General features: G+C 37.6%; 1 protein-coding gene across 3 annotated transcripts; it reads left to right on the plus strand.

Moving 5' to 3' along the window:
* Nucleotides 1–8374: 8374 nt before the first annotated feature.
* On the plus strand, nucleotides 8375–44880 carry IGFBP4 (insulin like growth factor binding protein 4). Of its 3 annotated transcripts, XR_015740201.1 has the most exons (5): nucleotides 8456–8833; nucleotides 34647–34813; nucleotides 35398–35532; nucleotides 37954–40028; nucleotides 41686–44880. XR_015740201.1 is itself a non-coding variant. In XM_087916893.1 (4 exons), exons 1-4 carry the CDS (start codon nucleotides 8485–8487, stop codon nucleotides 38086–38088), a joined length of 789 nt encoding a protein of 262 aa, XP_087773019.1. In that variant the 5' UTR covers nucleotides 8375–8484; the 3' UTR covers nucleotides 38089–44880. The 3 variants fall into 3 exon arrangements, 2 of the variants coding, with proteins under 2 accessions (XP_087773019.1, XP_026577812.1); XM_087916893.1 differs by having other exon boundaries at nucleotides 8375–8833; nucleotides 35395–35532; nucleotides 37954–44880; XM_026722027.2 differs by having other exon boundaries at nucleotides 37954–44880.
* Nucleotides 44881–72089: the final 27209 nt, after the last annotated feature.

Genomic DNA, 72089 nt, shown 5'->3' on the forward strand with positions numbered 1-72089 from the left:
TGTATATATGCTAGTATCAAGGTTGAGTGTAAAATCTAGGAAGGGATTAGTTTTTGAAGGCTGTGGAGAAAACGCTTGTCAGAATTGTAATGAAAAGGGATAATGAGCAAAGTTTTCAGAACTGCAGTGCAGCTTTAGCTTTGATTAGGGAATTTGCAGGCTGAAGGTTTGCTCTTCACCAGGTGGTGGAGAAATTACAAATATGAAAAAGCTCAACAGTGAGCAGGGAGAAAAAAAAAGTGTCCCCTTGATTGTTTAATAATTTATGAATAAAAATATAGGGAATGCTTTGGGAGAATATTAGAAATGTTGGTCAGGGACATAAATATTTATATATTATTTGCAGATAATGCAGTGTTTTTGGCTGAGAAGCCAAATATCTAAATATCCATCCAAAATAACAAGGAACTAAAGGAATATATGGTTATCAACAGATGTAAAAATGAAAATTGTGCATAAGAGAATGCCTCTACAAATTGTATTATGTTGAATGCAGATGGGATGGAAATGAGTACATAAAAATGTATGTAGTAAAACTAGAAGAGATGTAGTCATGAATCAATGGATGAATGGATGAATGAATGAATGGATGAATGGATGAATGGATGAATGGATGAATATGGACGAGCAATAGTGTAAAAATGAATGATAGTGTGAAAAAGACATTAAGGTAGTTTAGTTATATAGAGATAATAAATGAGCCAATCACAAAACAAATACAGGTAGTCCTGAACTAACAACTCTTCATTTAGTGACCATTTGAAGTTGCAACGGCACTGAAAAAGTTACAATTGACTCACACTTATGACCATTGTGGTGTCCTGGGGTCATGTCACAACCTTCTGATGAGCAAAGTCATTAGGGGAGCCAGATTCACTTAATAACTGTTTTACTAACTTGACAACTGCAGTGATTCACTTAACAAATGTGGCAAGGAAAGTCATAAAATGGGCAAAACTCATTTACAAATGTCCCACTTAGCAAGAGAAATTTGGGGCTCAACTGTGGTCATAAGTTGAGGACTACCTGTATGTGAATGAAGAATAAGCAAGCTGAGAAGAAGAGGAAAACAAGAAAGCCTTGGGTGGAGTTGATGAGAATCTCAAAAGAGAGAGGTAAGTAATACAAAGACCAAAGGCAATTTATGAATGTGATGGAAGCAAATTAATTTGCAGGTATGAAAGGGTACAATGAATAGCATTGATGTAAAGTACAGGTACACATATTTTACTTCTTTGACTTTTTTCTTTTGGTTTCCTGTTACTTTTTCCCCTGCATTTTCAATGAAATTGCTTATCCAAAAGAGTCATGGGTATACATGAAGCTCTGTAATTCCTGATCCAATAACATTAAATATGCTGGTTATTATTTACTTTCCAATGTTTCTTCATATCGGTGACTTGTTCCAGAGGTTGGGCACTTGGTTTATCCAAGATAGTCTGCTTTATAACTGATGCCCGGAAAGGCTCCATTAAATTATTTCTGCTTTGTTTGTGGAAGACTGGCAGTCACCTTTGCAGGATTTCTGAAAGAAATGCGCCACCTGCTGGCTTTCTAGTGTAGTTTTCAACTTCAAATTCCGTATACTTGCGGAAGCTAGCAAATTTCCTTTCCTCAGAGTTTCCAATTCATAATGAAATATCTGAAAAAAGGAAGATAAAAGATAGAAAGCAGGAGAGTTTAACAATGAGAAGAACTTTACTCATTTGGTGGGACTAATTTAGTGAACACTCCTGGACTAATGGGATGTGCGACTGTCCCCAAGTAAGGAAATAAAACATTTTCTATCACACGAGGGCGCTATTTCCAAAGACTTTAAGTCATATCACATGTGCATAAAACTGGAAGGTATTTGAAAAGGACATTATTAAATTGATTTCCAGCAGGATTATTTATTTTCTTCATAATACTTGGCATTGGGCATATTGAAGGCAAGATATAATCTCTGGCTTAGCCTGATCAAGAAAAGAAAGATGGGAGAAATTTAGAAAATTTTGCATAAAGCGAAAGTCATAATATGTATTTTATTTTTAAGGTGTCTAGTGAACTTTTATTTCTCTTCAGTTGCAATTCAGTATCTTTACCCACTACTTCTTATTAACAAAGATATTGGTTTCCTTTTATGTAGGATCTATCATTCAGAGAAAAAATTGTGCACCAAATATAGTTCTATTTTTCAAATATGTTCTTTATTGGCCATGGCTGACAAGCAGCTACAGGCTGAAAAGTTCCTGAAACCCCTGAGAATGAGGTTTTTCAGTATTGATGCAAATTTGTTGCAGCTGGAAACATATTTGTGTGTGTATTTGTCTCTAACGTCACCATCTCAGTGCTTGAAGAGCAGAAAAAGGGGGCAGTGATAATGGAACAACTTTCAGAGGGTTGGTCAACCAACACAGATGAACATATATCAGTGAAAAATAATATTGCCAGCATTTGGAAGTTGGACTGTCATGGATATCACAGTGGAAAGACGTGATAGCATTAGATTTGATTAGTGATAACTTAATACAATGGATAAAGGAGATAAAGGTATAATCTTAAGGACAGGGCAGATAAAATTCAGAGACAAGGCAAAGATTTCTTCAACATTTAGAAAAACACTTATGTTTCATCCTGTTTCCTATAAAACCCTAAATTGGTAGAACAGTTGCCAACTTCTGAAATGAAAACAATAACAACAGTGGTGTATGTGGGAAAGATATAAGGATATATTCATATCAGATCCAGGGTAGAAAAAACATTGGGCTGGGGGTTAATTCCAGTGCACAGCTGTCCATTTCGTTGAAAGAACTTTGTCTGCTTACTAAAAATGTTGGGAATTGTACTTCAGCATATCTGGAAAATGTAGGTTAGGAATGCTCTTCTAAAATGTCCAACCAGCTAGAAAAGAAAACAATCTAGTTTGCAACTTTTCCCCATATAGCTTAATAATAACAAATAACTTAATAGCAAATTGCATTACTTACATTAATAACAATAACTAATAACTTAATAGTCCAAATGCATTAATTACTTTAATGCTCTGTCATTCATTCATTCATTCATTCATTCATTCATTCATTCATTCATTCATTCATTCATTCATTCAATTCACTCTCATATTCAAGCATGCAGACTAGTACAGCAATAGCTTTAAACAGCATATCTGTAAGATTTGTAAGGTGTTTTTTCCCCATTTCAGACCCATTCTTTCATAATATGATTTCAAGTATGTTATTGGCGAGAGGTACTCTCTTACGTTTTTCAAGCTTTTTTTCTGTTTGTAAATTGTAAAACATTTGCGATTCCTTCCTCCCCTGAAATATTTTCAGTATGTGGAGATCATGGTTCTGTGAAAAATATATGTTCTAATTTAGAAGTTCTGCACTGATAGATATATACTGTGTAAACACACTGTTTGGCTAGTTTATGTAAACTAGGCCATTTTCATCTTCACTCCACTCTTTTTAATCCCAAGAAATAGAGTTACATACTGGCTTATCATACTGTGTCCAAAGCAGGCAAACTACATTTTGATCTTTCTTACTCTGGAATAAAGAGAACCTCACTCTGCTAGCCTCTCTGAAACAGGATAAGATTCAACCCTATTCTACAGACAATTCCATCAAATTCTTTTATAGTGGGTGTTCAGCCTTCTCAGAGGCTGAGTTTGAGACATTTGTGGATTTGAGTGACTCAGGCGCATCACATATGGGTTTCTGTAATATAATAGAGTTGGGTAATGTCTATTTTAGTTGTGTGGGATTTAGTTATTCTGTACCAACTATTTTGCACCAATCTTTGAGAAGTCTTGTAAGAGTATAAACATAAGCAAAGATCCCATATCATTTCCCCAACTCCATTTATGCTTTTTTTTCCCTATATTCCATTCCATTCACTTCGGAATCATACTATATACTCAATTCATATGTGCAATTGCACAGTGTTGACAGAGTGGTCATGTAGTCCAGAACTACTAAACTGATTTTGGTGAAATAGTTCTCATAATAAGTGACTGTGATAGGTGACTGTGATTATTCAGGTAATCCTATTTCTCTCCCCTAACCCTAGGTCTGAAGCAACAGCAAAGCACTCCAAGATTTCGCCACATGTGAGAACTGGCTTTAAACTTTATGGTTCATACATAAGTTTGAAGTAAATAAGAAATAGTTATGGTGCAACTAAAATTCCGATCAATGTGAGACTCATGAAAAATTCACAAACAACTAAAACTATAGCTAGGTTTTTGTGGCAACTTGGCCAGGTTCACACAAAATAAGCCATAAAGAAAGAAACAGCAAAGCAAAAATATGGACCAATGTTAATCCTCCTACAGTGCTATTATTGAGTGTCCCTCCAATTCTGAAGTATTTGAAATCCAGATTACCATTAATCATGTGGCCATAAGTGGAGTTTCTTATATTTTGGTTTAGAACAGTTTTCATTTATAGAGGGAAGTATATATATTTGGTGGGACTCAATCCCTTTTATATGATAATCAATCATTGATTCATGATAATTAATTGATTAATTAATTGATCAAATTTATATAGCCACCCATCTCACTGAAAGTGATTCTGTGTGGTACACAGCAGTTCATTTCAAATAAACTTGTATTTTTATTTGAAGATTTGACAATAATCTTATTGCATATCTTTGACAAAGTGACAAAATTAGTGGACCAGCAAAATGCTGTGGTATAATTTACTTGGACTATAGTAATGCATTTGATAAAGTAGCCACAACCTATTAGTTAATAAGATAGAAAAAAGTGGGTTAGGCATCATAATCATCAGGTGGCCTCTTGGTTGATCAACCACACTCAACATTTAGTCCTTAATAGTACTGCACGTACATGGAGGGAGGTATGCAGTGGGATACCCAAAAGTCTGTCTTAGGCCAAGTGTTCTTCAATATTGTCATCATTTATGAGTGGATAGAAGGGGAACTCATCAAATTTGCAGATGACACCATCTGGCAGGAATAGTCAACATTCCAGAAGATAGGCCCAAGGGACAGAAGGATCTTGACAGACTTAAACACTGGGCCCTATCTAAAAAATAAAATTCAGTGGTGAGAAAAGTAAAGTTCTACATTTAGGTAAGAAAAAATAAATGCACAGATATAAAATAGGTGGTCTCTGTTATAGCAGTAATAGTAGTAACTGCAAGAGTCCTAGTGGCTTCAACAAGAGCTGCAGTGTGCCAAAAAACCCAATGCATTCCTAGGCTGCATTAACAGAGGGATAGAATCATGATCACACGAAGTGTTAATGCCACCTAATAATGTCTTGGTAAGGCCACACTTGAAATATTGTATCCAGTTTTGATTGCCACAATATTAAAAAAGATGTTGAGACTCTAGAAGGAATACAACAAAGATGGCTAGAGGACTAAAGGCTAAAACATACAAAGAATGATTGCAGGAATAGTGCATGTCTAGTTTAATGAAGAGAAGAACTAGGGGTGACAGGATAGTTGTGTTACAAAGCACTTGAAGGCAGAACAAGGAGCAATGGATGGAGACTAATCAAAGAGATAACTAACCTACAACTGAGAAGAAATTTCTTGATAGTTAGAAATCAGTGGAATGACTTGCCTCTAGAAACTGTGGGTGCTCCAACACTGAAGGTAGAGGCTAATATTTGCTCCTTCATGCACAGGGGATTGGACTAGATGACCTCCAAGGTCCCTTCCAACTCTGTTATTCTATGTACTCTATGAAGTTTCTAAATAAAAGATTAGACAAATAGTTGTCTGAAATGGTATAGGGTTCCTAAAGCCTTGAGCATTGACCAGGGGGTAAGACTAGATCATCATATTTAAATGTCTGTTGGCTGAATTAGACTAGAACTACTACATGCAGGCTGAAAAAATCCAGCAAACATTAGATGGTGGCAAATAATGCAAATGTTTGTATTTCTCACTGCCTTTTAGTGGCCGTCTGGATTTTTGTCTCCAAAATTTGATAGGTGTAAACTAGGGAAGATGCCAGTTGAGATGAAATGTAAAGGTGCAAACATCTGATTTTCAAAGATATCTATTTCAGTCTGGAGTCTCTGGCAAAAGGCAAAAACTCTAAAGCTAAAAAAGAAAAGAAAGAGGAAGAGCGAAAGGATAGGGATTAGTCCTGTCCCTTTAGCATCGGCAGGAAACAAAATTTCAAGAGGATTGTTTAGCAAGCTATAATTAATGACATTTCCTCTCCCCCTCTTCACACAATATTTTATAATGAAGAATGAAGTTGTGTCCTCCTTTTGATCTTGCTGTCCTGAACAAAAATATTATGAAGTTTCACAGAGCTTTATTCTGGAATTTATTTTTAGTGCCAAAACCAACTCCTGGAGCTGGCCAAGAACTAATTATAAGGATGCTCTTGAAGATATTCAGGGTGGCTTTATGGTACCAGGTAACCAAAATCAACCCAGAAAGATCTAAAATTAATATTCAGCACATAGAGAATGTTCAATTGTGTATTTTATTAATAGGAAATATTTTTCTATTCTCTAAAAGCCTAATTGTACCTTTAAAATTTTGCAGGATAACAATAGTCTTGAAAGGTGTTCTCAGGTTTCAAGCTTCTCTTCCCATAATTTCAAGCAGAAAAGGACTGGGTTCATGAATCATACTAAGTTACCATATGGTTGCTTGTTTGTGACTTAACATGATGTATAAACCAGACTTTGTGGTTTGTAAGCTATGATCTATGGCTTAATGAAAAGATATCCAATTCTGGCTGATGAACATATCTGGAATTTTAAGAGCATGCTGCAGGCAATCTTTTCCTCTGGTGGGTGTGTTGAATGATCTCCATGGGGAGTTTTAATCTGCTACAAAACAGGCCAGATCAGTACACAGTTGTGCTACGGTGGGGACACATGAAGAAAATACTGCCTCCCAACAATTTCAGTATTGCTTTTCCCTATCCCCCAGTTGCAGGATGCTCTAGTTTTTATCAGGAGGTTGGCTTAACTTTCTAATGAAGAACTGAAACCACCTCTAAACTAGATTATGGGGGTTATTTAGAACCAGAGACATTCATGGAAATAAACAATACTGGTACCTAACATTTTGTTTTTGCAGCACCCCTGTGTCCCATTTTTAAAAAATGCAAGAATTGAGCTGGGACAAATCACTAGGCAGAGCTAAACTAGATGTCTGCAGGTAATTGGTATTGCTAAATGAGTTATATAAATGTGATTTGGTCACTGAATGCCAGTTAAACAGATATCACATTGCTTAACGTGATATTTGAACTCAGCCCAAAAGTGATCAGGTGACAATCCTACTTTTCCTAATCTGATGTCATTCAGAGGTGATGCAATAACCGTTTCCAAAATGTTCAGCCAATACAGTCAATGGAAGGGACATACTTGATAAAGACCGACTATAATTGTAGGCAATGATGTTCTTGGGCTTACAATAAAAGGAAGGAAGGAAGGAAGGAAGGAAGGAAGGAAGGAAGGAAGGAAGGACTGACTGAAGGACTGACTACTGAGACTGCTATTTATCTAATTTATTTTCTCCACTAGTTCTCAACCTGTGAGGTGAGAGACAAACCAAAGTAAATATTTTTTTAGTGTCCCTCTTAGGTATCTTTAGATATTGTGGCAATGTGGCATACACATGCTAGGACTGTCTATCCTCCCCTCCTTCTCTTGGAATGCCTATATAGTAGAGGGAACCTGTGCATCTTTCTGCAAGGAATGTGGAGAAGTTCCAGACACATTTTTGAGCATATTCCAAAACCTCACATTTTGGGGTGTGACTTTCTGCTCAAGCAAGGAAATGCAAAAGGGTGAGAGAAATGTGTATCTACTTTTCCTTGTTTCTAGTGAATCACAAAAGAAATGCATTTGGTATAAAAGCAGGTAACGGACATCCCCCTAAGTTTCTGAAAAGGAAACAATTAGACAATTCATGAAACATGCAGTGCAGTCTTTCAGCTGGAACTTCCAAAGTCAAAGGCAGAATATCTCAGCTTTCTATTGCTGAAGGGAACAGAGGATAACCTCACCTAGGAGGGATGGCTGAAAAGCAGAGCCCTGGATGAGTTGTGCTTTTTGTACCACATGCTGTAGTACATGTAACAAAAGAGTTTGTGAGAAATCTACTGGGGAAGTGCCCTCACTCATAATTTACTAAAGTAACAAGGGAAGCATGGTGGAAGGGCTGTTGCTGTTTTCCATTCCTAGCACAGGTTTCAGTCTTTGCAGCTGCGGCAGGCTCTTTGTGCTTCCTTCCTCAGGGCAAATAAGGTCTTTTCTCGGCTCTAGGGCAAGCTGCCTCAGTTATGTGGCTGCTGTGCTGTTCCTTCTCTGCTTCTCCCTAGAGCAGGGAGGTGTGGCCAGAGAGTGGTATAAAGTCCAAAGAATGAGCTTCTCCCCCCTTCAGTACAGAGTCCCCCTCGCTGGAGATCAGGCAGTCTGCTCTGGCAGCAAGACTATTCTTTGCAGCCTTTGCTTCTTGGCCCTTTACTCTCCAGGACTGTAGACTGCCTACCATGCCCTCCCATGGGGTGTCTGTTGCCCTGCTGCTTCTAGCCCAGGTGGGCTTTTCTGTGAGCCTTGAGGCTATCCAGTGCCCTCCATGCTCTGAGGAGAAGCTGGCACGCTGCAGGACACCCTCTGGATGCGAGGAGCTGGTGCAGGAACCAGGCTGTGGATGTTGTGCCACGTGCGCCTTAACAAAAGGGATGCTCTGCGGGGTGTACACATCTCGCTGTGGTTCAGGGCTGCGGTGTTACCCACCGCGGGGAATGGAAAAGCCCTTGCACACACTCATGCATGGCCAAGGTGTTTGCATGGACCTGTCTGAAGTCGAGGCAATCCAAGAGAGCATGCAGTCAACAGGTAAGGTGCCATCAGGTTATTGGACCCTTAAGGCTAGAAGACATCATTTGTGGGATGCATTTTTTGTTGGGAAGGGTTTATAGGTCTATTCCATGGGAGAGGGACAAAAGATTGATTTTGGGCTATGTTAGATGATTTGAGCACACAGGATTTAAGTTGCTGATGCTGCCCACATCTACATCTCTTGACCAATGCCTGGAAGGAAATTGGCATCAAATCTGCATTCAGTATGTGTGGCTTAGATGGGATTAAGTGCTCTGTAATCTCTCAGGGAAATCCAGCAGAACTGTGTGTTGTATTTATGGCTAGTTATATGTTAATTTAGCTCATGGTACAATGGCATGTTCTTAGTGGTAATCCTAAAATGACTAGTTTCAAAGAGCAAAAGGCTGGCAAAGAACATCACTGAAGGGAGGGAGGATTTTGGTGTAATTATTTACTGATAGTAGTAAGGCAACACTGTTAGCAAGGCAATTATTACTATTAATGATGTGACATATATCAGGGTTGTAACAAGAAAGAAATCTGCAGAGAAATGATCCTGTGTGAATCCGGTCTCACCTTGTCCAACTCCTGGTCAGGAAGGAAGCCAAACACTTGGTGATACCCTAAGGAGACTGGAGAAATATCTTTCCTACCTGGTTGTTCTGGCTTCTATTGCTGAATAGGATTGAAAGATGACCCATTTTTAAATAATTACTTCAAGCTAAAAAATCAATAAGAACCCTCCCCCCTCTCACATTTTACTCATATCACCAGAAGGTTTCTATTGGATAAGCAGAATAGCAAAAAGAGAATTGGAAATTGGGGGAGCATAGCAGCATTCATATGCTGAATTTAAAAAAAGGCTGTTAAGAGTTCCTCTGGATAATATGCCCACCTTGTGATTTCAAATTTTTGTATTACCTGTCTTGAAGTGGGAAATGATACAAGCAGTGGGAGGAAGAGCGGGTGGGAGAAAAATGTGCTCCCTGCTTGTTGCACTGGAGAAATTTTTGAAAGCCACGTGTATCTATTTCGCCTTTTTATATATCATGCTGTCAGGCGGGCTATTCTTTGCAGCCTTGGCTTCTCGGCCCTTCATTCTCCAGGACCTCCAGAACACAAACAGTGTTTTCCCCCATGTACAAATATTCAAGAGAGATTAAGGATGAAGATTTTTAAAAATTATCTTCAAAACTTTCTTGGTAGAATTTGGCTCTTAGGAAAAAAAAAAACCCTGTTAACAGAAGGAGCAAGGCTGATCAAACCACCACTTCTCTTTGTAGAAGATATGAAGATTTTTCACTATGGAGCTAAACATGGTTTCTTCTTTATATGAACCTGATACTTTCGTATCAATGATAAGAAAGTGGACAATAATACAGTCCAAATGGTAAAATCACTAATCAATACATTATCTATATGACTATCGGGGAAATAAATTCAAATAAATTGAATGAGCTTAATCTTAAAATAGAGGGAGTAAGACTCTATTCTGAATGATATATTAAAAGAGTAAAAGATATATTAAAAGTCTTTTCTTCTATATGCATTCTCAAGTGTGGAAATACATATGAAATGGTATATTTATCTTACACAACACACACACACACACAATCAGTACTGTTATTTTGTATTCCATAGTAATGTGCAATAATTATTGCTCATTAGGTCTTCTTGCCCTAGAGGAAGTTCATACCCTCAGATCACTCAAAAAGCGTATAATGGATGGCTAAGTGTTATTTCCGGTTTAAAGTTCTTAATGGTAAAAAGCAGCAGAGTTTTTCAAGCTTACAAAGGCATAATTAATACCCATTAAATGATAATACATGTACATTAGATTTATATTCATACTTCCCTTTGAATTAAATAAATCCATAATAATAACTATTTCTTCTCTAGACTTGTCCCAAACCACTAAACCATATCATTGCTTCTGCTGTAGTTACAAACATTCATTTAAAATAGCAAAGTACACATCTTTTAATTCTTTGTTAATGGTTTGTCAAGGATTTCCTCGCCTTCTTTTTGTATCATTCAGCTACATGGAATAGATGAACATCGACTCCTGTGATGATATTTCACCCATCATTACATTTCCTGGCTAGTAGAGGTTTGATATCTTCTGGAATTTCTCCATGTAGAGTTACAATGGAAGACATTGAAGTGATGTCTGAAAAAATAAATTGGATTTTTTTCATCAACCTTCATGTTAAGGATGAAGGGTTTTTTTCACATTAATTATACATTTTTTCACATTGATTAATTACATTAAGTATAGGCTTGTAGTAGGAGACACTTTTTGTGGACAAGGACAATGCAGAATTCATGATCACAAAGAGCTGACCAGGTGTGTAAGTTTCTCTCATGCATTTGTTCATCTGATCAGCTCAGATTTAATAATCTCTTATTTAATCATGCTTAATCATACAAGTGCATACATCTACAAAATAGAATAAATAGAATAAAGCTATGCAGAAGTGCCTCCATGCTACTGGAATGGCATGCAAAGAGTTATAAGAAGCTTATTTCATCTATTTTATATGACTTTTAAAAATATGTCATTTGTTATTATGAGGAACTCATGAGATGTTGTTCTAACTGAATTATTCTGAAACAAGGGAGAATGAATTGTACATATGCAATAGATCTCTGAAAGCAAAGACAGAACTAATATTAAAATCAGGACCAGAATGTGTGTGCTGTTATGTACAAGGGAGAAAATAGAGTAAAAGTTACAGTATATGATCAGAAAAAAATAGCCTTCAATTGACAATCTTGATATGAATAGATTCACATGCTAGGGCAAGCAATAAACACATGGTGAAATAATAATAAAAATTGATATTTACTTAGTATTTACTAAGTTAATCAGAGAAAGGCATGGCTATTCTGTTTTTATAATCAAGGGATTTAGAAGATGCAAATTGCTTATACAGCTTGGAAAACCTTTCCTTTTTAAATAACTACCAAATATACAGGTAGCCAAAACGTTACAAAAAAGGGGGAAGCTGAAATCTTCATTGGCAGCATCTTAATCTAAAGTTTGTGGGAAAGCGTAATAATTCAGATTAAATTTTCTATTTCTGTGGTGGTCTAAGATTGCATTCTGTTGCCCTAAGGTTACTGGGCTATAGAAACTTGCAAGCAATGGTAAGACTTTCATTTCTGAAAATATAAGAACTAAGTATCTTCAAACCCATCTTCATCTTTGGAAAAACCCATGGATTTTTTTGAGGTAGAAAATAGATGTAGATCTAGGATCAACTTCCTTGTAAACTAAACATTAAACATAAAATTGGCAACACACATTTAAAAAAATGCCTGCAGTAAAATTAATACAGCTTAAAAATACAGTCTTGTAACATACCAAATGTAATCACCAATTGTGATTCTCAATGACAATAGCTAAATTAAGTATGTTCAGGCCCTCAGTTAAGATTAAAATCAATCTAGTTTCCCCAAATATGGGCAAAAGTAGTTGCCATTAATAAAGGTTTTGTGGCAATTATCCCAGTTTATGATCTTCTAGATACAGTATATTGGGAATGCAGTCCACCCAAATTTCCCATCAGCAAAATGGTGGAAAATATGCGGAGGGTTTTTTTTTTTTCCTAATTCCCTGACATCTGGGAATTACTAAGATAGAGAAGACTTTTTGACAGTCAGAGAATGCACACAACTATAATAAACAATATCTGAAGCCAATCATTGCATGAAGATCTGCTGGTGTTCTGAGATTTTTTTTATTAAAAAAATCAGAACTACGATAAACTTAATATAGAATGTCCATGTAAATGTCTCATCTATGAGGAAGATGGGCAGTTTTTAAAAATGATATAATAAATAAATATATAAATAAATAAATGTCACAGGCTTCCTATAGTTCAAATAACTGGTCAAAGCACTCTGAACTAGAATGGTACCTAGTTTTTTTTTAAATTAAGTATGTTTAAATTAATATCTTTCTGTTCATCCTTCTAATAGAGTTCTTTTAGATTCTTCTCTTCTCGCTCCTGGTGAATTGCACACAATTATTTAGCTATTTGTTTTAAAGAGAGCAGAATCTCCTTTTTGGAATTTTTGTTTTGAATCATGACATCCTGAAGCATTCTATCCTGGAAGTTGCTACAGGAAACTGACTTTCCTGCTCAAATAGGTTGGGGAGATTAGACATCTGGGAAACAGCTGGATCATCAGAGGAATATCCTTTTTTGAAACTTGAGCAAAGGCTTCCTCCGTAACTTGATAGAAACAGTTTCCCAAACACTAGGTATGTCTAAGATATTTATACTGTATTGCACTTGTAAAAATAATATGCAGCACTTTGTTGTTGTTGCTATGATCGTTTGGAAAATCTATGAATATTCTGCTGTTTAAGGAACAAACATAATGGTATCTATTCAGTTTCACTAAGGTAAGATTAAATGTACAGTTTGGCTGCTGGAATTAATATATGTCATATAATATATGTCTATAATAGGCACGAACTGGAACTGTGACTAAATTCTGAAAAATGTAGTACAGGACTGGGCAAATTGTTGGTATGTGGGTGTTCTACACATCAGATATTAGAAGACTATAATGGAAATTTGATATTACAAAGTAGAATGAGTGTACATTATATAAAATACATCGGCAGGTCTAGAAGAGTAATTTCTTCCTGCTTTCTGAATATAGTTGAAGTTTATTTTGGTTTTAAAAATAGTGCTAAGTCTGACTGGTTATGATTACCAAATATCCAGCAAAAGGAGGACATGTCTTCCTTTTTAATCTGATGTCCTTCACCCAGAAGGCATAGCCTTAAAATTAAATATTGCCTGCTCTTTGGAGTATCTGTAAGTATCTTTTCCCGAGTAGCTTTTGCTATGCTAATAAGTGCTAATTGCAAGATAACAAGCTCTAGTTGATTAGTGCTTCTCACTTATGCAGTGATCACAATACAATAGAATTCTTTATTGGCTAAGTGTGATTGGACCAGAGGTGGTATTCAGCAGGTTCTGACCAGTTCTGGAGTACTGGTAGCAGAAATTTTGAGTAGTTCTGGAGAACCAGTAGCAGAAATGTTGAGTAGTTTGGAAAACCACCTCTGACTGGCACTGCCACCATCTATTCTCTGCCTCCCGAGTCCCAGCTGATTGGCTGGGTCTTCTTTTGTTGCCCTGAATAGGAGAATGGAGCTGGAAAGAAGGTCAGTGGGGTGGGGAGGGAACCTTCCCCTGCCATGCTCACCAAGCCACACCATGCCCACCAAGCCAGCCACACCCACAGAACCGGTAGTAAAAAAATTTGAATTCCACCACTGGATTGGACACACAAGGAATTTGTCTTGGTGCAAATGCTCTCAGTGTATATAAAAGAAAAGATACATTCATCAGAGTCAAGAATCATAAGGTACCTTAATAAATCATAAGGTACCTTAATACCTTAATAAGGTATTATTAAGGTACTTAATAATAATCATAGGGTACAATAAGCAATCAAACCATACTAGGAAACAGTCAGTATATATTGTAAGGATACAAGCGAGAAAGTTATAGTCATATAGTTACAAGTGGGAGGCGATGGGTGATAAGGAGTGATGAGAAGATTAATAGTATCAGTAACACACTGAAGATTTTTTCTTCTTCTGTAGTCTCTAGTACACTCCTGCCACTAAAAACAAAATAGTCTTTCTAATACAGGAAAGAGTACTTTTGTATACACGACATAGGCCTATTTTTATTTTTTGCAGTTTTTCACTGTAATTTTTGTTGTGAATTTCAAGACAATTAAACTGGATGTCCTCCCCTTCTCTCCTTCAAAAACACTTGTTCTTTGTTATTGTTTGTCTCCTCCTTCAGTTATACCATATGTTTGGGGACTGTTGAAATTCATAAAATATTGGGATGCACCAATGTGATACAGGAGATTGGAGACAAGATTTAGAATGCAATGAGGCAGGGAAATATTAAGAAAACAGCAGCGGAGAAACAAAAGTGTACATGGGAAAAGCTTATGTCCTACAAAAATCAAGAGCAGAAGAAAATCAACACTAGCCTTTGAAAGGCTAAGTACAACATGAAATAAAGTAACCCCCACCACCCGATCTAGTAATCCTAAGAATCTAATGAATTTAACAGGAGGAATAAGATATACAAGTAATCTGAATTTAAACACTTCCTAGTGACTGTTTGCAATTATGACACCGATGAAAATATAAGTTTGAAACCAACTCTTGTATTTATAACTATATAAAGCAAAGGAAATCTGAAGTAAAACCATAACTGCAGTTTAACTTAGCAACTGCTTTGCTTAATGACTCAATGTTGGTCATAATTGTGGTCTATAGGCTTATGCTTCTATTTATTTGGGTTATCCATTGTTTAACGCTCCTTAACAGGCAAGGAGTATATTAAAAAGAGTATTGTTTAGACCTCCTAGAAGAGAAATATCCTAGAATTTCAATGGCCAATTATCTAATCAAACCATCTCTTTTATTAATAGCCTCTTTAGTTTGAAATGGTACCATTCTTGAAAAAGGTTTACATTTATTTGTCCTGTAGCATCAGAGTTTTTGTAGTGGAGGGCGTTGAATATGATGATCTGAAGACTATTCCACTGTCTACGGACTTTTCATTAAGGATTATAATTGAGTACTCCAAAACATTTTTACATGATTCTTATAACCATCGTTTGATAATTAACACAGTAGATTATGCTGTTCCAATTCTTACAGTATAATTTGTTGCTCCACTACAAAAAAGTACTGCCTTGCTTTATTTATTTATGTGTTTACTTATTTCCAATTTTATAAAAAGTTGCTAGCCCTACCACAATGTTTTCTATTTTTCTAACTTTACATTTATCCCTAGATCCCCATAAGCTGCGGTGGCACAGTGGTTAGAGTGCAGTATTGCAGCTACTTCTGCTGACTGCTGTCTGCCTGCAATTTGGCAGTTCAAATCCCACCAGGCTCAGGGTTGACTCAGCCTTCCACTCTTCCAAGTTTGGTAAAATGAGAACCCAGATTGTTGGGGGCAATATACTGACTCTGTAAATTGCTTAGGGAGGGCTCTAAAGCACTGTAAATCGGTATATAAGTCTTAGTGCTAGTGCTAGATGCTAAGAATGAGAATTTATTCTTATTCTAAACAATCTTGAGAAGTAAGAAGACTTGGGGAATAATGACTGGATTCACACATTACACTAACCCATAATTTTGTAAAGATGGTTTCTTGAAGCCATGGTTTAGTGAATTTGATTATTATGCTAAATTACATTGCATGATTTATAAAGGACATGGCTGGGATCCTACATTATAATAAAGTACAAAAAATAAGCAATCATTTGGTTTAATGTATTATATGAAATTAGTTGCCTGTTGGCCCATAGCCATCAGTAAGCTCTGGAGTTGAATAAAGGTTACCAGTTCCAGTGCAGCATTAAATCACTAGTTTTATCTACACAGATTCTAACAGACATAATATAAAATATATTTCAAAAATTATTTTCTGAATAGTTTATTTATTTTATTTTATTCATTTATTTGATTTATATTGCCGCCTATTTGCCCATGGTGACTCAAGGTGGCTTACACAAAGTTTCATGATTATGGATATCAGGTATAGAGTCTGAGTGTCTGGTTATTTGGGTTATTGGAGGAAAGATCAAGAATTATCTCAATTGATAAAGATTTAATCCTATGTGCATGAAAGGGATGCTCCTAGTACATTGATTTTTAGTCAGCTGTTATATTTTAAAGTGCTCAAGTAGCATTTTTTCCATAGCTTACACCTATATAAAGTTAAATGTACAAGATGCTGGGTATAAAATGGGACTTACAGTCTAATCTCAAACTATTTTCAAGTAGAATCATGGGAGATGACTAACATATTCATAATACGTTACACAATACAGCACATTTGCAGGTGAAACAAGTGGTTTTTAATGTTATTAGCTAGGGAAATTTGGTGGGGTACTGATACAAAGTAGGCTGAGCATGAACACAAGAAAGAATAATCACAGAATACTTACTATTCTGTGTGCATCTTGTTCGTTACTAATTTGCTGGACTGGATAAGGAATAGTCTGTAGGCTGAAATCCCAACTACTCATTTTACAGAATAGATTGCAAAAACAGCAACAATAACAACAACAACAATCCTATCTTTTGCTATCTTTTTTCAATTTTTTGAAGTAGGAAAAACTGAACATGTAATATATTTTATATAAGAAAACTAACAGATGACAATATCATAAGATAATAGCAAAGATAAAATAAAAACAATGCTCAACCATTACTTTCTCCACTGTTATTAACAAGACAGGCAGATCATTATAGTGGACTGTCACTGTTCTATAAAGTTGGGAAAAATGTGAGTTTCTTGGAATTGTAGTTCTAAGATGGTTGGGATGCAAGTCTTTAAAATAAATAAACAATCAATCAAACAAACAAATAAAAAAGATCCATTAAAAATTCATTGTCCACATTGATGATTTTGGTAATTGTAATTAACTACGCTGCCCTTTGTTCCAGCAGTACTGGCAACTAACATCACTTTATTTTCTTTTTTTGTGATTGACTCAACCTTCCCCAACTTGGAGCTTTCCACATGTGTTTGGATTGCAACTCCCAAAATAACAGCCATCTTGGCCAAAAGCCATGGAAGACTGATTAGATAAACATGCAGAGGGGTAGGTTTATTACTAGGTCCTATGAAAGTCATGTAACCATTCAGAGATTACCCAATGTTAGAGTTCAGTGACCACAAAGATGGAATCAAACTTCCCCTTGTAAAACCATCTGAATTATCTGGCTGCCAAGCTAGACAAAACCAGAGGAAAGGGTCAAAAATGTTAACAGGTGGCCACAACCATGCTGTCAAAGCATTTGTCCTTTTTCTACAATTGCATGATTGTGGCCATCATTTTTAACCAAGTCCTGGCAGGCTGCCCTGGATAAGCCCTGATTTAAATGCCAACTTTCAGACTTTCAAACCTAAAAGTTCAATGTGGCTGAGGAGAAGACCGACACACATCACTTTCTTCTCTATGGCAGGTTCCCTCAGCAGGCAGGTTAATGTGTAGTTGAGAGTAAACATTTTTGTTTACCTTCAATACCAGGAACAGGTTTTCTGAAATTGTTATTTTTGGTGATGTCACTTACTGAGTGAGAAGGACAAGTCAGTGCCCTTGGCAGAGAGGAAAAAGGTCATAACAGGAAAGAGGAGCAAGCACGGGTGCGCGGAGGTGTGATTTAAATCAACAATTGGGATTCCCCGCTCTTCCGTGAGCCCAAATCGAAATATAATCGAGAGTAATAGGGACAGTAGGGAACCAAGTTGAGACAGGGAAAAACTTTCTGAACAATAATTGACAAGTAACAGACACACTATGGGCCTTCTTTTCCCATACTGTGTGAGGCCAGCAGGAAACATCGAGACCATGTGCTCCATTCATCTCACCTGGTGGTTGCTAGGTAACAACAGGCAGAATAGCAGCATAACCTTTACAAAACCCTACTATAATTTTAACTGAAGGCAATTCTTTTGTTTGTTTGTTTAGATTCCTCCTCTGACAATTTAGGTTTGTGGCTTTTAAGCAGTTTTCTCTCTTTCCCCTCCCTATTTTAAATCTGTTTTTCATTTAGTGTGGCCCTTTTCTTCTCAGCCAGACAGCCCCCACCACCTTTGGCTCTGTGGAAAAAACTGTTGACTTGCCCTGGATTGATTTCCCCTCTATTTTGTCTCCATTTCAATAATGCAAGTCTGAGAGTTTTCTCTTATTTCCAAGTGAAGGTTAGTTGATTTGCCTGAGCCACAATGTGATTTTTTTTTAAATTGCAATAAAATAATACCAACTGACTAAAGGAAAGTGGCTGGTAAACCTGGGAATGCAGAGCATAATCTTCATTGGTTCTCATCCCAAACTTTCCCACTTCAAATATAGCAATTCCACCTTTAAAAAATATCAACTTGCAATATCAACTTGCGCATTACAATAATATCAGCAATCCAGATACAAAGAATAATTTCTTAAGTGCTTGTGCACACACAATTACTGTATATTAGATCATTTATTTTTAAATTTGAAAGCTCAGAATAAGAACAAGCATTGTATACATTCTTTTCTATGCCTACCTGCATAGCATTTTCCACCTTAGGAATGAAGCCAGGGAGCTGAGCTTTCCTTGACAGGTTTAATGCAAAACAAAGAAAAAGAATTGGTGGATTCACTTCCCTCCCAACAAGCATCACATACTGGAGGGAAAAACATGCAAATACTAAAATACAGGTAGTCTTTGACTTTTGACCACAATTGGGACTAGAACTTCTGTTGCTAAGCAAGAGGGTTGTTGAGTTATGTCTGATTTTATGAAGTTTTTGCCTCTTGGTTGTTAAGGGAATTACCCTGGTTATTAAGTGAATCACACAATCTATTCTACTTCCCACACTGACTTTGCTTCTTGGAAGGTAGCTGGGAAGCTTGCAAAGAGAGATCCCATGATCCTGCGATGCTGCATAAATACATACAGGTTGCCAAGCATCAAAGTTTTCATTATATTACTACAGGGATGCTGTGACAGTCGTGTGAGTCACTTTTTCCAGTGCTGTTGTAAGTTCGAATAATTGCTAAATGGATGGTTGTAGGTTAAGGGCTATCGATACTCTGTTTAACATATGTGAGTTTCTGGGGAAGTGTAGGCTGGTGCTTTAAACAGCATGAATAGCTAATTGACAAGGTGCCCAATTATCAGACATGGAGGTAATTTTCCACCTGCAGTCTCAGACTATTCTAAACCAGTCTCAACCCAGCTGAAAGGCCAAGAAATTTGGGAAGAGAACCCAGGCCCTTCTTCGGCTTCACCCTTTTCCCCATTCCCATGCCTGCCTCCCTCAAGCATGGAAGAAGCTGCAAAATCAAATGAGAGGGGATGATCATTAAAGAAAGAGAGTACTGCAAGAGAATGTGAGCAAGTAGTTGTGGCAGGTAGGAAGTGAAAGGAGCTTGTGCAAAGCAAACCAAACCAAAAAGGAGCCATATGAAATCTCGTGGTGAAAAAAAAGGGATCATTGGGGACAGAACCGCAGCACATAGCTTACAGTATTTGTCTAACAAGTCCACATTTGAGTCAATTTTCTGGGTAGATGCAGAATTTCTGTTTTTTCAGCACAAGTCTAACCCTCTTTCAAAAGAGCACCAGATCCAGGAGCCCGTGTAAGACCTGACAAGTACCTGAGGCAGGCATTATGTGAGTAGATGATTCTGCAGAAGTCTGATGACCATTATCTCCTGGTTATAACAAGATGCAAAAACTGATTCTAGCATAGCATGTTGTGTGACCTAACCACCCCCCTCTGCGTGTGTGTGTGTGTGTGTGTGTGTGTGTGTGTGTGTGTGTGTAAAACATAGAGACAAAAAGAAGCTGAAAATGTTGCTCAGCATTTTCAGGACAATGATGACAACTAAAATGAAGACTTCCTGATTAAGACAAATAAAAGGAAGTACATTGTCCACAGGATGCAAAACTGAGAAGAAATCTATGGAATGCTGGTGCAGGTGCTGCTCTAAAATGTTTGTTTGAAAGTATTAAAGGACACCGAGCCATTCTCTAGAAGCAGTTCTTAGCACAACTCAATCCTTGCTGTATTAGGCAGGACAATACAGCCCACCTTTGCAATTTTGAAACATACCACATCACAGAGCACCATTAGTGACACAAGTCAGATGAAGTTTATCAGTTGCTTTTATTGGACAAACAAATGCTGCCTTCTTCCAGAATTTCATAGTGGAAGATCATACCACTGTTTCAAATGTGTTTTAAACAAGAAATTTAACTATGAGAGAATTGCAAACTTGCTCTCATTAAGTCTCTAGGAGAGTCCAGATAATCAAGTCCAATGACTTCATGCTTTCTTCTCTATTAATGTTGCTAGGTAAGATTTCTTCCATCCTTCCTCCCTTTCTCTATACAAAGTTACACAGAATTTTATATTTAAAATAAAGACTGTATGATTGCTCGCAGCTGTTCAATTGTGTAAGCATAAAAAGTAATGGTGACAGTGGGAAGAGAAATGGATATCTATTCCGAAAACTGTTTCTGATGTTAAAACAGTTTTAAAATTGCCCCCCGCTCCCCCAAAGAGCAATAATGTATATAGAATATACAGCAGGAATTGGATAGTGGCAGAAAATTGCAGTCATTTAAAAATGCTGGTTAAATATGGTTTCTCTTGGGCAGAGCACATGGGGAGATAATATTAGGAGACGGAATACATGGCATGTGCTGTTCAAGTTAACAGACGGTATAATACTGTATAATGTGGCAAAATTGCATACCTTGTATTCTTTAGGTTATGTATAAATAGTTAAAATGTATGATAAATATAAATAAAATTATAAATAATCAGTTACAGATCAAACTAGAAAAGTAATTACAAGTTATTTTAATAATTATGATAGGAATGATAAAAAGCAAATAAAAATACCAAAATCAGATATAAAGATGAAATAATATAATCTTAAGTTATTGCTTTTTAAAAAAATGAAGTTGGTGACCGCAGCTATTCCCCAAATATTCTTCAGAAGATTTCATATCAAGTAACTTTGGGAATGTTATAAGACAAGCTTTGTTAGAAAACAAGCTTGCATTCTAGGGAGAGGTTATGGCGCCAAAGCCAGAGCACCAAATAAAAAACAGCATCATCTTTTCTATTTCCCTTCTTTCATCAAAGCATAGACATTACCAAAAGCATCTCCAGCTGGCTGGTTCTGCACAAACCACTGAAGCAACAGTATCTCAGTGAGACAATAGGGAACATATAAACAGAGAAAGTCCTTCGGATTCTTACAGTATTGCGTGAACAGGATTTTCAGATTTTCTGAAGGACTTTCAGTGAACCATTTAGAACATTCAGGCAGCAATTTAATGAAACCAAACATCTGGATCAAGTGAACTTGCTAAGCATTGTAGATGGGAAGGGTCAACCTTTCTTTGTTGGGAACAATAATTAGATAGAAAAATAAATTTTAAGAAATACATATTTGTTGCATCTATAAAATAAAATGCTACGTACTTGGAAGACCAGTATGCTTTTTTAAAAAAATAAGTTTTTATTTTATTTTATAACATACAAAAATTCCAATTTCAATTGAACAGTGTGCTGCCTCGGTACAAATCATTTTAGGAAATAATAATCACAGTATTTACAACAATATTCATTGCATTAATATCAATTATATTATGTTAATAGCCATAATCATACTATTCGTTAAACCAAGTTATTGTATCTTCCTTATATCACTAGTCCTTTCAAATATTACTCTGTTTTTAGCTTCTGTTTTTGTCAGCTAACCATTGATAAAATAAGACCCAAGTCAAAAAATGTTCAGTTTCTTCCTTTTCCTCAATTGTGTTAGCTTATACATTTCTGCACATTCTAATATTTTTCTAATCACATCTTCATCTGTTGGAATCTTTTCACTTTTCCATTGTTGTGTCTATTCTTGTTGCAATCAATACATGTAAAATCAGATATACATTCCCTTTGTTACATCTATCTCATAGACTGCCCAGCAAAAATGTCTCTGATTTCAGATCTGTATGTAGTTTTATCATTTTTTCAAGCCATGTATGTATCTTTGTCCAATATTTTTTCACTTTTTGACATGTCCACCGCATATGATAGTATTTACCAAGTACTGGTGGCATTTCCAACATTTTGCAGAAATACCCTTTAACATCTTTGCTAACCTTGAGGGCAGAAAATGCAATCTATAAAACACTTTATAAAGATTTTCTTTGTATGCAGTAGACTTGGTTAACTATCCCATAATTTCTGCTATTCAATCAAATAACCAAAATTTTTAGCCCATACTATCATTGTCTCTTTTACTTGTTCCTCTTCCATCTTGATACTTAACAAATAGCTATATATTTTCTTTGTTAATTTTCATCTGTTCCTGTTAACTGTGTGGGAGAGTGGGGAAGATCCAGTATGCTTTTTTAAAAATAAACTTTATTGAGTTTTACAAATAAAATACACAAACAACATTCAAACAGATTGGGAAGGAAAGAAGAACAAGTAAATGGTTAAAAACGATTACATCATCAACAGTTTGTGGTTCCTTATTTATCTCATTATTTTGTGCCATATTTGCAATTAATCTTTAGTGCGAATATTTAATTACTACTATTAACACTCCTCATTCACAATTTATTACTATTATTATTATACGGTCTATCTTCTATCAATCCACTCATACCAACAGTTCCAACTCATATAGTACTCTGATACTTCTTTATTTTTTAGTGCTGAGTTAATTTATCCATTTCTGCACAGCTTGATATTTTCTGAATAATCATTCCCTCAGGTGGAGTATAAGGTTGTTTCCAGCATTGTGCGAAAGCCAATCTAGATGCCATCAATATATGTAGTATTATATATTTAATTTGGGGGGGGAATTGTCTGTTGAGAATCCCTAATAAGAAGAATTCTGGTTTTAGTTCAGTCTGCTCAGCCATCATTTCCTCCATCCATTTCTTTATTCTCAGCCAATATCTTTGGGTTTCTGTTCAAGTCCACCACATGTGGTAGAATGTTCCTTCTTTCTTTTTTACATTTCCAGCATTTAGGGCTCATGTTGGGAAACATCTTCACTAATCTCGAAGCGGGGGGATGCCATTTTATATGCATTTTCTTTATATGATGCCGTTTTTGTAATTTTATTGTTTCTATTCCAGATCTTCTACCATTCTGTTAGAGTAATGCTACGGCCTATATTCCTACTCCAAGCTATCATATTACCTTTAACTATTTCTTCCTCTAATTCTATCTCTAATAAATAGTTGTAAAATTTTGTTATATTTTTTTTATCTGGGTCTAATATAATTTTATCTAATTCTATTAGGCCCAGTATGCTTTTTGAATAGGACAATATGCGACAGTTTACACTAAGATGATATATTCAAATATTACATTTTTAATTATATATTACATGACTAAGGATTTTCTTGTACCTAGATGCAGAGAAAAAAAAAGCCACAGAAATATTTAATTTCAGAACAACTTAGTGATGTGGGAAATTTCATCAGGTAAATTCCTACTTGCTTCCCCCGATTGTTAATGTGAACAGGTGTATTGGGGAAAAAAAAGAATTTGTGGAAAAAATATTCCAAAATAAGAAAATACTATAGTATGTTTAGTTACAGTAATTAGCTACTAATTGAAGTAGACAATTCTGGACATACATTTGCTTTAACGTGCTAGAAGGTTGCTTTGCATAAACTACTTGTAAAAAGAGTAACCATTCTTAATGTTTCATTTCTTTAAAAATATTGCAAATAAAAGTCCTGCAACTTATGTTTGGTGAAAGATATTATTAAATTCATGTCTCTATTCCAGTTGTATAAGTTGTTGTTAGGATTTCAAGGTAAGAAAAAAAATTAATTTAATTTTTTAAATCCATATGAGCTGCTAAAGAAGTGAAAGTGTGGAATAGCTGTCTATTAGCATCAGTAAAAAACTGACAAATTGGGTATGAATCTATTGTCCTGATGGAGAATAGCAAATTAGGGCCAGCTTTTCTTTCCAAATCTGCATCTGTGATCAAATTTCCCTTACCACTGCCTAGTTTTCCCCTCTCTTTTTCATTTTGCTTCTGTGTTCCAATGATTTTATTAAGCAAGCTTTTGTTTGCATCTGGCTTCATTCAAAATGTTTTTATTTGCTTCCATTTGAATTCAACACTTTAAAAGGGTGATTTAAATTTTTGTAGAACTGGCCAAGCCAACTTCTGTGCCCCAAGCGGTTTTTGTAATGGGCACCAGAAATGCAAACCTTTTAAATTTAATTTATGCTGTTTAATCAAGTTGCAAGGGAGCGTGTAGAAGTCCTGCAATTCCAGAAAGTATGTGTATTTTTTTTTTTAAAGTGTCTAGTTCTATGATTTTGTTGGTCTGACTAGCATGTGGTTAATAGTGGAGAAGGGCAGCAAAAAGCTGTTAAGGCTAACATACTTGCCAAAAAAATCAAAAGCCAACAAAAATATTGAAGCACAGAAATGAAATAAAATTGGCCTGAAGCTGTTTCAACTGCCATGTTTTCTTCTCAAAAATCTTAGTAATTACTGAATATAATTATATTATATACTATAAGGTCTTGCATATATATATATATATATATATATATATATATATATATATATATATATATATATATATATATATATATATATATATATATATATATATATATATATATGCAGAAGTATAAGTTGATATTATTTTCAAAGAATAAAATGGATTGTATAATTTAAAGTTACAAGTGAACCTTTTAACTTTTTTTCTATGAAGAGTTAGCAGAAGAAATGGACAGGAACATATTTGCTGTTGTTTAAACATCCATACTGTAAAATTATTTCCCATGAGGAAAACATGTAAGCACAGCTTCTGTACCATATCTGTCTAGCTATGGTTTGTTCTGCCAACTCTGGGTTTTAATACACAAGATCCACTGAAACCTGTTGAGAGCTCAGTGCCTAGCAAGATGCTTTGCAAGTAATGACTCCCTGAACCTCCTCCACTGAGGGGCTCAAAGCTCCTGTTTGTTCATACTGCAATATAGTGGAAGAATGCTATATAAAAGGATTGTGGCAACATTTAATGTATCAGTTGTTATTACCGTTTAGTGGATTGGTAGCACATGACCACCAGAGGGCGCTTTGATAAAACCTCCTCAAATGTGGACCTCTTTCTGTTACCACCTCCTTCTGTTCCATCTGTAAGCCAGACCAAGGGCTGTTGAGTAATTTCCCAGCAAAATAATAAGCAGGATTCTTGCCTTGTTGTAACTTGAACTCCAGTTACACGGCTCTTCTGTCTCCCATCATACCATTAACAGAGTCCACACTTAGTATTTTTTAAACCTGGTTTTTAATTCTACAAAATATATGCTGATTTATTTTATCCCTATCTAGTTGTAGTTGGATATTTTTATCGTATTTGTGGTCTCATTCGTCTTCTTTAAAAAGACAGGATGGAAATAAAATAAATAAACAAGACTGTAGAATTCCCTCCTCCTATTTCCTTCCTGATCTTCCATTTATCCATCTTCCTCACTTGCTGTGCAACAAATTGCGAATTCTGCTCTCAGCAATTTGTTAAATAGGATGGTAGGGGTAAAGAACAGGAAGCAACAGTAGCTGTTTAATCTCCCATATCAACATATGCTCTAAAAGGTTTCTCTAGTTTCCAAGAAATGTTAACTCCCTTGAATATCTTGACGGAAACTCTGATAGTAAATTGAAATTGGTTGAAGTGTTACATTAGATGCATTGATACACATTTGAAACCTACTGATCCTCCAGCATATTTGACTTCACTTTTTCATATTTTATGATTCGCTAAACAAGCCAAACATCACAATGTTGAATAAATGTGTAAACTGGATTCTGGCATAATAAACTTTAGTTCCTCACTTAGTTATCACTCTAAAAATCCATGTTAATTTTTGAGCAGGTAGGTCTCTAATAAAACTACGCAGAATAAATCACAGTTGCCTGTTTTGTTTTGTTTTTTTAAATGGGGAGTGAGGAGATGAGCTCTTGCATTTTTCTAAAAAGTACAATATATCAAGTCATGGACTATGATTTCACTTAGATCCTTATCCACAGGACCAGAACCTTAGCTTATATGGAATTTTCTGGTATCTGTCTTCGAGAACTCCTGTAAGGAATGTGTTAAATCATGTTAAGGTTAGTACATTCTGGGGTTTAGGGACAGTTAAATGGTCATCCACAAACGTGCTCAATGCCATCTCAGTCCTGTGTCCAGGCTTGAAACCTAATTAGAAGGAATGCAGATAATCTGTTTCATCTGGACCCCCTGAAGCTGCTGCCCATCAGAAGGGAAAGTTACAAATGGGCTGGAAATAATCCACTGCTCCTGGGTGTAATCATGGCTTCTTGAAGAGAGAACACATTGCCTACTCCTTAAAGTCAGAAGGAACCACAGATGAACTGACCAGTATTTGGATTCAATCACATATGTCCTCCTGGAAGGTTTTAAGCAACTTTTAAGACACATGGATCTAACAAACAGATGGCTGTGCAACAACCTGAAGGATTCCTTTCACTTTTTTCGGACATATTGGCACAAATGCTTCCTAGGTGATCACACCAGATTATACTTCAATTAGTTCCAACAGGATCTGCACAGCTTGAGTCCAACATAGAAAAAATTGGAATGATTAGTATTTAACACATGCTCCAATAGTCCTCATGTTAGGTATAGGGATATATCAACAATCCAGTTCTTAATACATTCCCCACCCCCCATTTGTTGACCTTCATATATTTTCATAACAACTTAAATTGTTTCTTCTTAAGTGGTTATGGATAATCAAGATTCGTCAGCTGTGTATTTGTTCTAAGAGCTCAGAAAATCACTATTTTCCATTGATGGAACTCCCCATCCTCATTTGATGAGCTAAAATGTTTCTCACAGTGTTTCATGTAGACTTCTGCAGAGAAGGAGTCTGTTTGGTTTCAGAGTTGTTGACAAGGGGCCTGGCATTCTGGAAGAGACTTTTGTTTCATTTCTGTCCACAAGAGCTGCCCTTCTTCAAGGCAAAAGCACCATGGAGCTTTTTTTGTTCACAGAGATCGATAATTCAATACAGACTACAGCGGGCGTGGGAGCATGCGTTTAAAGGCGTGACATCTCGACCTTACAGCTGCAGAGAAGTTCAGCAAGAAGAAAGTAGAACACATATGCATACACATTGGGGAAAAATCATGTGCTCTAGCAAAATATTAAGCTTCAAATGCCTTGAATTCATAGTATCCTACATTTGCTCTTTCTTCTTCTTTTTTAAAGTTAAACTAACCAGATGTGCTCTCTTGACACTTGCTTTTTGGATTGCCAACATCTGGTAATCCCACCACTGGAATCACATTTAACCCAGAAAGTGGTTGCCAAGACTCTCCATAGTTGTTCACTTTGATACTGTTTGCCACAAATCCCCCGCCCCACATTTTGTGTTGTTTAAGAACAAAATGAGTTCATAAGTACTATATATTGTATAGCAAGCATTCTTTAATCTGTCCAGTTTATGCTTAAGACTAGAAATTGACTTTGGTAATGAAAAGGAACATTACTAGATAGCCTGCTAGTGATGATCTGGATAATAGCAATATCAATAGCACTACAGCATTTTCTGGGCAGTTTACAGTATCAGTATACTGCCTCCAACAATCTAGGGGCCTTGTTTTACTGATCTTGGAAGAATTAAAGGCTGAGTTCCATCAGGTTCAAACTCCAGGCTGTGGGTAGAGTTAGCCTGCAATACTGCATTCTAACTACTCTTCCAGTATGGCTCTGTGTGAGTTGAGGGGCAAAACACATGGTTAGTTCACAGCAAGGGCACCCATCAAGGCATAACCAAGATAGACCATAAGTTCAAATCTCCCTCTTGTGTTTATTGTGGTCAGATGGATGGGATGGGATGGATGGGAGGCTCTAGGTACTTTAAAATCCAATCAGCTGTTTCCCTGGCATTGAGTCTTCTGTTCACACAATGGGAAATTGCCAGGATAAATTTGGTTAATAACTTTTGTCATGGTTACAGGCTTTTCTAGACCACTAGTGAGGTATTTGGCTAAAAAGTCAGTTTGAAAGAGGCCAGCATAAAATCCACATTATCCAGCTTTTTTCCTACCTGAAAGAAAATAAAGTATACAGCAACATCAGCAGAAAATGAGCATTCTTGAAGGTCTGATCTTTGAAGCTACACCCAGAATCTAAAGAAACATTCACATTCACATCTCTGGATGATTGGATTATAGTGGATGGCTGAAAAATGCTTGAATGGATAACAGAAGGAAGAGCACTGCCTCAGAGAAGCGAAATAGCAGAACTGAGGGAAGAGGATTGCCCTGAGGGTTTTAGGGCAGGGCAATTCATTCAAGTATAGTGGGCATGGAGTGCTGTAGGTAGGAACCAAACAGCAGGCAATTGCAAGGGAAGGGAACACTTAAGACTGGTGGATATTCCGGTCCTGTGAGATCATGCCCAGACCTCTAGACAGCAGTCTTTCCTAGGTCTTTATTGTTAACCAACCTTATGTTCAGTTGCTGCAGATAAACACCAGGTTGGTTAACAATAAAGTACTCCTTATTTGTCATCTTATTGGGAAGGAACAGGCTGACCTGGTGTGCATTATCAAGACTTGGCTCATCCCAGAGATGTTGCCCTCTCGGAGATGTGCCCAGCTGGGTTTAGAATTTGGCACCAAACAAGGCTACAGGGTGGAGGAAGTTGTTAGTTGGGAATCCCTTTTGATCTTCAGGGACCTTGCTCCCAAAGTTTCCAGATCTGAGTCCATGTTCCTGAGATTGGGCTTGCAGGATCAGTTGAGATTGTTTCTGCTGTATCAACTTCCCTGTCCTTAGCACCTTGCCTAAACTGCCAGATGGTGTCTGAAGGTTGGCAATGGAGTTCTCCAGCCTTATAGTCCTGAGAGACTTTGATCTGCCATCCATGAGCTTTGCCTTGAGATGGCTTGAGTGTTCATGGCCACCATGATGGCCCTAAGTTATCCATGGCCAACCTTGAGACAGTGGTCACATTCAAGATATGAACAGTAGAAATGTTGGAACAGTAGAAATGTAATCTATCAGGGGATCTGTCAGTGTCTCCTCTATCATGATAAGGCCATACTCTGGCAGCTTTGAGATCCTCTTATGCTGCCTCCCTTTGCAGGGAGGCTGGATCTATTTGAACCCTTGGAGATGGATCCACTGGAGTTCAAAAGGAAGCTGGGGGAGACCCTGGGGACACTGCTGCATGTTCCTGTGGAGGTTCTAGTGGCAACCTGGAATCAGAGAGTGGCGAAAGCCCTGGACAGGATTGTGCCTATGTGCCTTGTCCTGGCCCAATACTCTCCATGGTTCACAGAGGAGCTGAGAGCATTGAAAAGGACCAAGAGACATCTAGAGCCCTGCTAGGGGAAAACAAAGAACAAATCTGACAGAATACAGGTTAGAACTGCAATTAAGGCATACCTTGGCAACAAGAGCAGTGAAACGCCAATGTTTCTCGGCATTTATTGCATCCACAGAATGTCACCTGACAGCCTGGTTCAAAGTTCCCCAGTCCCCCTTGGGAAGGAAGGCTCAGATGACCATATTCAGAGCTGCCAGAAGTGGTTTATGCAATGCATGATGGATAAAATTGCTCAGTATTGTCCTCGGACTCCAAGCATGGAGCCAATCCATTAGAGATACACGGGGAATGGACTTACCCTGCAGCTTGGTCCTGGGAAAGTGGACAGGATCCTCAGCTCTGTCAGCACAACCACTTGCTTATTAGACCCTTGTCCTTCCTCATTATCGAAAGCTTCAGGATGGTGACTTCTGGGTGGATGCATGCACATCACTGCAAGAGGAGGTATTCCTAACATACTTTAAGGAGACCATGATCTGCCCCCTCAAGAAGCTGTCATTAGACTAGAATTCCATTGGGAACTTTTACTTGCAAAGCAAGTATTCTGCCAAGTATTCTCTACTTTAAGCCGATGGATAGGGTCATTGACTGAACCTGGCACCTATCTCCCATAAATGAATGATAAGAAATGTGTGTCTTCCAGTGTTGCTGAACTACAATTCTAAGCACTCTAATTAACATGGCCAAGAATAAGTGATACTGAGCATGTTTCAGCAACATATGGAATTTTTTAAAAAAGACCATCACTTTCAGTAGTCATTTGCCAACCTTAATGATAGGGGATTTAAGAAATGAAGGCTCAGAAATCTTAATCTTTCAACATATTGAGGCTGGCATCTTGCCAGTAATGCTCATGATTAAAGTAGTATGTGTAAATACTACAGCGGTTTATAATCCACAAAGCAGCCTCAAGATTCATCAATCTCTCAGTCAGAATGATAACCTAGGGAAGTTATTATTCCACATTAAAGTTTGTGAAGTCTTAAATCTTTGTATAACTTAATTCTATTAAAAATACCCCAGACTTTAATAAAAAAAAAACAACCCACATCAAGTGGATAGAATAAAGCAAACAACTTTACTTTCCAATTTGTATGATAGCAAGTGAGAACAGTTGGTTTATTACAAAATCAATGTCCTTAAAGTTATTCAGTCAAGAGAAATACAATTTTTAGTAATTCCTGGACCCCCAATGAGCTGGCTTATGAAAAGGTTATATGTGCAGAAGGCAATTTCTTGAAGAATAAACTTTGCCCAATTTTCAATGATCTTTTAATCAAAAATAAAACCATACACAACCCTTAATATATAATCTATAGGTAAATACCAGATCAATATAGATAAAACCTTACAAGTTGTAAAAGATTTAGTCTGAAAAAAACAAACATCACGAAGGAATTATTATAAGTAAAATTGCATGAAAGGAATATACTAAAAACTTAAATGAAAAGATTGTTTATATTGTAGGGTGGATAAACTTTGAGTCCTTGTCAATAGTAATATGTATCAACTTTTTCTAATTTATTCCTTTCCATATTTGCTGAGCTATGATTTCCATAGCTGATTCACAGTTAAAAGACTTTTGAGTTGTCTTGTTCCATCAAGATGAAGATAAGATGAGCCCAGTAGGAATGTTAAGGCATACAGGTATTTAAAAAAACTGAGTCAATTTCTGCTTCCGAATGTACCTCTGTATTTAGAGTTTAAAAACCAACAATTAGTGTGATGTGAGGATTTAATATTTTTCACCACCAGATTGATAGCTATGGTTCTAAACTGCTTCCTGGGGGATTTTTTTTGATGCTATTGCATAATCTCTACTCAATGTATACACAAAAATGCTTTTTTTTCCTGGAAGAGGAATCTATTTCATCAGTATTTGAAAAGCTATCCATGCTGCCTTGCTATGATGCAAAAGAAGCTTGAAGAGGTTGCATTGCGTTCATTAAAATCTGGGATAAATTTCCCTTTTTGCCCAAAGTTGATGTGGAGGAAAAGTAATGACTTAGCAAGAAGAAGAAGCAAAAATGGGCTTTACACTCTGGGATGTTCTTTCAACTTCACAGTTGGTGGTGAGCATACAGCCCTACATTTCCTGGTGGTTCTCCATCCAAATATTAATGAGGCCCAAACACTCTTAACTTTTATGAGATCAGCCAAGGTCAGCTAGAAACCAATATTTCTCTTCAAACATATTTTGCAGATGTTGCCTTTGTTTCTTAACATAAGGCATGACAATAATTTTACACTGTATTCTAAGTATTTCCTCTACTGTCGAGAACAGGGTTTCTTAACTTGGCAATCTTAAGATGTGTGGATTTCAACTCCCAGAATTCCCTAGCTAGCACAGCTTAGTATATCATCTGGCTTTCCATAGCAGAGAATAGCCTGAAATTGGCCAGGCTAGTAGAAACTTTCTGACACCACAGAAAGACAGCTTCCTAGTAGGGGATGAACACTATGCTAGGCACTATTTTGGTGGCCTAAGTTCAGATAATGTAGGTAGGAAGGAAAAGGATAAAACATAGAGCAAGATTTTTCTTACTTCTGACTTAATCTCAGTAAGAGGCTATTCTCCTGGCAGGCCACCTGGGCAAAAGCTGGAGGTGTAAGTCAAACTGTAAGTCAGAAATAAAGTTGAAAAAGATTAATAAAATATACATTATTTTTGCTTAGAAACACAAAGCGGGATATAAGCTGGCTTTGCCTTAATGCATCGTTTTACTAGAACACCAGAGGAAACAATTCTTGCAAATTTCTGCTACTCACCTGGCCTGTTAGCTTCTCTAGGGCTATTGTATGTAGGTGGCAAAGATGCAAGCAATCGCTATATATTTTTTGTAGTTCTAGATTTCCCACTGTTAAGGCTGTGCAAACTAATGAAAAGAGTACTTTGTTTTGAAGGGCACATATTTGCAAAGCACTATTTGGTATGTCAATGAAGATTCTCAGTCTTCCCAGGAGGGTTGCCTGAAAATTGAGTCCATGGCAATTGGACTTATTTTTGCTGATTTGAAACATTTGGCTGCTATCCAAGCGGCTTCCTTAGTTAAGGCAAGTTAGTTAGGCAAAGAGTCATTGGAATGTACCAATTCCTGCTGCACAAAACTCAGGGTTTATTCACCAAGTATGTGACAATATGTCAATGAAAATTCTTAATCATGGAGGTAGAGTTAGCTGAAAATTGAATTGTCTAGATTGGTGCTAGAGGAATTGTAGATTCTAATGACTCTCTGCCTAATCAGCTTGCTCAGACTGAGGATAAGTCCAGTTGCTATGACTCATTTTTTCAGACACTCTTTGGAATATTATACAAAGTCACAGTCATTCAACACATTAAGCCCGACTTAGCCAGTTATGGTTTAGGAAACAATCTATCAAGGCTGGATTCACAATGTTTTAAGGAGTAAAGTGAGTTTATAAATCATGCTTAGGTTTAAACAACATTGTGCCTTAGCATGTGGTATGATTCTGTTCCCACTCTTAGTATGTTGGATGTTCATTCCCAATTTTTGAGAAAAAGAATTCTTTTTCAAGACAGGTGTTTAAAAATGTGATGCTTACTATAGTTTGTTCATGTTATGCTAAATGAGGGTTCTGTGGTGTGTGAAAAGGGATATTATTAATGCTGTCCTTTAAGACAAAGGAACTTTTGATTTAGGAGGCTACTGAGTCTGACAAAGAATTGTCATATCCAAACCACCTCCTTCCCTGGAGTTGGTTAAGCAGAAGCTGGATAACTTTCTCTTGGAGATGCTGCATTAATGGATTCCTGGATTGGGCAAGAGATTGGACTAGATGATCTACAAAGTTCTTTCCAAATTTTTTCAATGAAAATGCTGAAGAAACATTGAGGTAGTTTTGAGGTAAAGCAAATAGAGGGAAACCTCACTGATTAAGACAACCTTGTCTCTTTGTTTGTCAAACATGCAAGTCCATCTCCAATGTTTGTCAGCTTATGAGAAGTTGAGCCAAAGTTGTACAAAAATTCTTGGAAACTTGGGCTCAGCCTTTCTGGAAAAGGAGAATTAAAGAGAGAACATGACCATAGTTTGAAAACTCAGATGCAGCCAACTGGCCACAGTTTTGAAGAGAAAAATGGACTAGGAGGGAAAGCTTCAGGCAAAACACAAATGGCTTGTGTGTTAATAAAAACAAAATCTAAATGGGGCGGGGAAGAAAATGTTTTGGTAGCCCAGTTTGCTGGAAACATACTCTTCCTAGAATTCTTTTGTGACAAGCTTTATTATATCCATATGGGTTCAAGCTAGTGTACTGACAACCAACAAAATAAAAATAATAGCTTTTGAGCATGTATTCCATTATTCAAGTAGTGCTTATTTTTGAGAAGAGATCAGTACTGATCTCCTGGAAGCTGGAAACTATTGTAGAACAAAATGTAATAATATGGGACAGAAAGTATTTCTATCATTGTTAAACCCATCTATGGACATAATCGTGAATGTATTGGGCAAGTTTCTAGACTGTAGGTTATGAAATCCAATACTTAGCAGCAGTTATTTTTCTTTGGAGAAATCTAGAACTAAGACAACTACCATAGCCGGGCTGCAAAAGCTGGGAAGGCCCTAGATGGAGGTAAAGACATAAGAGTGGGCCTTTTGATTTTGGAATCTGATTGGGAGTCTTCCTAATGAGTTGAGGTTAGAGCTGCTAGAATTCTCTCCCATATCCCGCATGTGAATAGGAACAATGCACACAAGAAACTTTCATGCAACCAACTGTCAGGAAAGTATAGAACAATTTGGATGGGCATGTTCTTAAAACACACCTTCAAGACCAATCTGCTTTGTTTTAATCCTTGTCATTTCCTCTGCTCCTCTTTAGAGCAAGCAGAGATTGAGCTCCCTCCCACCAACAACTTCAGCCCCTGCAACATCCATGACCGCAAATGCCTGCAGAAACAACAAGCAAGAGCACGGGAACGAATAAACATTGGTGTCAAGATGAGGAACCACGGGAGCCTCATGCTCCGGGAGGATATCCGGCCAGTGGTGAGGGGCTTTGGTCTTTCTTCAGAGAAAGGGGAATAGAAACCATATTTCACTGAATTAGGCTCTTCCCATTTGCTGCTCACTTTTCCTCTTCATTTCCCAACATTTCAGATGCCTTCCAGATGTGTTAGAATTACAAGTCTCAGAATTAGCCTGCCAGCACAGCCATGGGATTTCTAGAAATTTTAGACTGATGCGTTTGGAGGGTTGAGGACAATCTGATTAAGAACATGGATTTGAAACAAGAAGTATTTGTACTTCTGTTTCTGTTTTTTGCTACTTTATAAAATTGATTCCCAACATTCCTCAGTGTTGGTTATTGCTAGTCATTTAATCCAGTGCACCAACTGAATTTATGGAGGCTTCTCTGTTATGGCCAAAGCCCCCCTTTGAATATCTCACTATGCTTGACTAATCAAGCTATAATGACTCATTAGCCACTTCCATTCCAGGGAGAGGTAAGCTGGTGACATGAAAATGTTCAGCTAAGATGATACTCACGTTTACTCTGAGAAACATGGGATGCATTCACAGTTCCTGTTCCTGTGTTCTGACTGCAGTTCCTCCTATTATTTTGCCAGCAGGTTCAAGGCTTGTGTCAGAATGAACTTCAGAGAGCCCTAGAGAGACTAGCAGCTTCCCAAACCCGAACCCATGAGGACCTTTACCTCATTCCCATCCCTAACTGTGACCAAAATGGACATTTTCATCCCAAGCAGGTAACCCTGAAGCGTGGGACAGCATGTGTAAACTTTTATTTTGTGGGGGCTACATTTTTTTTTTTGACCAAAAATTATCTTGACTTACAAGCAGATTTTTAATTCATTACAACTCAGAATTGCAACTCATAAGTGTTTGCTTTATCTTATGGAACTCCAACAATGCATCAGCATAATTGAGAAACCTGAGTGCAAAAAATAAACGTAGAAAGAGCAACAAACTTTCACTCTGTTCTCCAACTTGAATCTATGGGATGATGGAAAGTCCTTCTTGATGCTAATTATGATACTATAACAAGCTGCTTACTGTTCTTATACCTCAAAAGTTGGGCAGGATATTGCAATATGTAATAAATAGCTTGTTCTGACTCTTGAGAACTAGCATGATGCCTAGCACCCAACCTAGCACCTTTCTGATATGACAGATTACAGAAGATGGAAAATCTTAGTGAGAACTTTCTGAAAATATATTCTTGGTATCTTCAGTAAATAACTGTTATGATGGCCATAACTGGTCAGAGAACACATCAAGAAGCTGGTGAGGTGACTATTCATCATCCTGAAAGGTTCCCAACAGCTCCCTCTGCCATTCTATTTGCCTTTGCTTTGTGTGGAGTTGGTGGCACAGTTCCAGATAGCACACCTTTAAAGTAGTTCTGGACCTCTGTATTCCCATAGTATCAGTAATGTTGAAGAACTGAACTGATTTATTTCCAGTTCAGCTGTGGTATAGTTGATAGTTTTTGCTTTTTTGAGATCCTGTAGCTGTATTTTGCCATTTTCTTCATCCCAACTCTGGGGTTTTGGATTCTATATAAGGGAAATGCTAATTTGATGGTATTTCAGTAGCACAAATAAAATTAACAGAGGAGAAACAACTGGCATATAAACAACCAAGGTACCCAACAAATCCAGGCCACCTCAAATAGCTACACTTGGTGATAGTATTGAGGCTGAGCCTAGGCCTCAATTTCAGCCTTAGAGCCACCATATCACCACTGTCACTCAAAAAGGCTGATTTTTGCCATTTCCCATTCTTCAATAGCCTTGGAGGATGGTATAATATCCCTCATGGCCCAGTGCTCCCCAGGTTCTGCTGTGTACCACTTATTTTTAAACAGTGTTCTCTTTTTGTTGACTGGCCCCTGTGGCCTACTTGGTTGCATCAGGTCTTTGATCTTGAAGCAGGTTTGGAGAAGGTTCTCCCACAGCCTCAACCTTCAAAAACTGTGTAAAAGTACTCCCCATTCTTACACAATTTTCAGAGGCTCTGGAGGCCATGGAAGAGCACTGTCCTTTTGTATGACTTCTGGAAGGTTTGGAGGCTGCAGGAAAGCACATCCCATTTTCATGCAGCCTCTGCTATCTTCAAAAATTGTATGAGAATGGGGTGTGCTTTTGAGATTAGTTCTTGGATATTAGTGAACACTGGTATATCACCCACAATGTCATGGTGTATCATAGATTCATTACATCAAACTGGTTCTCGTGTAATGAGTCCAATATTTTCTAGCCTTCCCCCCTCCGTTGTTTATACTTCCAACATAAATTTAATGTACCTTTATACATTCTAGACAATTTTTGGTGACCTATACCAACTGTTGTATAAAAATTCTGTTTAAGACATTAACACAATGTACATTTCAATTCTTTCAACACACATTTTCCCACTATTCTATTTGCATATTGTAACAAAAATATGAGCCATTTTATCATGTATCATTTCACTTGTTCTTCTGTTTCAAATTTCAGTAGAAATTTATACATTTTAGCAATAATATGTTCATTTGTAAATGGATCTGTTTTCAAATTCAATCTTACAATGCTCAAAACCAAAAGTTTTTTTAATCTAAATATTTCTATAGATGTATATAAGAAAACCATTGACTAGTACGGTATATCCTATTTATATAAAAATGGTATAGGATGCAAGTAAAGTTTTCATAAAAGATTATTTTATAAAACATAATACTAAACTCAAAAAGAAGAACCAAGATACACAGGGCCTTATTGCATGATAAAATGATTTTAAAAATGTGCAGAGAAGACAAACATTTCTCATCAAATTAAACATTTATTACAATAGTTATTAATGTAAATGAAATGTAAAAATAAACTACCAGTATGTAAACAGAAAAAATCAGTTTACAAATAAATTGGGGAAAGGCTAGAGTACAAATTAAGAAAACAAAGATACTGAAACTTCAAGAGAGAAATATTGTATTAATGGATAATGGGGCTATACAAAAAGATGGAACAACTGAAGTTTGTGTTGCCTTGGTTATGGGTACAATGAAGGCAATGTGACAAGGATATGATGTCAAAAATAATTAGGAGCAGAGGAATATGAGAATGAGTTTTAAGTAAGGTTATATCATTTTTCATAATTATGTAAATTAATCTTCTATCTTTCTCCTTTAGTGTCACCCAGCTTTAGATGGGCAACGAGGGAAATGTTGGTGTGTGGATCGGAAGACAGGGGTTAAATTGTCAGGAAGTCTGGAAGTGAAGGAAGATTTGGATTGCCACCAGCCTGTAGATGGAGTGGAAGAGTGACCAGGCTGATAAGTGGACAATAAGACTTGCCTTGACAATCTGCCAAGGGAACTTGTTGTACTTAGTGTTTGATAAGTAGATGCAATGTAAACTGGGAGTTACCACAATGCCTTTTTTTCCCCTGAGGGGGAATAATAGCAGTAACGGCTGCCTTTCTCCTCAAAATAACTGCATTAATCTAAGCACAATGTGGCTTAGTCTCTTTTCTGTCTAACTGGGTAGCTATTTGCATCCATGGATCATTCTTCATTGACAATGGGAACTGTATTCCATGTGAATGACCATTGATGACAAAAAGCCCCACTGGCTTTAATCTTGAGTACCTCAGTAAGTCTTTTGAGAGTTTCCTCTGAGTAGACCTGCTCTTGTTTTTGGTATAAACTGTTAGGAAACTTGTTCTTCTTCCACCGAGAAAGGGAAAAAGTAAAGCAGGGGACAAAGTTCTTTCCCCCACTTTTCATAAAAGTCCACTAAAACCCAGGCTGGTTCAGTAGTGCCTAGACTTCTTCCATCCTAATATACTTTATCTTCTCAATGCAAGGGATAAATTACATCTACGATGAGAAAAAGTATGCTTATTCGAAAGGCTTCATTTTCTAGCCATGATGCACTGGTTTTCATTGCCACGGCTTAGTCTTGAAACACATTAAACACATTTTGTTCTTGAACAAAATCCTCTAATTTATATTGACCAAACAAACTTTTCTCAATCCCATGTTTCACTAACAGGACATCAGAGTTTCACTTTGAATTTGGGTTGTTGTTTCCAGGCATAATTTCAATTTCAATTTTTGCTTTAATTTAAATGAACTTAAATTGTTAATTCATATTCCAAATAGGGATAAAGGGATACAATTACAAAAAACTCAAATCATAATATGTAATAATTAAAATCATGCTTCTACATTCATATTTTTTTAAAAAAATTAAAAAAAAAAGATAGCTGGCATAATCTAGTTGATATTCTATCCTTGCTTGGTAATTAACTATTCAGTTTATTTTCAAGCAGAGTAAGATAATCTTTGGTGCATAGGATAATATCTCTGAAATCTAGAAAAATGAGATTCTAATCTAGGGCATTTGGTAATATAAATAATGGCGCCCCATTTGTAGTATTAGTGACAAAAGAACTTTTAGAAATTGGCATGGGAGCTGGATTTAGCAACAGTTTCAAGGATTGTGCTTTAGCTTATTTGACTAAAATAAGGGTGTGGGAGGGAAATGCTAAAAATGGGTCTATATATTTATTTAATTTACATTGGAGGTAGGATTCAGATTCACCCAATATAGCTATTTGCTTTCTTTACTCTTCCCATTAAATGTAGAGTAATTATAGCCCTGGTATAAAGAGATGTACCCCACCCAGGAGTACTTTCAATCTGGAAACAAAAGTGAAAATGTTTAAAACACCCAAGACTGAATTTGTCCATTCTAGAGTCCAATCCCATTTATACTAAAAACAAGGCTACTTTTCTTCTAGCATCTTTTTTTATTTCTAATTAAAGAGCAATAAAATTAATGCCATCAGGCAATCTTGCTGTAGAACAAGGAACCTCTTCCTCAAATGAAATGTTTCTCATTAGCAAGTAGAGTTTGCAACATTGGGGAGGGGGAGATAAGAAACTCCCAGCCTCCTTGCTGGAACTTCATAAAAATCTTCAGTTTGGGCTGCCAAAATTTGTTGGCAAAACCATTAATTTTTTATGGGGCAGTTTCTCACATTTTGCCTTTAAAAGGACAAATAGATCTCGATGAGGTGCAAAGTAATTCATTTTCTTTTTAAAAAATATATCCCTCAGATTAGGATGTTCTTCCTAACTATAAATATATATGTTGATCTAACTTTCAGATAAACAAATTGTCAAGAAGGAGACTGTGAAGCATGTTTTCAGAACATGGGCAGCACTAACTTTTGATGAAGTCCTTCACCTTTCAAGAGTGTAAGAACTCATTCCACATTACAACAGCCATGGGATGTTGCTCTTTCAAGTGGAGAAATCTTTGTTTGGACCTTGTTGCCCTTATTACTGACTGGTTTTAGAAAGGGAACAGTTTTAATAAGGAACTGAAACTGTCAGCTGCAGCCTTTCTTCCTGAAATGACATTATTCTAAATGTAGGTTCTTTTTTTAGAATGTGCTAAGACAATAATATATCAAAAGACAGAAACAAACACATGATGCATGAACAATAAAAAGGGAGGAAAGGACAAACAGCAAAGGGATATTAAAAAGGGGGGGAACCCAAAATAATTAATAACATGAGGAAAACAAACATATGGTTGAACCTTATCTCAATTAATCTATAAACAACAACTATCTCCAATAAACCTGTCAACTTGATATCTAACAGAGCTAACTAGGGAAAGAGGAATAAATAGCATATCATCAACTATTTCCAAATCCAGGCTGCTTGTGTTGATTAAAACAGTGTTTGGGGTTTTTTTTTTTTTTGGTTATATGGCAAGCTTTTAATTGGCTTTAGGGTGTTTATTATGTGGATTTGGGGAACCTAATCTTTTCTGGGAAATGAAAGGGAGAGTAGATTCCGATCTATTGAACCTGAGTCTGGCTACAATCCACTGTTGGAAGTTTTGGCTTTTAGTTTAATTCCTTTACGGCAAGTGATAATTGCTTGATCCCTTCTGGTCTATTGCAGTCCTTTAGTAGTGCAACTCCAGGAATTTCATAGTCATATAGTTCATTTTCAAGTTTTTGGACTTCCATTTTCATAATTTCCAGCAGCATCTGGTGAGCACCAATCTGGGAAAAACTGTAACTCCAAACACAACTGATTGGTGAAACACAGCATTTATCAAGGATGAAAACAAGTAAACTTTCATATTCAGTGTTCCATAACAGTGGCATATTAGTTATTGCTAGCTAACTTAATATTGCCTGTGATATTATATAGAGCTACACATTATGGCCTGTGCCTTCCTAATGGTGTGAGCAATTTTTTAACATCTGCAGGTTGCTCTAACGTTTGTGGCACTGAACTTGAACTCTCATAATTTGCCTTCACCATAATAAGTGATTCAATTGTGGAAATTAGAAGTTGTCACCATTTCCCTATTTTTCCCCCTCAGGCTGTAGAGACAGTTTTCTCTATTTGAAAAAGAGTTGTTACATTTCTTTGAGGGAAGAGTTAACAGTTTTGTAGGTTTTCCTGCCTCAAAATGGCACGACCGGTTTGAGATAGCTATGGTGCAAGGGGGATAGGTGGATCACAAAAGAAGATGGGAGCCTCAGGTTGCCTATTTCTTTATTGCTTTTGTGTAGCCACAGTGCATTTTTTAAACTGCAGTTATCTGAGAGCCAAGTCCACTGAATTCAGTGGAACTAATATTTGAATAGCTGTGCATCCTATTTCATATTTGCTACATCAAACATAGCATCTTTCAGCAGAATCCCATACAATGCTCAGCAATTACACTTCTAAGTAACAAAAATGAAGAAGTGAAGGTTAATTTTTGTTGAGAGGAGATATTCTCTCAGTGCCAGAAACTAAAGCTGTGTAACCTTCAAACACGATTCAGTTTGAAAATTAAGTCAACTCTTAAAATAGCAGCAATTTTAATAGTTGATCTCTTTCACAGATTATTTGAGAAATGCAGAATTTAAAATCCCATGGAGTCCAGAACAATTCTTCTGAATCCATTTTGAAGCAGATACAGTCTTATTAAATGCCTTTTATTTCATATCTGGGAACATACGACATCTTCACACAACTCATGTAATCCAGTCAAACCTGGTAGTATTGTATACTTCTATATCACGCCTCTCTTCATCCTATCAGGCTTTTGCATACAATAAGAGCTGTGATTATTTGCTAATATATTGGTTGCAATATTTTTGTTTGCTGTGAATGTTATTGCTCTTAATTCTATTTTTTTTTAAAAAACAAACTTTTCAAATGATACAGTTGTTTATATCACTTAATTTGAATATTTCTGGGAAAAAACTATTTATAAATGGTAAAAATAAAAGAAAAAATAAACCAAAAATATCCAGAGTGGTATTTTTTACATTTATATTTCCAGCTTTCTTTTTCACTGGGGATGATAAATATTCCATGTGTTCCAGATAATCTTGGCAACTTTAACAATTTTAACAGATCTCAATTTGCCAAGTTTGAAAAACACTGAGATAATCCAATACAAAGGAAGAGAATCATCATAAACAGTAAGAAAAATAGGCATTTAAAGTTCTTGATTGCTACCCCCCTATACCCACACCTACACCAATATCAATTTGAGAAAAGAATATTCAAATCAAACTATATCTTACGTGAAAGTATAAGCAATGTCTTTTTCCTCCTTTTTCTTCAAAAGAAACAGAGGTGTTTCTTACACCTTTAACCTGAAATGGTTCCAAAGTAAGAAAGAAAGTAAGAAAGAAACAGACAGACAGACCTAAACGAAATGCAGTTTATTAAATGCACTATTTGCAGTTAAAAGAAAAACAAAAACTATAAAATAATCTTGAGATTTCAGCAGGCATGGAGAAGGAATTTAAATATTTTCTCCCTTGTTTTGTCCTTCTGAGACATATCTAAGGGCAATTTTTTTTTACAGTGCAAATACCTCTTTAGAAGAATTGTTTTCTTCAAAGGATTATAAAATCTTCTTTCCAATAACAAAATTCCAATAAGCAACTGTTTCTTCTTTTTCCTCTGGCATGTAGTTTTTTATATTTTAAAGCGAACGATCTTACATATTAGAACCAGAAGTATGTAGCATTACATGAAAGTAGAGTGTAATAGATTTATTCAGGCATAATTATATGAAGGAGTTCTCGGCAGCCCAAGACTAATGCACTTCTGTCTTTTTTCTTTATTCATATACAATTATGATAGATCCTTGTTTATACAATCAATGTTGCATCTGATTAACTATGCTATAGTTGGTCCTTGCTTTGTTTCAAGATTTGTTGAAAGTAAAAATGAAAAGAGAATCACCAAAGAAATGGGAGGAGGAGAATGTAGGAACCCAAAGATACAAATTGTTCTTTAAATCAATGACCATGGTGTACTGAAAAAATGGCTGGCATTCTCCCCTCAAACTCATTCTTTCCTAACTAAATTTCCACTTCAGGGGTCAGAAGAAATAAAACAAAAGAAAACAAAAAAGACATCCCATGTCCCATCCATCATTTCCTAAATGTGGATTAATTAAGTAGCAATAAACACAAAGCCATGCATTCTTGATGTTGAAGAGAAGAATGGGGGGCGGGGGGAGGGAAGAGAGTTCAGGTGGATGTGATCATTGTAATTACAGACAAACCAAATTGCAAAACTGCATTTCTAGCCTGATGCATATAATCAATTAAAGGGCAGAGCATCGGAAGTATTTTCTAGAAGGTGGGACTTCATTCAGACCAATATTAACCCAGTCAGAGTATAAAGATACAAGCTGAAAAGACCGAACACATCTTTTCAACCAAGATCTTATATTTCTCAGATTATCGATCAACCTCGAACTCTGAAATGATAGGAAGCAGTGAATTCAAGCTACAAATTCTACAAGATTATTCCCTGTTGCCAGGGTCCTATGCCAATAAACAATATTTCACATTTATATAGCACTTTCAACAATTCAAAGCAGTTCACATATATTAAGGACTTTTGAATCACTGTAAGCTTCCTTGACTGAAGAAAGCTGATGTTAGATCTAAAGCAGGAATGTGGAACTATAGCCTCTTTCATGACTTGTAGACTTCAATTCCCAAAATTCCCAAGCCAGCCATGTTGAAGTCCACAAGTTATCTCTGATGTAGAGCATGGTATGATTTATTGACATGGTTATTGCTGCTGCCATTTATAGTTATATAAAAGAAAAACTGTGCTTTTCCCATTACTCCTTGTAATGCCTGAGTGCAAGAAATCACTCAAAAGTCTCTATTCTAAAACAATGTTTCTTAAACTACTTAAGCTTTTGTTTGTGTAGGTTGTATGGATCAATATTTATCTATAAAATATCCCAAAGTTTTCTCTGGAGCAATTCCTAAATCCTATTTAAGCTCCATTTCCTCTATTTAGGCTCAATTTCTAAAAAAAAAAAAGAATGATTAAAAAATCATGAGTCCATATCCAATCCTTTCTCACCCAAACATAAATAAATCTAATATAACCCAATCCAGCATTCAGATTATATTATTTTCTTCTCCCAAGAGTAGGAAATGCAGAATGCTTATTTGTGGAGTGGAAATTTCCTTTGGGAAGAGAGTCTTGAAATCTTATCATAATTTTGAAAATATAATTGAAATTGCACATGGGACTTCCTACAATAAAGAGTGTCTATATTTTGCAGTACAATATTAGCAGAATGCAAATATAATTAAGACAAGCAATGTGGAAGCTAATTGTATAAGACTTTAATGAGGGAAATCACAGGTTGGACTAAGTTCTCTCTGTCTAATCTATCCTACAGGGTAGCTAAAAAAATAAATTAAATAATTTCTTTGATTAACTGGCAGAGGAAGATTCTCATTATGCTGCTTTGAGTTGTAACATCTATTTAACAGTTCAACATGCAAAAGATAATTTCCCTATTTTTGTGTATTATATATTCTTTATGTATTCTTCCCAATTTATGTAGAGCTAACATCAGTGAAGGAAAGGGATTTATTTTTTTTCCTCCTATTGCTTCTATTATTTAGAAAAGATATAAATATATGTGTTATTTTCCACCATAAGACAAATAAATACGAATATGACTCTAAAAGCACTATTGTAGTGTTGGCTGGGAAATTGAGATTTGAAATCCTCACCCGAATAAAGTTGAGAAACATTGCATTATGGTGTTGTGCTTAGGTTAAAGTGATTTATTTACTCAAGATCTTAGAATCACTTTAGAGGAGAAGTGGGCAGCATATGTAAATAGCAATTACTTATAAGTCACTTAGACTTATAGACTAAGTGACTTTAGCCCATAGTGCTTTATAGCAGCGGTCGCCAACTGGTGGGCCATGAGAAAATTTTGGTGGGCTGCAGCATGCTGAGGCAGGGAGGTGGGGCAATCCTATAGTCTCCCGTGTCGTGGCTGCTGCCTCCTGCCTCAGCGCATCAAGGAGGACAAGCAGCAGTGGAAAGAGTACGGGCCTCCTGAGGCGCAGGAAGCAGCTGCCCTCAGGTGAAGATGTTGCAAGGGGGAGGCTCAACCCCCTCTTCCCCCTCTCCAGAAGCACTCGGCGGTAAAGAGGCGGCTTGTCGGAGGCCAGAGGGGCAGTGAGCGCTTTGAACTTGAGCACTGTCAAGGAGGAAGAGAAGCTTTTGGTGGGGGGTTGCAGGAGATCGTGCTCTCCCCTTGCAGGCCAGGAAACACCCAGGAAGAGCTCTGATGCCGCGATCTCTCACGCCCCTGCCCTCAGGAGCTTCTCTTCCTCCTTGCCAGAAGCCCTCACATTCTCAGCCTGAAGAAGGCTTGTTGGGGGCCAGGGGGGGTGAGTGCTTTGCACATGAGCGCTTCTGTTGAGGAGGAAGAGAAGCTTCCGGGGGGGGATGAACCTCCCCCTTGCAACATCTTCCCTTAAGGGAATTGCTGGCAGCCTCTCAATCTCCTTGATGCATGGAAGCAGCAGGCAGGAGGTGACACCAATTCAGAGGATTCTTTCCCCTCACCCCCACCCCCTCACAGGCCAGGCCTATGCCATGATGTCCTGCGTGTATGAGTCCATCCGCCTGTTGCCCCACCTTCCTGACAGCCATCTGGTCTTCAGCACGTGGCTCGTCAGCCCAGAGTGGAGGTTGCCCGCTGTGCTGAACTGTGCACGCCCACGCCCATGCTCGCTGCTTTTTCCAGCAGGGGGAAACAACCCCTCTTGGCTTGGACTCTGGGTTTGTGACTGGTATGTCTTAACTGGGACCAGGATGACTTTGCTTTGCCCGGGATCACTGTGGCACCGCAGCTGCCAGCTCCTTTCTCCACATGCCAAGTCTTACCACGGGAAAGAGAGCAGCTGGGGTATCAGTGTAGCTGCTCGGTTAGTTTGTAATTACCCTACCCGGAGAAAGAGGTGCTAGAGGAGGAGGCAGTAGTGGAGAAGCAAGCCAGGTGTTAAAGACTCAGGGTGGGGGAGGCTTCCAGCCCAGCCCTCTTCCTCCCCCCAACTCCAGGCAGCCACACCTGGCAAAGGAGGGAGAGGTTTCCTCTGACTTGGGGGAGATATGAAATTTGAGGGGGGGGGCTCTACTTTTCTTGTTATATATATATTTGTTATAATTAAATAAACCTTTTTATATTTAAATATATATATTTATATATTAAATAATTAATTTTTTAAATAGTACATTTATATTTAATATAAAAATAAAAACATTATATTAAACATATTATATAAAAATCATATTAGTGGTCCTCCAGATTTAAAAGTATGGGTTTGGTGGTCCCTGAGGTCCAAAAGGTTGGAGACCCTTGCTTTATAGCACTCTCTAAGTGGTTTACTGTGTCAGCATAGTACTCCTAACAATTTGGGTCCTCATTTTACTGACCTCGGAAGGATAGAAGTCTGAAGGATCAAACTCCTGTAAATTTAAATGAAATACATTCTTCTTTGAAGAACCTGAAAAAATATTCAAATTTGGGTTCCCAAGCTTTACATCCAATTCCTTAATTCACAGATTTGGCTCTCTATGATAGTTCCAGATGGCTCCTGTTGCATTCCCATAAGACTTCAGAATTGTCCTCCTGAACTACATTAGTGGAAGAGGTTGCAGATGTCCAAACATACCGAGATATGGTGGAATAGTGCTCATTGACTTCCACAAGGAGTTTCTAAATCCTTCATCCACAAATGGTTGTACATTTTCCATAGCTTATGGAAGAGCTGATATAGCAATGATTTACTCAAGAAGAGTCAAGTTATCTTTCTTCAGCAGGTTGACCTGACTGGAAGATGTTTGCTACAGCTTGTTTCCTTTCTGCAGAATAAATGTCATTAGCTCATAATGTGTTAAAAGAATTCACTGTGAATATCAAGGTGAAATAATTACTGTAAAGGAAGGTGAAAGGACAAAATGAGGTTTTGGAGATGAGGACAAGAAGCAAAATAAATATTTAGGTCAAGCTAGGATCTCTGTAAACACACATGCGGGGCAGAAAGTTACACAGCTTTCACCTGTGTAGTTGAGTTACACAGCTCAGATCTCAGTCTACAAAAGAAGATAATTGCATACAGCGGCTAGTTTTTCCCATGTACTTTGCTGCATAATTCTGTGATATTCAATCTGGATTTCTATAGGCTGTGGCTTCCTTACTTCCTTACTTGGCATCTCCTAAGCAGAACAGAGAGAGAAAACAAGACCAAATGATCCCATTCCTGCCCACCTGCTTTTTAAAGACCACCTGGAATTTGTGAGACATATATGTTTGAATGTCTCTTCTCCATCCCCAGGTTGACAGATTCAGGGTTCTTTAAACTCTTCCAATGTCTGAACCTCTTGACTGGGTGGTTGCAGCCATCATCTTGACTTTTCTGAATTACCTGTGGATGCCCCTGAACTGAATATACCCATTATGCTAAACTATAATATGTTTGGCTTGATTTTTGCTTGCCAATTTTGCCATTGTGGTGTGCAAATCATAGTTTGCACATTGTTTGAAGCTAGCCATTATGGTTTATTCAATTAAGCATGGTTAACAAATCATATGATCAGTGCAAGATGTGAACCAAAATACCATTTCATCTGGTGTAACACAGAATGCCTCTTTTCATCAACACATAATACTGCTGACACGTATTCAATTTGTTATCAAAGCTAATATCATAATTATTATTGGCAGCTGCTCCTGCTTAGCTAGTTATTTCCCCTTTATCCTATTCTCATCTCCAAATCTGGCAAAGTGACTCTTGGCTTTAATCATTTTTGCCTGTTGTTACTTTTATAAATGAGAAAGACTGGGATTGTTTTCCCAGCTTGTAAGAAAGCTCTAGCAAGACGCTTGTACGAAAGTTAGATTTATGTCCTTATTCTTTACCCTCCCCATCTTTGGTGCCAACTAATAACAAATATTATGTAGACTTTTGCATTCATTTTAATGGGCCTTCCATCAGGAAATGACATGCTGGTAAGATAAATGTCATTTGCAGCTGCTTCTTCATTTTCTTGGCAAACTATCTTGGAATTCTTAGACTGTTTGTTCCCCCAACCCACTTTTGTTGAAGGACTTAGCTGATAAACACACAGAGAAAAAGATGTTCAAGATGGGGGCAGATGGCCAAGGACCCCATCAGCATAAATTCTGAACAGAAGCCAACAGCTTGCTAAGTCTTCTCTCTTCACCTCTGGCAACAGCCTTTTAGGGCAGTTCAGACCTTTGAAAAAGAAAAGAGACAGGAAAATCTTTAGTTACCAAAGAAAGATTCAGAAGGCCTGCAAACTGCTGCTCCCTCACATGTAATCTCCCCGAAAGACATGGAAGATCCCTGAAGGAGAGAGAGAGCACCCCTGACACCCCCCCCCCCAATATAACCCTCCTACTCTTGGTGCACGCAGAATACAGTAAAATGTTTTCAGGTCTTGTTATCTGAATATAAGAATGGCTCAAATTGTCATGAAACACATTAGTCTATTCTCCTATCATCCTTATATGAGAGATTGTTCTCCCTAAACTCTACAGGACCCAGTGAAAAAAGCCTTACGTTGCTTTCCCCTTCCTTCCTACCCCTTTAAAACAGATCTGTCTCCAAAGGAGGAACTCATAATGCACTAGGATAGAGATGCTTCCTATAATTCAATCCAACCCTTCACTGACTGATTTATTGTATCAATATTTTTCCCTTAATGGGATAATTCTTTTCCTGCAATACTTGAGGAGGGCCAAGAATTTGAAGTGTTAGAATGCAGATTTAGCGCTTAGGAAGCCTTACTATACATCTTAGTTTTAATGAAAAATTGTTATCTAATCAGGAGCAGAAACACTTTTTAAAAGTCCCAATTATTTGCAAAATTTTCTCTTTACAATTTACTTCCCACACATGTCTGTAGCCAGAAAAAAAAATCACTGCACAATGTCAACCTTTCTGGAGAAAGCTTTGAGGTGGACCTTTGCTTCAGCCAGGACAATAACAAATATCTTGTTATTTGAAAGTCTGCCCTGGAATATTCTTAGGACTTTCCTTCTAAACTCCAAATGGAAAATTGGTGGTTCTTTTAATTTTTAGGGTAGTTCATCCATGATTACCAATCATTTTTTAAAATTTTTTTGAATGAAAAGCTTTCATTCAAACTTATCAGAATCCCTTCACAAATATGCCCACATCTCATCTACCATGCCACCAAAGCTATATGTTCTGCTAGTTAAAACACCTTTGATTGAATGTGACCAATGGTTAGACTGTTCCAGCATAATAGCAATAGCACTTAGACTTATAGTTTTAGTGCTTTACAGCCCTCTCAAAGCAGTTTACAGAGTCAGCATATTGCCCCCAACAATCTGGGTCCTCATTTTACCCACCTCGGAAGGATGGAAGGCTTGATCCTGGTGGGATTCGATCTGCCAAATTGCAGTAGGACTAGCTTGCAGCACTGCACTCTAACCACTGCACCACTGAGGCTCCTAATATAATATAATATATAATATAACTGAATATGAAGGTATCTTGCTATATGTTACTCCATATAGACTTTATTCATTCTTTGTTTAAACTATTTTAGCAATGTTTCAGATGGTGCTTTAACTCATGTGACCTCAGCTTCTTGGCTAATACAAATTTTGATGGTAACTGGGCTAGGGAATTGCTAAAAATTTAAACAAAACATTGTATTTGCACATGTTGTGAGCAAAGTCTTTTTTCTTCTCTTTTGAAAGTAGACATTTTCTAATACAAATGTTTATGGAAGGCTCATTTGGTTCACTATTTTTCCTGAAGCAATGCATTACCAGGTCAAAACTATTTTTATGATGTATACTGAAAGTTATACAGTTGCCTATAGCTACACTTTATCACAACTGAGCAAGAACATTAGCTGTGCTGCTCTCAGAATAGAGTGTTTATCTAAAATTGGTATGATCATTTGTCCATTATAGTACATAATCATATTCTTGTCAATCATCTACTTACTGGCTCAGAGAAGTGAGCAACCTACAAAATATTAGTCTGCCTGCTCATTGGCTCTATTCTAAGCAAGAAAACATCTTGGATTGAATAAGACCAATCTTATTAGGCCGTTCCAGCATAATACTGAATATGAAGGTTGGATTTGGAAAATTAAAGAAATGGAACAGCTACAATTTTCAGTGTTTTCCAGAAAACAGACTTGCTTAAGTAGCTTGCTCCAGTCTTCCTCACTTGGATTTGGAACTGCTTTTTCAGGCAATCCCATCTCCAAAGTCATGGGGAAAAATAGAATCTAAAGTGAAAATATGGGAATGGTGATGTATAACCCATTTAATTTGTACTGACAAGTTAAATATAATACTGCTGGAACTGTATATTAAGAAAGTTACAACATTTCTGGACAGACATAAGTTAAGAATCTTCAACCTATATGAACAATACAGAACAGACAATTTTGCACAATTGTTCTTATTTCCACAGTGAGTTATGCTTTTGTTAATCCTGAGGTGAGGCAAAGAGGTTTTCAAAAATTGAAGCCATCACCTGAATCCATCCTTGACTAACCATTGCCATGAAATCTTACGACCACTGCTTCATTTTAAAAATACAGGTGTCATTTGCATTCTTTTCATACTCACAGGAGCAATGAAGCTGTAAAATTCCTGAAATGAGAGGTTGAACTTCATACCGAATGCCACATCCTGCATTTTCACAGTGCTGTCACAAACCACAATTTATGACAGGCAGTGTAACCTAAAATACTTATGTGGAAGTTGTAGCAACTTTAGATGATAGAAGAAGAATTTTGAAATGGATTTTGGTTTCACTGAATGTTCAAGTTCTGAGACATCCAGCGCGAACATTCACAAGAAATACTGCAGGTAGTTTGCAAAATATTACAACATTGCAATAGCACTTCTAGACTACCACTGCTTCCACTTCAGGAGTGTCCACAGAGGGGAAGGAAATGTCAAAAAAATATATAGAAGCCAGCTGTGATTGCACAGTTGAAGTGTTGCTCCCTTTTATTATATGTTGATCATGTGACCATTTTAACCTCTCCTTGAAGATGCACCCGTTCCACTCTCGATCTCTCAAAAGTATCCCTTGCCAGATGTTTATTGCTGAAAATATTTCATGTCCTTGGGCTGTTACAAATCTTGCAGGAAAAAAATATTTTCACTCCTACTTCATGGAAAAAAAGGAACAACATTTCTTATTCCTCTACAGCATTGTGTTACTAACTGATTGTATAAAGGTGTATTGGACTGTTGCTCTCCTCATTTGCAACGAATACTATCTTGATAGGGTGAGTTTGCAAGGCATTATATTTGCTTGGCTCTAAGCCCACAACACTGGCACGATTAATCACAACAGACCCGGTGGAAGCACTCACATACCACAAACCATGCAATTTGGCTTGTGGCCACTCTGAGATAGCACATGCTTCTGGGAGGGCACCATGTAGACTGCAGGGATGGCCAAGGGCAAAGTACCTGCTCTTCTATTCAGAAAAGGTTTGAGGCCTTGGGATGCCTGGGCAGGCAGGCCTGGGCCTCTGCTAGGCCTCCCATGTCCTCCCCACACCCTGAGAAACCCTGAGCCCTGCTTAACTCTTTGTATGGTTGCTTAACAACTGCATCAGGTAGAGCTGGAATGGGGGTCATTAAAGGAAGCGATCAAGTGGTTGCTTTACTCATGCGATATTCATGCTCATTTGCCATTAAATCATGGGTAAATGAAATTTTATTATATTTAGATCTGGCTGAAAACTTTGGTTGTAATATACAAAGTGAATATTGAACAAATATGTGATTGAAAGGATTGAAATTTACAGTATGTTATAATGTATTTTTATGAAATGATATACGGTTGGTATATGTTTCCCCCCAAAATTGTCTAGAATATATAAAGGCACTTTAAATCTAGGTTGGAAATGTGAACAGCAAAAACCATTTTATCAACTTTGATGGACATAAAAAACTAGAAATTCTGGATTCAAATACATACATTGATTTTAAAATTTAATATATAATTCAAACCAGAGGGGTTTATTTTTTGAAGATTGATGGATAAACAGCGGAAAAAAGTTTTGGAACTTTTTTGTGTGTATTATAACTGCAGGGTTGGATTATGTATGCATAAAGATGGAAAAATTTGGCAATGGAGGAATGATTAGTGAGCATAATGGAACTTGCTGAAGATAGCTAAACTGACCTTCTTAATTAGACAAAAGACTATATCTATGTTTACTGGTGACTGGAAATTCTTTAGAGACTTTTTGCATGAAACAGAAAAAAGAACTTATGAACTATGGTCTTGGTAAATTTTCAAAATAGATAATAGAAAGGAGAGAGCTATGTTGTAACCATGGAGTAACAGATACATTCATCTTTGTATTTATAACTACTCTAAAGAAGTTCTGAATCTACTACTTTGCATCTTTTTTTCTTCTCAAATTTTCTTTTACTTTTCCCTCTTTCTTGAATTTTTAGCTTTCTCTTTTATTTATTTGTTCTTTTTTCCTTCTTACTTTATATTAACTTGCAAGCAGGGTTCTGTTGGTATGGCTTAGGTGGTGGACATGGCTTAGTGGTCATGTTATTGGCTGGGTGTGGCCAACTCAATGTCACTCACATTGAGGCACGCATTTCCTCGCCTGGCCTCTCATGACTGTGAGGGATGCTGCAACAATCGCAAGTGTGAAAAATGGTCATAAGTCACTATTTCAGTGCAATTGTAATTTTGAATGGTCACTCCACACAAGAAAAGTACCAGCAAAGGAGGGGAAAAAAAACTCCAGAGAAGTTCCAGAGACAGGAAGTCTAGTCCTGCCAAGAATGTAATAAGGGTTAACGGAGAGGCAGTTTCTGTAAGCAACACCAGAATGTTTCCTTCCTACCTTCCTTACAGGATTAGGCCAGTAATTTCTTCTAACAACCAGTTCTCCAAATGTTAACAACCGGTTCTAGTGAATAGGTGCGAACTGGTAGAATCCCACCCTGCTTACAAGCCTTTGGCTGCCAGATGTATATAATGTATATAAATTTGTCATTATAATGAATTTTGTTTTATCTTTCTTATACTGGAAGAAGGGGTGCATGATCTTATTTACTAAAAATATCAATTGTGTAAGAATAAGCAACTATCTGTAGCAGATCCTATGTCAAATCTTGTTTTTTGTAAGCTGAATCTTGCAGGAAACATTACATACCACTTAAAGTCAAATAATTGCAGCAAGATCAGCCATTCCTTGGCTTTGGCTCAAGATGCCTTCATCCACAATAACACTGAAGGCCATAGGATTCCACACCTAAGCCAAATTCCCCCCCTCCACTTCATTGGGGGCATCTCATTTGGCGTTTCTGACTCATTGAGCACGAAGCTATGAAAACAAGATCACCAGCAGGGAATGTGGCTCTCTGTTTTCATAAGGACTGATGTAAGAAGGGCTTGGAAATTTCTCCAGGTTCAGTTATTACAAAGAAAACAAAAGGAAGAACGTGGGGAACTACAAGGGAGCCTGGGACCTGGAATGGTGCAATTGCCAACAGTAGCAAAGGAGAACAACTTTAGCAGGAAAAGTTGAGGAGCACAGCCAAAACCAAGGAGAGACATCCCCTTTCACCTACATTGAGTCCTTCCCAACCTAGTGTGTTATGATATGTACAGAATAACCCTTGAATAACAAGATGCACCTGGAAACGTTTATGAGAGTAGTTGTGAATAATTATCCAGCCACACTCAGATGCACTAAATTGAGTTAAAGTTTACTTTAAGAAATAGCACTGTCCAATAAACGGTCCAGATCATATATGTTTTACAGTCCAAAGAATATCCAATTACAAAGTTTTCTTACCACTTGCCATTGTCATTTACAGTAAACAAAGATATCAAAGTATAAGCACATCATAAATACAACAGAGAACCTTAGATAGCAACAGAATGTCAGAGAGACAGAATGTCAGAGAGACAGAATGTCAGAGAGAGCAAACTATGATCTCTACTTCCCCCTTATGGTAATTTGCAATATAACCAACCAATCCGAATATAGTATAAATCAATACAGTGATTTTGTCTTAAAGCTACAAACATACATTGTTGGTTTATATATTGCCAACCCAACTAATTGGTATACAGGTTCCTAACATAGTGCCTTCAAGATGAATTGAGACTTCATCTCTCAAGATTCTCATATTGGGACACTAAAAGTTGCAGCCTTGAGATTTCTAAATGATATCAGGCTGAGGAAGGGCTCATTAGGCAAGTAATCTGGGAGATACCCAAATCATAAACACTATGACCTCCTCTCAAGTACCTTATTGCTTATGCTTTTGCACAACTGTAAGGCAAAGTTTTATGTAATTTGTGAATTAATGGATTCATGAATTTTACACCTCTTGCCTTCCGAAGATCCTTCCAAAATCACTAGTTATCACTAGTTTCCTGAGAGAATAATATTCTGATAATATCCTTCTTCCTGGATTCCTGACCCAGAAATTATAGGTAAAAGAATACAATGTTGCAGAAAATTAGCCTTAAGAATACATTTTATGTGGGAATAGTAAGAAATAAGCAGGATTCCTTTATTTTATGTTGTCAAAAATTGCACTCTGTATAATATTCCACTAACAACTGGCTGAGAGTCTACTGACTACCTTCTATCGGAGTTCAATTGAGAGTATATTATCTTACTGTCTCTGTGTATGGTTCTCGAGCTGCACAGTGGCAGAGAAAAAGGCAATTCAGAGGGTGATTAAGATGGCCCAAAACATCATTGGCTGCTCACTCCCCTCTTTGGAAGAACGGTATAGGAATAGATGTAAGAGGAAGATATTTAATATATTGAATGACTCCTCTCATCCGGGACATCAGCTCTTTGAACTATTACCATCGAGAAGGAGATTCAGGGTATTAAGAACAAGGACGACTAGATTTAAGAACAGTTTTTATCCAAGGGCAGTTTTGAGTTTGAATGCAGGGTCATAAGATTTTTGTGGAATTTAATGGCTGAGAGTAATGGGGTATTTACATTTTTAAATTATATAGAGATTATTGTATGGTTTGTTGTGTTTAGTTTTATTTTTCTTTCAATGGTGTTGTCCAGTTTTACTTGTGGAAGAGCACCTCATTTCGTTGCACCCGCTTGCGAGTGTAATGACAAATAAATTCTTATGTCTTATGTCTTATGTCTATAAAAGCAGTTGTTATGACTTGCAAGGGGATCATGACAATGAATAACCTGCCCATAACTGACAACAGGAAAAAAAAAAGGGGGGGGAACCCCCAGTGTTATCTCTTAGACTTCAGAGCGTGACTTCATGATAGCAATTACACTGTTCTATTTTTATTAAGTTGGACAAAATGGTACACTTAATATATGAGTTTGGCCCTGTAAAACAAGTTTAGTTCTAGTCAAAATTCTGCCCTGGTTTAAAGCCAGATGGTCAAATAAAGGACTTGCTGAGAAGATTGTTTGCTATTTGAGATAGTATGGCTTCACTTTGGTATTGAGATGAACCTTTTCCTCCCACCCCAACTCCTGAGCTTCTGATTTTGTAAGAGAAATGTTTATAGTTAGCTAGATTACTAGGGGACAAAATCTGATAAGTTTTTTCTTCATTGGAATTCCTCAGAGGTAAGTAGAGAAAGGTTAGCTTAACAGCTTTGTAGCTCCCCAGCCCCAATTCAGATAAAGGAGCAGAAATAAAATTGACAGAGGTAGATCTGCTTTTCTTCCTGTCAACATACTGAATGAATGGCTATTAATATTTTCCTATCCTTTCTTACTAAGTAAAAAAGGGATGAGTGTGAGTTTTATTTTATTACTTTAAGACTTTATGCAGCTCTGAAAAGGGCAGGGATCACCATTGCTTGTTCATCTTCTTAGCAGTTTGAGTCAGATCGTCTTTAAACTAGTTCTGAAAACTTAGGGTATTCAAACAATGATGGTATGAAAGTGGGATAAGAAAGATAGTGTCAAAACTGTACCAGAAGTGATATGAAAAATCATTAAGTGGCATAAATCAGCATTTGAAGGAACCAGGTTTTCTCCATATTCTTTCCTTCTTATTGATGAGAATGATGGCCACTGGGCTGAGGAAGATATCAACAATGCCTGTGTGTCCATATAACCCTCACATGACCATTGAATGAGCACCTCATTGGTTTAAAAAGCAGAATAGATTTGAGCAGAATCTAGAATAATCTAAAACACTTGTAAAAGTAGTTTTTATACTACAGAACCCATCATCATTTTGCAGTAGTAAGGTAGCAAAAAGCGGTTTGGATCTCACATCCAAAGTACCTTCAGTACTGTCTCTTCAACTCCTTTGAGAAGCCACTCATACTACAGGGTGACATGGCATTTCTAAAATTAAATATACAGTATATCAGAGACAAAGCATACCTATTAATCATGCCCAGACCTGCAAATACCCTTATTTATTAAATGATCTGATTTCTGACCACAGAAAACAAATAGTTATCTCAATACTCACATCAACTGGGGAAAAGAGCAAGTAGACTTGTGGCACATTAATTGGTATTTTGACCTTTTTCACCTACCATGATATAAACATGGCCTTTTTTTTTTTTTTTTTGCAGTGGTCCCGTAATATTACCTTCATCATGTTTTCAGAGCCCCTTTGAGGTACGCTTAAATTGTCTTTAGCTGTACCGGTATTAAAGTATACAATGGTTGGCTTACAACCATTCATTTAGTGAGTGTTCGAAGTTACAATGGCACTAAAAAAAATGACTAAGAACTGTTTTCATACTTATGACTGTTGCAGAATCCCCAGGGTCACAAGAGTAAAATTCGGTCAATTTGGCAACAGACTCATATTTATAATGGTGGACAACTCATAGTACAAGACTTTATAAAAATAAAATCCAATCCAAGAGACTATATGTAGTTTAGGTTTGGACTGTAGAGTGTGGTACTTTCTAGATCTGGGAGAGAGAGAGAGAGAGAGAGAGAGAGAGAGAGAGAGAGAGAGAGAGAGAGAGAGAGAGAGAAACTGGTCCAACTAGATTATTGGACACTGATGATATTACTTAGTCGGATACTAAAACAGCTACAAGCCAACAACTGAGCTCATCGAGCACCAGGTACTCCACAAATAACGATCTACATAAAACAATAAACAGATGGCAAATCCAGGCAGCACATAAAATAGATACACCCAGCAGTATCTCTAATGTAGGGAAACATTTTTACTGATGATGTGCATAACAACTATGCTTAATGTGATTAGCTGATTAGTAGATATTGTAAAAATTCTGTGGCACATCTACACCATAGATAGTAATCACAAGGTACAGTGCCTTTCCTCTTGCTCTTTTATTCCTTGTTTATCTACATGGTATGGAGTTTAATCTTGTTCATTAATTTTATGACTTTTCATATCCACAGTTTCTTGAATAGACCTTCAACAGCTCTATAGCTGAGCCCAGGTCAGCAGCATCAGAAATATCTCCCCCAAGCATTAGGGCTTCTGGTCCTGAATTGGGTTTAAGGTCCTGTAACATAAACTGTTGTTTACATGGTGCTCAATACAATGTATGAGGATACTTCATTCACTATTCGGAGTTAACAGCCTGTTCTTACTGAAATACATTTTTGGAAACAGGACACAAAGAGGTGATGAAACTGGATGCTGGTAACAATCTGAACAAGGCTGAAGTGAATAAAATTATAATTCCCTCCCTTCCTTCGCCCCCACTGAAACAGAGCATTTAGACAGAAATAAAGTTTGGAATTATCTAGTATCTTTACACAGTTTAAGAAAACAGAAAAGGACTGGTGGGGTTAACCTGTTCTTCCCTTTCTAAAAATTGCAGAAGTTTCAGGAGAATAGAATAAATAGTAACACAAGGATAAAGTTTATCAGCAAACTAGTTTTCTATTTTGAATTGCTTAAGGAACATTTCCATTAGAAATGTTGGATGGGAACTTCAAGTGAGACTCTAAAGATTAGAGAAATGTTAATTAGCAATGAGTAGCCATAGTAGGGAACTATAAAGGTATTCTCTCTACCATAATTCAGATGGAGAATTCTTCAGTTAAATTGGAATGAGGATGGATTATTCATCCAGAAGATTAAGGGTTTGTCCCAAAAAGGGCCACACTGGATTAGAGGGATTGCAAAGCTTTGGATTTGTAGTCATAGGAGCAGTTTTGGAAATAGCATAAGATAAGGCACTTGCTATGGCCTATATTCCAGTAAAGGGGTGGCAGTGGCATATCTTGCTGCTTTTCTTTTGTGTTTCTGCCAGTTTATTTGCTCTGTCTGATTGAGCAAGAAATGTTCCTGACTCTTCCTAGGAGATGGTTAACAGCAATAGCAGTAGCTCTTACACTTATATAGTGCCTTGTAGTGCTTTGGGCAGTTTACAATGTCAGCATATTGCCCCCAACAATCTGAGTCCTCTTTTTATTGACCTCAGAAGGATGGAAGGCTGACTCAATCTTGAGCCTCATCAGGATCAAACTCCAATCTGTGGACAGAGTTTGCCTGCCATACTGCATTCTAACCACTGAGTGACTTGGGATCCTAATGGCAATGAAAAGATAAATAAGTGCATGACTGCCACAAAGACATGAACACATTGCATGTTACACAAAATCACCACGACATAGGGTGCCAAACAAGGGCAATGGTAGGGTGCCAGTTGGGTGGTCTGTCCAGTTACTGCTCTGTGCTTGTAGAAGAAAAGGGAGAATAAAGCACTTTCTGGGAAGCTACAGCTGAAATAGCTTGTGACAAAAAGCTTTTTACACAAAGCCACCCTAGAGGTCAAATGAGTAAGGACTAAATGACAAGAGTGGTAATGAAGAAGAGGTCAACCTTTTAAAAGCATTTTGTCTGAGAAATTCTCAAGCCCAGAACTGAGCACTTATCCTTCTTGATAGAACTAAGAACTGGAGCTAAGGCAGAAAAAACTCATTTCAGAGGATCAACCTGGACAGAAATAATGGAATAGACAGTACCATTTGAAACACCATATCCAGAGATGGATTCAAGATAAATTAATGGATTAAAGATACAGTCTGGTAAAATCTGATTTTGCTGAAGGTTCAATAACCTGGTTATTGGTTTCATGTTAAACCACTTTATTAGTTACTTTTCATATGCAAACCAACTAAAAGCCCTCTTGAAGACCTTTATCCAGCCTAGAAGAACAGAGTGAAGCCAGATTGTATGCTAAAATAATCTTTGGTTAATTTCTGTATTTAGAAACAAGAGGAGGACGGGGAGCTTGCAAATAACCAAGAGCATTTCTAGATATCCTATCATTGCTGGATTTTCTCTGCCCTTTTCCTAGAAGAGTGAGTGATTGTGAAAAGTAAACACTCAGCTTTCAAGGCAAATGAAAGTTTTATGAAAAAGTTTCCAAGACAAAAGACATGCCATGGCTGCCTCTTTTTCACCTTTACTGTGAATATAAATCCTTTTGGCTGTAAAGATTAATTGAAGAATAAGCTATTTGTATGGATTGGGATAACACCCAATGTGTTAACAAAAAGACCACTCACTGCACTGAGACTCAGAAGTTACTTCGGGCTGTTTGATCGAGCTCCTGCACTCTCATATTTTGATTTCTTTTTTGTTTATTCTTCCAAGCTGAACTCAAGCATATGGACATGTGTGTGTATATGAAGGCCATTTTTAAAAATCTAAGAAATGTCAGCAAACAGCAATAATAAAAGAAAAATCAGAATAAGCTACAAACTGAGATGGACTTCTATTTTTACAACAGACCCTTGAAATTGGATACACACAAAAACCTTCCCTTACTAATGTTTTCCTTAGCTGGGTTTTGCAGCCGGTGATAATGGAGTGGGGTCTTGGCTTGGCCTCCCATCTTTAAGTTCATCTTTAAACTGTTTTCTTTTCTTTTCTTTTCTTTTCAAAAAGTGATTAAGGAGAGCACAAAGCCAAGAAAGAGCAAACATTCCATCCTTAAAGCCCTTGGACTCCACTGCACATTCCAAATTTCCTGTTCTTTGTCATCACTTTTTTTATATTAGACTTTATGGGTGAAGGAGCCTTCCTAACATGCCAGAATCTGGTACCATGCTTACCATCTCCAAACTGAGATTTTACACTGATTTTTCTATGGAAGAAATTTCTCTTGCTTTGCTCTTTTTATTAAAGTGTGCAAAAGCATATTGTACCTTGATAAATTGGTGGGCTGGGCATTGATGACCTGTACACCTGTACTTTGGTGGATTGATAATTAGAAGATCCTGTTTGGTTTTTGTAGAAGACAGCCCTCTTGTGTTCAGTGAAGCTTCTCCCAACAAAGTGCGCAGGCAGTATTACATAGCATTTTGTACTCATTTGAATTCAGAGAGCTTCAGGTTCATTTTCTGAGTTATCTCTTTCCTCTTTACCTTTTTACTTGGATACATATAAGAAAAATAAAAGAAACAATAGGACAGGGACGGTAGGCACGTTGGCGCGCTTATGCACGCCCCCTACAGACCTCTTAGGAAAGGGGTGAGGTCAATAGTAGAAAGTCTAAAGTTAAAGTTTTTGGGGTTTGGGGAAGAAACCAGAGTCAGGTAGAGTATTCCAGACATTGACCACTCTGTGGTATTTCCTGCAATCAAGTTTGGTGTGGTTAACCTTGAATTTGTATCTATTGTTTGCTCTTGTATTGTTATGGTTGAAGCTGAAGTATTTATTGACAGGTGGGACATTGCAATGTATGACTTTATATACTATACTTAGATTGGACTGAAGACAGTATAGTTCTAGATTTTCTAGGTTTAGAATTTCAAGTCTGGTGGCATAAGGTATTCTGCAATGAGTAGAGGAGTGGAGAACTCTTCTTGTGAAATATTTCTGGATTTTCTCAACTGTGCTTATATCAGATACGTAATGTGGGTTCCAGACTGATGAACTGTATTCGAGTATTGGTCTAGCAAATGTTTTGTATGCTCTAGTTAGTAGTGTAATATTACCAGAGAAAAAGCTACGTAAGATTAGGTTAACAACTCTTAATGCCTTTTTGACTATGTAGTTACAGTTGTCTCTAGCACTTAGATCATTAGAGATGAGTATTCCAAGAACCTTACAGAGCTTGGATCATCAACAATTCAGCTCGTATTTTATTTTCTGATTTTTTTTTTGCCAATATGTAAGACAGAGCATTTATTTGTTGAGATTTGAAGTTGCCATTTGTTTGACCATTCTGATACATAGTTGAGGTCTTTTTGAAAGGTAGCAGTATTGTCTGTGGTGTTGAATAGCTTTACATCATCAGTGAAAAGAACGCAGTTGCTCTTAATATGATCACAGAGGTCATTTATGTAGAGTATGAAGAGAGTTGGTCCTAGAACACTGCCTTGGGGGACACCACTCTTGACAGGTACAGAATTTGTTTGGACGCTCCCAATTTTGACCATTTGTTGTCTGTTTGACAGGAATGTTTCTATCCAGTTGTGCAGGTGTCCAGAGATACCATAAGATTTTAGTTTTAGGAGTAGTTTCTCGTGTACCATTTTGCCATTTTTGTTTTTGAGGTTTCTTATTGCTATGTGGTTTCCCCATTCTTTTTGGTGAACTACCAAGAGTTGGGCAGGTACAAATAGTTAAAATAAAACGAATGATTAAATGAGAAATACTTTATTGGGTTCTTGGTCCTTTTGCTCTCTGTCTCATTACAAATATAGTGCAAGGGAGAGAGAAGTTTATTAGATTTTTATACTGTATGAAGTATTGTGTCCTGTCAGTTTTACTGAGGGTAAAAACACAGCTGTGGGGTACATTTGAAAGGAACTGGGGATGAGAGAGTGAGATCATAGTGGCAGTGCACCAAGCAGAAAGTTGCAACTGCCCTCAGTGTGGCCAATACACTTTTTAAACTCTTTTGAGTTTCCTTCATTTCAGTACGTTGTATAATTCTTTGTACCTGGATTTGCAAATCTGCTGAGAAACCTGGGAACAGATGACATAGCACGATAGAATTACAGAATCAGAAAACGTTTAACTGCAGTTGGTGGGAAGGGAAGTGGAAGACAAAACAGAGATTTGCGTTTTAATTTATCATATGGAGAGCTTAAAGGAAAGAACACATTCCCTAAAGCAGTTTTTCCTAACTTACCTAGGTCTGATCTGCTGCAACTGCAGCTTTCAATCAATAGGACATTTGGAAAATTTAGATTTTCCAAGGTATTAAACAGGGGTGGGCTTCAAAAATTTTAGCAGTGGCTTTCCTTGAGGTTCTGAGAGCACAAAAATGGCCTCCCTGGGCTCCGGAGGCTCTCTAGAAGCAGGAAATGGGCCCATTTCCAGCCTTCCTGAACTTCCGGGAAGCCCATTTTTCACCCTACCCACTTCCGTGAGTGCCCTGTGCTTACCTGTTTCCAAAACGGACTGTGTGCGGACTCCTAGAAGGGGTGAGGTGGGGCCATCCAAGAGTGGGATTTCGAACTGCATAGAATCTTAGCTAGGGGCTCTCCCCCTGGAAACTCCCAGCAGCCTACTCCTGGTATTAAGATAAGAATTCAATAAACTGAAATATCACAGAATTCTGTCAAAGTAAAGGAAAGCAGTTGGGTACTTCTGTGTTGCGCTGTTTTGTACAATTTCTCCAAAGCAATGAAATGCTCCCTTGAAGTGACCAATAAAAGAGAGCGTTTGGTCAGGTATCCATACTTCAGTTGTTCAGATTCTATGTGGAGTCTGAGTGGCTGCTATGATTAAATTTATCCAGCTGCAAATGTGGCTTTTCTTCAGTTTTTATTTTTTATTTTTTTAAATCTCTGTGAGTTCTGAAGCAGAAAAAACAGCATGCCAGCATTTTTTTCTAATCGGGAGTTTTTCCACAACAGCTCTGAACCATGTTTATTTTTTGCTGTGGCAGCAGAAGAGAGGGAACACAATCTGGATGATTTGGGACTGCTTTCCACTGATCCAGATCTTGTAACTATGTTCTGGGTGTAACTGGAGTGCAGATGAAGGAAGCCAGTAAGACCTTGAAAGGAATTCTCTCTGTTTTCCTCTTTCCTTGCATGGAAGAAAATGCCAGGCTTTTACTAAGTTTTCTTTTAGCCAGTTCTTGAAATGTGAGATGCTGGTGATGCATCTTAAGCTGCATGAGAAGGTCAATAGCTGGGAGGTGGGTGAGGCAAGAGTTCCTGCTAGTGGGGGAAACTGGATTGTCTAGAAGTTTAGTGTTCCAAAAGAAAACATAACTTTGTTGTAATACACAAAATAGAGCTGGGAGTAAATTGGCTTCACTCTTATAAACAGCTGGAGTTATGGAATCAAAGAGGTCCAGAACTGCTTTTAAGATGATGCAGAATCAATTTGTATGATGTGCCCTCCTCTTAATTTTAAGCAGATGGGAGGGAGGGAGGGAGGGATGGCTGTTCTTCAGCCAATAATGCTGCCAATCAGTGCTTGAAATTATATCATGAGCATAAACGTAAATGCCCTTGCAGGGGAATATTGTGCTGTCTTTATTTACGGTAGACAGTATAAGACACATTGAGGACAGGGATGTTAGATTCTGTGGATTAATTTTTCTCCAAGCATCACCAGCCAGTAGGAAAACATTCACCAATCTGTTAAAGGCAACAACAGGGTCATACTACAGAAGGAAAAGAGGTTGCCAGATGTTTATGCCACAATTAGGTCAAGAAAGGCTCATGGACAGGAGAGAGAAAGCTTATTTGTTCTTGCTTGAGATGAGCAGCTTTAGAAAATACATGCATACATACATTGTAACTTTGAATGGTCACTCCACACAAGCAAAGTACCTGCAAAGGACGAAAAAGAACCTCCAGAGAAGTTCCAGAGACAGGAAGTCTAGTCCTGCCAAGAATGTAATAAGGGTTAACAGAGAGGCAGTTTCTGTAAGCAACACCAGAATGTTTCCTTCCTGCCTTCCTTACAGGAGTAGGCCAGTAATTTCTTCTAACAACCGATTCTCTGAACGGCTTAGAATGTTAACAACCGGTTCTAGTGAATAGGTGCAAATCTGTAGAATCTCACCCCTGCTTCTGGATACAAAGACTAAGCGAGACTTAAATAGTTTTAGTCTTTGAATTTTAATAGAAATGTATATCATTTAAGTTCTGAATTCCAAACCCACATTTTCTTCCCTCCTATACTTATTATATCATGCTTAACAGCAGTGCTTCTCAATCTTGGCATTCTAAGATATGTGGACAGCAATTCACAGAACTCACAGCCAGCCACATTGCTTTACAGTATACATTAAATCTGCTTGCCTGCACTGATATAATTCCCCAACTTTGGAATATCTGGTAAAATTATCTGGGGCCCATTAAAGTTATGCCTCTTCCACATCCTACCTAGTCTTAAATTAGGGACTCACTTCATTTTCTTATAGGAAAAGATAAACTATTTATTCAAAATGAGTCTCCAAGTAAGCAAGTACTGGTACAATCAGCTATATTTAATGGAAAATGTGCTATTTAAAATATGAATGGACGGCTAGTAAAATTAAATGTAGTTTTGCTTATGCCAGGTTCTCTCACACACTTTCATAGTTTTGGAATCATAAAGAATCTAATCTTATCTCCATCAATGGGAGAAATCTGCAAATCATGTAATTTCAATATTACCTGATACATCATTGTTATTGTCCTCTACTTTACCTGCCACAGCCCTCTGGCCTGACTGAGGAACAGACTCAGACAAATAAACATTGTGTCAACCCTGAGGTTGGCTGAACTGTGGCCATTTTCTTTTGTAGCTTTTCTTTAGGGCAGTGGTTCTCAACTTTCCAAATGCAGTGACCTTTCAATACAGTTCTTCATGTTGTGGTGACCCTCAACCATAAAATTATGGCTTGGTTCCTAAGACCATCAAAAATATGTGTTTTCTGATGGTTTATGCGACCCCTGTAAAAGGGTCATTCGACCCCCAAAGGGGTCGCGACCCACAGGTTGAGAACCACTGCTCTAGGGAGTTTTTCTTCTCACAGATTCAGGGCTGACACAGCCTGGGGCGAAGGGGTCAGGGGGCTGTAGAGATAGCTGGGTTGTTGTAGCCAAAATAAAATTCTTTCCCCTGGGAATCAAGGATGTTGGTGCAGGTGCTTGAAAGGAGGAGACTGGGATCACCTAACAACCAGACTACATGGTGATTGGACCATGTGATGGGTGACTCTGGGGGGAGGGGGAGGAGATGACAAAGTTTTACTTTTAATTGGGTGTAAAACTGGTGGGAACCTAGAGCCAGTTTTCCACCAAGAAAATGCCAATGTGATATGTTCCAATAAAGTTTTATTTGAGGAATATGTCTGCCTCAGAGGTCTTATTGAATGGGACATATTACTTGGAACATTGACACATTGGACAGTCTCCCCAGTTCACAGCTTTTCATAAATTTTGGGCCTGTTTGCTGAAAATTCGAGAACTTCAGGTTTGATATACTAGTGGCCATCCATTTGTGTAAAGTTATGCTTTCATAAGTGATAGCTTTTGAAACATAAATGGTGAACTAATAGAAATCTAACCTCAATGGGTTTCTTAGTGCCTGTATCAATGGGTTCTTCTTTAAAGCAATGTTAATCTGTTTTTCTCCAGTCCAATGAAAGGTCTATGTCGCATACTTTATCCTGTCCTCATGGCTGAACCCTGTTCCATAACTGGATTTCCAGATTGCTTGTTGGTGGGAAAAAGTGCCATGAAGAGGCAAGCCATGACAGATGGGAAGACAATGGGTCAAATGCTGATCCTTCAGGTAGGATGTATGTATGTATGTATGTATGTATGTATGTATATATATATATATATATATATATATATATATATATATATATATATATATATATATATATATATATGGATCTTTGGTTGTTCGGGTTTCTCCCGTAAGATTCAAGTATCTAGGCAACGCTTCGATGAAGTCTCATTCATCATCTTCAGGCTTCTGTCTCCGGCTCTGTGCTTCTCAGAGTAATGTGAGATTGCAGCTGCTTCCTCCTTTTAACTGCCAGTGGGGGTGGGACTTGATTGGGTGGGGGCTTGGCTGTGTTCTGATTGGGTGGGGGTGTGTTCTCATTGGTAGGGGGTTTGGCTGTGTTCTGATTGGTTGGGGTTAGCCGTGTTCTGATTGGTTGGAGGCGTGTTCTGTTCAGGTGGGGGCTTGGTTGTGCTCAGGTTAGTCTTAGTTGCTGGGGGATTTGAGTTGGTGAGTTGTGATCTTGCTGTTTGGCTTCGAGTTCGTGGTCCTTCTGCATCTTCATAGTGGGTGTCGGTTTGCTTCATGTATGGCTCGGAGGGGTTTGAAGTGGGTAGTGATGCAGCTGCCGTGCAGCTTCTGGTCCATGGTCGTGTCTCATCTTCTGAGTGGGTGGGAGTCTGTTTTCTACATGGAAGTGTGGTGGTGGCATCTTGTGTGGCTCTCATGGGTGTGGGTCTGGTGTCCTTCTTCATGTTAGGTACTCGTCTGTTCATGAGGGCGGGTTTCCAGATGGCTGGAAGGCGGGAGGTGTCATCTCGTTTGTTCATGCTGTGTGGCGTTTTTCTATCTCTATGGCTTCTCTGATTATTCTGCTGTTGAAGTGTTCGGTTTTGGCGATAGTTCTGGTATTTTTAAAATCAATTTCATGTCCTGTGGCTTTGAGGTGTTGGACCAGGAAGAGGTCGCTTTCTTCTTTTTTGATTGAGTTCTTATGTTCTTCAATGCGTGCACTTATTCTTCTGTTAGTTTGTCCAATGTATGTGGTAGGGCAGGCAGTGCAGGGGATTTCATATACTCCTTGGTTTTCTAATTTGATTTTGTCTTTGGGGTTTCTTAGGATGGTGGATATTTTTCTGTTTGTGCAGAATGCTGTTTTGATGTTGTGAACAAGAAAACAGCAAAGCCCTCCTCCCATATATAAAAGGCACTACAGACAAAATTAGCAAGATCCTCCAAAAACACAACATCAAAACAGCATTCTGGGGGGATCCACTATGGAGATGCAGCGCGACCTCAAACTCGAAGCCGGGCAGCAGGAAATCCAGCCAATCAGAACACAGCCAACCCCCCAACCAATCAAAACACAGCCAGACCCCCCACCAATGAGAAGACACCCCCACCCAATCAGAACACAGCCAAGCCCCCACCCAATCAAGTCCCACCCCCACTGGCAGTTGGAAAGAAAAAAGCAGCTGCAATCTCACATCACTCTGAAAAGCAAGAGCCAAGACAGAGGCCTGATGATGATGAATGAGACTTCATCAAACGTTGCCTAGATACTTTGAATCTTACGCGGGAGAAAACCCGAACAACCAAAAATCCATATATATATATATATATATATATATATATATATGTGGTTCTGTCTAGTAAAATTGGCTATTCTCTCCCAATGCTTTCCCAAGCAAAACCCCTTCCCTTAGGAATTGAGCTCCCAACTGTGTTAGTTGGGTAGGCTCTAAAGGAACTTGAGGGGGGATGTGTGTGATTGTTTTCTTGGTAGAGCACAAGATAAGTCTGTCCTTTTTTGTCCATGCCCAACGATTACCTGGAAAAGCTTGTAGAATAGTGAAAAATGTCTAGAAGTCTTCCAGAGGTCTGTTAACATGAGTTCAAAAGACTGCTGCATATGTGTCAGAAATGCCCCTGTTCTGTATCCTCTGACTGACAAGTCTGTGTGTGGGGTGGGGTGGAGGGTGAGAGTGGCTCTACTTTAGCAGAACTAGCCCCCAATTTTCTGATCCAGGAGAACTTGGGGTTAAAGAGCCACTTACCCTCTCCCCCATGCATGCCCCCCCCCATTCTTAGGACTGGTGAATTGACTAAGATCATTTTATTTATTTATTTATTATTTTATTTATTTGTCAATCACTTACAAGATAATAGGTATAAGTATAAACATGAATAAGAATACAGGAAATAGGTATGAATAAATTGGGACAATAGGACAGGGATGGTAGACACAGTGGTGCACTTATGCATGCCTCTTAGGCATGGGATGAGGTTCATAATGGATAGTTTGAGGTTAAAGGAATGGGGGTTAGAGGATGTAACAACAGAGTCAGCTAATGCATTCCAGGCATTGACCACTCTGTTGCTGAAGTCGTATTTTCTGCAACTGAGTTTAAAGCAGTTTACATTGAGTTTGTATCTGTTGTGTGCTCTTGTATTGTTGTGGTTGAAGCTGAAGTAGTCATTGAACTGGTAGGGCATTGTAGCAGATAATTTTGTGTACTATGCTTAAGTCTTAGTTCAAGGTTGTCCAAACCCAAAATCTCAAGCCTGGTGATATAGGGCAGGGGTCGCCAACCCTTTGGACCTCAGGCATCACCAAACTCATAATTTGAAATCCTGCAGACCAAAGACTCTGGGAAAATCCCAAAAACAGTCTGCAGGAAAATTCCTCACCCTGTTTTCCTACCGATCGATCGTTCTTTATTTGGGATCGTGGGATACCATCTCCAACTTCGTTCTCAGGAGGAGAGAGAGAGACTTTTGGCTTCATGCAAGGAGAGAAGCAGAAGCAGCAGAACTCTTTCTTTCTCTCCTCCAAACTCCTCCAAAAATGAGTCTTTATGAGACTTGTCATGCCAGTACAGCCTCTTGGAGCAGGATGCCTTGCAGCATTCCAAAGACTCATTTCTGGCAGAGTTTGGGGGAGAGAAAGAAAGACTTTTGCTGCATTCCTTGCATGCAGCCAAAAGCAGAAGAAGAAAGAAATGGAAAAAAGCAGCCAGGTGGCCAGGCAAGGCATATGAGGCAAGTGGGGCAAGTTCCTCCCCTCCACCCTTTCCCCCTTCCCCTCACTACCTTGCATTGTTCACAATGCAAGTGATGCAAGCCTTGTGTTCCCGTGGGCCATGTGGGCAGCACAGCCTTGTGTTTCCACACAGCCTGGATTAATTGCTTTGGGGGATGCTTTGGGGGTGACATTTCTCTATGGACCACCAAAATTTTCTCACGGACCACCAGTGGTCCCTGGCTCACTGGTTGGCGACCACTGATATAGGGTATTGAGAGCAGAAGAGTGTGGTACTCTTCTAGTGAAATATTTCTGGACTCTCTCAATTGTATTAATGTCTAATATACAGTGCGGATTCCAGACTGAAGAGCTGTATTTTAGCAAAAGTTTTGTATGTTCTAGTTAGCAATTCGATATTTCCGGAGGAGAAGCTTCGTAAGATTAGATTTACAACTCTTAATGCCTTTTTGGCAATGCTGTTACAGTGAGCTCCGGTGCTTAGATCATTTGATATGAGTACTCCGAGGTCCTTGACAGAATGAGGATCATCAATGAGGTCATATCTGCCTAGTTTGTATTTGGTGTACTGATTTTTTTTTACCAATGTGTAGACTGAGCATTTGTTGGTTGAGATTTGGAGTTGCTAATTGTTTGACCATTCAGACACATAATCAAGGTCGCTTTGAAGAACAGTAGCATTGTCAGCGGTGTTGCATAGTGTTATGTCATCCACAAAGAGGACACAGTTGCTTATAAGGTGATCGCAAAGCTTCCTTTCAAATGAATCCTACATCTCAGAGCTCTTGCAGCCTGGGGATTTGGCTGGAAGAAAAGTGGGAAGAGATGGCTATTTGATAGAGGAAAAGAGCTTGAACAAGCTGGATTCCGGCACTGCTAAAATCAGAACAATCCTGGGAAAGATATGAAGGGGTTGTATTTTTTTTAGCTTCAGGTGGCTAATGGGAATTGGCAGAAAGGAACCCTTGACCACATAACCAACACATCACAGTAAAGGTATCATTCATTGTTCAAAGAGCAAGACTTGCCCAATGACTGAGGGAAACTGGAACTACCAAATTCTTAAGTATTTCACCTTCATAGTGGGCTGGGATGTTGATAAGATATCTTTAGTCTGCATTTAACATGAAACAGATAGTCCTTGACTTATGGCCACAGTTGAATCCAAAATTTCTGTTACTGAGTGAGATATTTGTTAAATTAATTTTGTACCATTTATGACCTTTCTTGACACAGATGTTAAGTGAATCACTGCAGCTGTTAAGTTAATAACACAGTTGTTATATGAATCTGGCTTCCCCATTGATTTTGCTTGTGGAAAAGGGGCATCCCATGACCCTGGGACTTTGCAACTGTCATAAATATGAGTCAGTTGTCATGTCTGAAGTTTGATCATATGACCATGGGACTGCTGCAGTGATTGTTAAGTGTGAACAATGGTCATAAGTCACTTTTTCAGTGCAGTTGTAACTTTGAACGGATACTAAATGAACTATTGTAAATCAAGGACTTCCTGTATGAGGAAGAAACCTTTAAGTAATCACTTATGCTATTTTCCCCTTCCCTGGGCACCTTTTAGAAAAATTGTCCTCTGTTTCCAGAATTCTTGACAATGGCCAACTATTGTTCTCTGAGGATTTCTAGGAGTTTCATTTAGGTTGGGCATAACAGCATTTCTACTGGCTAGTTCTGCAAAATATCTGTAATGGGGTGAATAGGGTTCTACATCTACCCTTGTTTCTATTTTAGGGAAGATTACTATAATAGTGCTTATGATGCTCTTGGAGCATTTTGAAAAAACATTATCCAGCCATTATCAATAGAACTTGGATCAGATCTCTCTCTCCCCACTCCCTCTCTGTATTTGTATATGTATATACTACTATATATCTGTTTTATAGTTCTCAATTTATGAGTAGTTATTTCTAAATTGAACTAAGATCAGAGCAGTTTTATATAAACTTCCTTCCTTTGTGGCTGAATTTCACTGAAACCTGAATATAGATGATAATTCCCTTCTTCTGCAAATTTGGAAGAAGGGTCAAGAAAAAGGAATTCTAATTCAAGTCATAAAAAAGACCAAAATGGAAGTCAGGGAAAAGAGCCAATCTAGAAAATTGATTTTATTGATATCCGGGATATCCACCTCAACTCTTCATAGCTCTCTTTTACCATTATAAATGTGTTTTAACAAGGTGGAGTTATCATGAATGCGAGTAAATTAAAAAGCAGAGCTTTGTTAATGGCTTTCCAGGTTTCCTCAGAGAAATAGATTGTAATCTGCCAGGAAAAAAATAGCAGACTTGAACATTAGCAAGAGATATTATTTTAATCAAAACCGGACTGCATTTAGCAGAAACTTAAATCCCTGTTAAATGTTCTGCCTAGTAAGTAAAAGCAGGATAGAGCAGAAATCTAACTCATTGGCACCCTCTGCAGCACAAGAGTAATACATTTAGTTTCTTAGCAGGAAGTTGTGGTCTAATTCTAAATCAATAGCTTTAATAAAGAAAAGAAGAAAAAACTATGGAGTTATCAGAGCAGTTTATATAAGCATATGTCCTTCCTTTGTGGCTAAAATTTTATTAACTTGTTACTCTATAAAATTTTTGTCATCAATGAAGCAAGGAAACAATTCCTTCCTTCTCATTAAATTATTGCCACTTTTAATGAAGTTTATTGACTAGTAACAAAGAGTTAATTTTATCTGACTTCAGGACACAAATGGATGAAATCTGCTCAGGAAATGTAATCCAGCCAAGCTGGTTTATAGGACATAAAATTAAGGCATATCCTGTTCCATTTTCAATTTATGTGTTGCAGCTTCTAAGCAGTTAAAGAATAGTTTTAGAAGGATTTTTGTAATATAAAGAAGTCTTCATTTTATTGATAGCTGACAAACTAACTCCAGATGGGCTGATAAAACATACAAAACAGAAAAGCATAACAGGAAACTCAAAAAATTATAGCTCATTCTGAATACTTTATTGGTTCATATATTTGTTTATTTTCTCAGAAGAAACAAATGACTTTCATATTGGTGCCAAGGAAACAACGCTGACGAGTTCATGAAGTCACTGGCAGTTGGGCTCGAGGAAAAAATGTATTTATTCAGTTTATTTTAAAAAAATTCCTGGATATCATTACGGGCAATGCATAATGAAACACAAACACATCCCCTATGCATAAAGTGAAATAATAAATCAATTAACAAAGCAATTTAAAATCA

The sequence above is a fragment of the Pseudonaja textilis genome, chromosome Z (genome assembly GCF_049901715.1).
Source record: "Pseudonaja textilis isolate UNSWEBS1 chromosome Z, rPseTex1.2, whole genome shotgun sequence".
Lineage (NCBI taxonomy): Eukaryota > Metazoa > Chordata > Lepidosauria > Squamata > Elapidae > Pseudonaja > Pseudonaja textilis.

Coding starts and splice junctions, on each gene's coding strand:
- IGFBP4 (XM_087916893.1), top strand. CDS start 8,485: ATGCCCTCCCATGGGGTGTCTGTTGCCCTGCTGCTTCTAGCCCAGGTG. Junction 34,814..35,394: donor GGGAGGATATCCGGCCAGTG/GTGAGGGGCTTT, acceptor TTATTTTGCCAG/CAGGTTCAAGGCTTGTGTCA. Junction 35,533..37,953: donor GACATTTTCATCCCAAGCAG/GTAACCCTGAAG, acceptor TTTCTCCTTTAG/TGTCACCCAGCTTTAGATGG.